Raw genomic sequence first — 72,089 nt, forward strand, 5'->3', positions numbered from 1 at the left:
ATTTTCCATAAAACGTTTTGAACTAAAATAAGTGGCATTTTGGAACTAAATTTTCATCCTTTAGTATATGCATATTTTGGACTTCACTCTAACTTAATCAAGCAATTTATAGTCATGCCAGATCTAGCATTAACAAAAATGTAAATTACATGACAAATGAATAGCTCTTCTACTGAAAGAAAACTTTTAACCCTTCTAGACTCCCGCTTAGCATTATAATATTTTTGTATACTCACAACAAATAATTTTTTTACCCTGAAAACTGTATTTTTCTGAGTTTCCATTATTACTCTTTAAAATGTCTGTACTGAATAAGCTTATAAATGAATGCCACAAATAGTTGAAGACATTTTTAGATCAGTATGGAGTGCTGAAAGTGTATCACTGAGCCTCTCTGTTCTGCTCTACCTGATGGGAAATGTGATAGAGGGAGAGCATAATGTCTGTTCCCTCTAACCCCTTCCTTCATCTTGAAGAGGTGAGTGCAAGCCCAAAGAAAACCTTTCTGCCCAGGGCAGGCAAGGAGACCTTAGTGCCAAGTTTTAGAGATGCCAAAAGTTTCTGAAAATATTGAAGACTTCTGAGGATCGTGGAGGAAAAGAAACTGGTGATATTTAGGACAAGCTCATGTGCAAGCACTGAAGTTTGTCTGTAATTTGAAAATATAAAAAAAGGTGAACTCATGAACAAATAAAAATTTTGACAGAGCTGTTCCAGTGCAAACCTGTTCTCTTTACATCCATACCAATGCAAACATAAAAAACTCAAGATGGAAGTTACACTGATCTTAATCAGATTGTGCAGAGGGCATTTTGGAGTTATGAGGGCTACAGAGGGATCTGGAGCTGGCACAGTGTAGGGCACAGAGTAAAGGTGTAGATCTGAGTGCATGATATTCTGCTTAGTTCAAGGTAAAACAATAAGCATCAGGGAAAAAAATGTGTACAGGAACTAACAATGAAGGCAACTGAAATAAGTGTATAGAAGGCCAACATGCTCTAGAATTGGATGCATGTTGATTTTGCTTCAAGCCACTGTCTCTACAGAGGAGGTTAAGGACTACAGAAAATGCTTATTATACTTAATAGAGACATAATATATTGGCAATAAAGTTCCTTATTCACATTCATGTCAAGACTAATTACATTCATAGTAGGGAAAAGGACGAAAGCTGACAAACTGAAGTTTGCAAATATCACAGGATGTATCAGAGATAAAAAAGCATTTCCAAAGTCATCTAGGAACTTCTATGAATATGGATTTTACATAGTAATTTTGGCAGAAACTAATGCTAACTTTCCACAATCAGTTTTTAAAAAGAACTGAACTACAGATTACTAGTAAGGAAATTAAGTTTAAATCAGATAAATTAACTACACATTTAAATATATTTATTAAACAGAATTAAATCTCTAACTGTTCAGTTTCATTCAAAATTAAAGTGACATCAGCATGGTATGACATAATTTTCAAAGACAATTAAGCAAATCCAAATTAAGGCTGTCTTAGCCCTAAGAAAAGGGAATCCCTGTAGGTGTTCAATCTAATCTAAACAGCCGTTTTCACACATTCCTTTCTTAATAGTGTGTAGTTTATTCTCTGGGCTTCTTTGAATTGACCCAGAAAGAATTTTAATAATGGATGAAAAATCTCAAGTCAGATCCAATATTCTTTATACAGGACAAACTCCCAGAAGCTTAATAAATCACAAGGAATACTTGACTTACGATATTTGTTTTCCAGAGGATAACAAATTAGCAACAGCTATGCCTCAGATTAACAAATAAAAGAAAGGTTATTAACTAACAAAGAAACATACTGAGTTAAAAACAGAAACTTAAGTTTATGCAACAGTTCTGGCAAATATCTGTTTATACATTATCAACTAAAAGCAGGTGGGACTCACCCATTTTTTTCTATTATGAGATGTTCTACACTGATCCTTTATCTGAATTTGCTCTGTGCTATTATGCTTGGAGATTAAAGCATCTTTTACTTCAATATCAGCTACACATATTTCTTCATAGCAATTCCTTGTTAAAAAAACCAGATTACCTTCTTTCCCTAGAGAACGTTATCTTTCTATTATTTACTGCTTTCTTTCCATTAGAGCACTTTAATAGGCCTATCCAATACACAAAATTATACAACTGACCTCTTTAAGGAAGATCAATTTTTATTTCTCTTACATTATTGCACGCTGTTTACAGCACTTCATGTGAGATCAGAACCAGAATGACTCGTAAATAAAGAAGCAGAGCTGTTGCAAGCCAAAATGTTTGAATGAACAACAAACATACAAAAGTATCTTTCAAATGGAACTTGAGAGAACTTTCAAACTTGTAAATAAATTTATCAGTTACATTTCTTTTGTGTGTCATAAATAAGTAGTGAACAGAGCAGAGAGCATCACTGCCTAACATTGCAAATTCATGATCTAGTCTCGTCTCTCCCTACTTAATCAATTTCCTATCAAAAATAGTTACATTAAATAGTAATTCATATTTTTAAAGCAAAATTCCTTAGGTAACTTCCTCATGGAATTCTTTGCAACTCTAATGTACATCCATTTTTAAATACTACAGATACTTGCAACCCTTCAGTAAATTCAATATGCAGAGAAATAGTTTAAAAACTCCACCATGTGCCCTTCAGGCATCCCACAGCAGCTTCTAAACTCCCTTTACAGTTATAAAATTCACATACCATTTTTCATTTTCTCTTTGAAGTGCACTCACACAAATAATGACTTCTGAATTTCCCAATGTTTCTTCTTTAATGTGGGGAAACAAATTAATTCAATAAATTTATTTTGCAGAACTTCTGCTTATAAATATTCCCTGGATTTTCTCATATCACTCAGTGAAATGGAGTGAGTGCTTTGTTGTAGCTCTAAAATTTTCTTCTGAGAAATTGCTTAAGGAGTTGTTTTCCTGTCTACATTTCATTAATCATGTGTTTTTCTATATAGAAAATGCTTATGTATCCAAGTGTTTCATTTCGGTACAAGAGTTAAAAAAAATCTTTTTAAAGTATGTCCTTTTTTCTTGTTTGTTTAAAGTCTCTTCATGTTTTAATATTTTATGAATAAAATGACAGTGGTTCTGAAAATGCAAATTTTTTTGCAGGCAAAATATGAGCTTATTTATATCCTGTCACAGGAAAAAAAATTCTAATACAACAGAAAAGATAGATATAGAGTCATAGAATCATAGAATAGTTTTTATTGAAAAGGATCTTCAGGACCATCTAGTTCCAGCCTCCTTCTCACAGGGAGGTGACTTCCACTACAGGTTCTCAGGGCCCCATCCAATCTGGTCTGGAGCACTTCCAGAGATAAGGCATCCACAGCTTCTCTGGCAACCTGTTCCAGTGCCTCACCTCCCCTACAGCATAGATTTCCTTCCTAATATCTAACCTAAACTTTCTTTGAGTTTAAAGCCATTCCCTCCTGTTGCACGCTATAACACCCCAACAAAAACACCTTCCCAGTATTCCTGTAAGCCCCCTTCTGAGCTTTCCCAGAAGCCTTCTCTTCTCCAAGCAGAACAACCCCAACACTCTCAGCCTGCCTTCATAGGAGACAGTTGTAAAATTGAAAAATTAAACATTTCCTCCCAGCAAAATACACTGCATTCATGTCTGTTGGATTTCGCTGGGCAAATTTCTAATGTGAAAGTCAATTTTTCCAGGTTTCAGTGCACTCTGTCATGAGCAGTGGAGCTGTATTTCAGAAATTCAGTCACAGTAACATCAATATCATCTCTGCTGGTATGAGAGGGATCAAAAAATCATTAACACATCTATTAAAGGCCTTTTAATCATATCCCTCTCTTGACATATCTGCAGAAGCATGTGTCAGCCCTAGAAGTTAAGCCATGGTATTTTCACAACCTGGCAGCTGGAAGTTTTCAGAATTATCTGGTACTCAGGTCTGCCTGATCTTAAGAGAGGAAAGCTGTTCCCCATGTTACACTCTCTTCTTGCAAGTTCTTCCTTGCAAAACCCAAAAAAACATATTGCTAAATCATTTGGCTGAAAAAGGTGCATTCATATTTTTCCCTCTCATGTTTATTTTTTTCATAACATCATATTTTTACTTAGACCTTCATAAATGCATGTTTTCTCACCCATGATCTCATGCTATTAATAAAAGAAACTGCATCGTTTAAACCGAAACATTTTATTTAATTGAAGTGCTAGCTGCTCTTACATATGTAATAATTGCAAATTGCCTAGGCAACCTGCTTAACTATGCAAGACAAGAGAAATCCTCTGGCTCTGACAGCTTGCACATAATCACTTTCTTCTTGCATGAACAGCAGAGATCTATGCATCCCTGTGGTACCCTGCCCTCACTTCACCTGCTGCACAGAAGGCTGATGCTGGCCTTGGGAGCTGTGCCTCTTTAGACTGCTCTTGCAGGCAGTGGTGGGATGTGCAAGCCTCCCACGGATAGGTGAGAGTCATGCATTTCTTCTGTTGCTCCCTGAAGAAACCTGAGCCAGTGATCCCAAACAGACTGGATGTGCCCCAGCAGATTACAATGAGCCCACCGTTCATGTCTCTTACCTCAATGGCTTGTTCAATATGGGGAAATCATTTGGAAGTCTTCCTTTCCAGATTAAGCCTTTCCCCAGGTCCATTCTGGGTGAAACTGCTGGTAAGAAAACCTACTGGCAAGTTTGTTTGTATAACCTTAAGCTACATGCTTCTTTCTGAAAACTGACAGTACTGTGTTAGAATATTTTTCATACTGATTAGTTAGCTGACAAGTGATATTCCTGTGGATTTTAGCCCTATATGTAAGCACCAACAAGCCAACTTGATTTGTTTTCATCTCATTTTTAATAAAATTTAAAATTCTACTTTAAGTGAAGCCACTTTTTACATAAAGTAGATATTCATGAGGCTGACAAAAACAAATAGCCACCCAAGTAAGCTGAGTCCAGTTGAATTAAAGACCAGAAGTGTGTGGTCAGGTGGAGGCAGATTTGAGCAGTGGCTGATTTACCACACCCTGGTACCAATTTTAACTACAAAACATCTTGCTCTTCAGTGTGGCATTGAGTTAAAAAGTCTCTTGCCTTTTAGTTGCACAGTTACAACCATCTTTTCAGTAGGGATGTAGCACAGTTGTGTATTTAGAATTTTTCCAGAAGAAAAAAATAGCATCCTAATATTTTCAGTGTGATACTAAAAAAAGCAAGAGATAAGTATGGAAAACAAACTCCAGTATAAGTAGTTATGTTTGTCTTTAGCATTCATTTCCAACAGTCAAGAAAAATTCAACATAAATCCAAATTAGTAACTTACAGTACCAAATTACAGCAATCTAGGATGAACTACTCAGTAGAACAGAGATTAGATTCAACTACTCTTGAGAAACCATAAATTCATCTAGATTCTATATTCTATTTAGGAGAAAAAAAAAACAGCAAAGCTTTCAAATGCTGAAGAAAAATTTTAGAGGTTGAATTATACTGGAAATGTTCTCAGAAGTCTGTGAATTGGTTTTCTTTTCAGTGCAGGACTTTGAAATATGTTAATTTTAGTGCTCTCTCATATTCCATTTTCTTTGCCTATGTGGAGGCCTCACTTTGGCTTTGGTGAGGTTTTACATTTATCCTTGAGCAGAGTTTGAAGTTTATAATTAAAAAGCATGAAAGGGTTATGAGAAACTTAACAATTGTCTCCATAAAACCAGTATCCCAGGAACACTGATGGTGTGGATCATGGATGGAAGTGCTCGAGTAAGGAACAAGGAACAGGCAGAAAAGGTTGCATTATCACAAATAAGTGCTACATCCAAGCATAAATAACTGTTTGAGCAAGAGATACTTGTCAGGAGATAGAAATTATCATAATGGCTAAAAATGAAAAAAAAAAAGTTCTGGCAGAGAAGCTGAATAAAGAAATGAGTCAATGTCATTACAGTTATAATACCTATAATTCAGCATGAAATATAATTTGAAAGATATAAGCCTGGGGAAAAAATTCTGAGATAAATTTTTTCTAGTGTTCTGTATAAGTTATTGGCAAATGTAAAATCTGGGTGGCAAAACTAAAACAATAATCAGTCATTTTGTCACTATCTGGAGGGCACTTTTGAGGTGCCTCTAATTTTGTTACATCTCAGAAATCCATAAAAACCAGGACAAAACTAGTCAATCAGGTTAAAAAGTGTTTTGAATTAGTTTATTAACATGTCATATACTACTTTTACATAGTTTCATGAATGGAGATTCATGATGGTTTAGGTGGGTACGGAAAAAGTTTAAGATCCTCAGTCTCAGTATCTCTGTTCTCTACTGAACTACAGGTTTGTGTTTAAGGTGCTTCTTAGCAGCTGTTACTTACTAGCTCTTGGTTTTGCTACATTTAGCTCTGAGAGTTTGCCAGTCATTCTTTGATAATCTTTTGGTTGCCCAATCTTGTAAATTTCTAAGAGCAAAAAATCATAGAATTGTAAAATATTCTGAGTTGGAAGGGACCCAACAGGATCATTGAGTCCCTGCCCAGGACATCCCCAAGAGTCACACCATGTGCCTGAGGGCATTGTCCAAATGCTTCTTGAACTCTGTTCAGTTTGGTGCTGTGACCACTTCCCTGGAGAGCCTGTTCCCAGCCACCCTCTGGGTGAAAATCCTTTCCCTGATATCCAGCCTAAACCTCCCCTGACTCAGCTTCACACCATTTCCCTGAGTCCTGTCACAGGTCACAAGAGCAAAGAGATCAGTATAAAAGATGGCAGAGTAGCTTCTGTATGAGGTACTTGGAGCTGCTCATTATAAACCTCAGCATTTTCAGTGTAGTCTCAGTACCCTTGTTCAAAAGCATTTCCCCTTTTTAAAAAGCATTCATCCCTATCTTCTTAGTGGAAGTTCAGTAGAGTCTACACAGCCTACAGAGAGTATTCTTCTGAAAGAAAGAAGAATATTTATATTCAACTGCAAATACAGGTGTTTCTGTGATTTTCAATTATCTACAGTACATCAAAACCATGATTTCCATCAGCTTACTTATATCCTTGTCTCCACATTTGCATCTGCCCATCTGACAGGGAGGTAAGGAATACAAGATGTGTTTTAAGACCTACATTTCTAAGGAAGTTATCTCAAAAAACTGTCCAATTTCTAATGGCTACCTTCTAATTCTTCCCCCTAGAATTCTCATATACTGGACAAAGGGTAAGCCACATGTGAGAGATGATATCAAACTAAAAAAATTAAGGTCTACAGCATGCCCACAGAAGACTTCAGGGTTACCCAACATTTTTCTCCAGCCACCTCAATGTTCAGAAAGGTCAAAGTTCACACGTACGGCCCATCTGAACTGTTGCATGCACCTGCAATGTATGGCAGAAATGCCTGCAGAGGAGCCAAAAATTTCAACAGAATTATGTGGTTTTAAAGGTCTTTTAAAAAAAAAAAAAAGAGTATGGCAAAGTAAATAACTCATCAGCATTTGGAAGCATAAACACCAGAAGGAGCCCTGAAGGAGATGTGTCTTACTGCATTTTAAACAAATACCAAGGTAGGTAACTTGCATGATAAACACACTGCAATTTGATTTCAGTAATTTATTAAATTAACTAAACCATATTTGTTTATCTCAATTACCAAAATTGCATAAGTTGTCACGCTATTTTCTAGCACCATTTCAGTCTCAAACATGAATTATGGAGGTGAATGTCTGTTGTTTTCTCAAATGTTTTTGTACCACAGTCCAACACAAGAATATATGCTCCCTGAGTTTTCTGAGTGGAAATAAGGTTATGCAAACACATCATTCACCATATTTTCTCCCATCATATGATACATAGATCCTTGCACTCACTTCTAGTTCTAATAAAAGTACTTACTTGGATGGCTTACAAAAGAACCACCAGATTTTAAATCATCAGATCTGTGTTCAAGGAGCACACCTGCACCCCATCACTGCAGTACCTAAGTCACACACAGCTGTCATGTGTAGAAAGGGGCTTTAACACACTTTTTCTCTACATGTCTCTCATATTAGGTCTTGGTTCACACTTCTAACCATTAACCATATAGGCAGAGAGTTCCTGCTCCATCCTGCTCAGACCTGTACTAGGGCACTTTCTTCAGCCACAATTTCAGCTGTGAAATTACTTTAGTCCTACAGACCATCTTTATAAAGGCATTTGAAGAAGTAGATATGCCTTAAGTGCCTTTTAAAACATACTGGCACCCAACTTCTTCAAGGAGTCAGCTGCCTCAACATTTCCACATTAATCTTGCTTGCAACTACCTTGCAAATTTTGCCCACCTGATCTCTTTGATCTCAAAACAAATTCCTGGGATGCTTCTGGGAGCAAGCTCCAGTTTTCTAAATGCTGTTTCAGGGCACCTGCAGGACCATCTTTCACTCTTGCAGCTATTAATTAAAGAGTTATACTGTAGGCTTTGAAAGGGAGCAAAAAATTAACAGCTTTTTCTTCTTTTCACAGCCAGTTTCCACCAATGCAAGTTTCCCATGGATACTATTTATCTTCACTTAAATTTATTAAAGCAAATTAACAATATGGTGTGGAATAGAGCTAGCATCTGCACATGCACTTATGCCCAACACCCTGAGGTTTGGCATATGATACCTTGAAAAGTGAACTCTTACACCAAGCCTCAGATCAATCAAAAATATTGCCTACATGAACTCATATTAACAAAGCAGAGGGTAAGGAAATGAAGAACTGTAAAAACAGGATAGCTCTTTTCATCTGAAAGCAGATGCTCAGGCTGCCTGAAAAACAATAATTCAATTTGTAACAACAAAACTGACACCACTTGAAAATGTTCAGGGAGGTAAGGAAAAATCTTCAAACACAAACCTGAAAAGCCTCCCATGCTTGGTGAGACGCTCACCCAGCTGGTTGCCTACTGGAGTTCCTCCTCCAGCAGAGCTGTAGGACACTTTTTGGCAGTGCTGTCATGGCGTCTCTCCTGCTTCACACCACTTGTGTCCTTGGTGTTGGGTCTAACACTGCAGCTCTGACGCTGCCTGGGCAGGACCTGTTTTCTGAGGAACCCAGCTAAGAGGCTGTCCTGCCTTCACAGCCTCTTGCAGGAACATATCTTGTCTCAAGCCCTCCATGCAGATCATCTCTACCAAGGCATTAGTAGAGACCATTCCTGGGTCTCGCATCTATCCAGAAGTGAGGTCTCTACAACTCAAAATGAGTGCCAAAATGTTTTTTTCCAACCAGAGATGAAGCCACTGTCGAGGACATGGGAGATCCATATCACAGTCCGTGAACACCCCCTCTCTCCCCTCCTCCTCTTACTCATCCCTGGTAAGCACCTAAACTGTAGCCCTTCTGGAGGTTGTTGTGTTTGTTTTCACTAAAAATTCACCCTAAGAAACCTCCCCTGGAAAAGTTTTATTAAAGCAAACTCATTGAAAAAGAATTTCAGTTTTGACAAAGCAATACTTCCCAGTCATGACTACAACTCTCACGGCGGCATCCTAGGGCATTGCTGTCTCCTAGTTACTGGGATGTGGTGAGCTCTGTTTGCTGTTTACAAAAATAAAAGCACAGGCAGAAACTTTTTCTGACAGCTGTCAAAATTAGCAATAAGCTAGTTTTCAGTGAAGAAAGTTTCTGGCAAGCTGTCAACCAGAAAATTGAAAATCAGAAAGAGAACATTTATCAGACGTGAAAAACAAGTGTAGCATTTAAGCACATGCTTAATGGGAGGCTTGGTTTCACTGCATACAGCTCATCTGTGTAGAGGGGAAACAAACAGAAACTTGTATCTGCTTGGGAGAGAATGAAGGGAAGAGATTAGCTAACAAGGGGGAAAGTGCTGAGGGAATTTGCAGGAAGGTCTAACACATCCAGTTTAACTTGTTTATTAAGTTGGGAAATTCTGGATATAGCTCCCAGTCAAAGCCCTTTTTTGTCTGCCTGTTTTTGCATATCTACAAGGAAATTCACCTTACACTTGCTACACAAGTGTATTTATCTCCCCTGAGGACAATGAAGAATGTTGAACTGGAAAAGATTTAATCTAAACCCACAGAAGTTTGTCATATTTATCATGTCAAGTTGGAGTGTTGCTCTAGCAAAATCATCTTTCTACCACAGAGGCAGTGACTCTGCAGATGGAAAATCATCACACTTCTGAACCCATCATAAATATCAAACAGCACATTTGACCTCCTAATTTCTCACTGACTTTCAACACCAGGTGCATTTTGAAGCATGACACCAGACAATAGTTTTCTAGAACTGGTAACTAGCAGGATCATGTACTGAGGAAAACAAATATAAATGGCCTTCACACTGAGAGCACGGGACATGTTAGGAATACATGCAAGGTTTACAAATCACAATCCAGATGAAAGGAATCTAAGACCACTTAAGGAAAAAGTCATTTATTCCCATATGAATCCCTTTTTAATGCCATAGAATCACAGTATCTTAGAATGGTTTGGGTTGGAAGGAACCTTAAAGATCATCTAGGTCCAACCCTTCTGCCATGGGCAGGGACACCTTCCACTACTCCAGGTGCCTCAGAGCCCCATCCAACCTGGCCTTGAACACATCCAGGGATGGGGCATCCTCAGTTTCTCTGGACAGCATGTTTCAATGCCACACCACCCCCACAGAGAACTTCTTCCTAATACTTCATATAAACCAACTCCTTTTCAGTAGCCATTCCCCATATCCTTGTAAGAAGTCCCTCCTCAGCTCTCTAGTAGGCTCACTTCAGGTACTGGAAAGCTGCCCCAGAGCCTTCTTTTCCCCAGTCTGAGCAACCCCAACTCTCTCAGCCTGTCCTCATAGGAGAGGTGCTCCAGCCCTCTCATCATAATCATGACCCTCCTCTGGAGTCACTCCAACAGCTCCACACCCTTCTCATGATGGGGACCCTAAGGCAGGATGCAGCACTTCAGGTGGTGGAGAGGGGTTAGAACGACTCTCCAGAGGGGGAGAATCACCTCCCTCAGCCTGCTGACCCATCTCTTTCTGATGCAGCCCTGGATACAGTTGGCTTTCTGGTCTGCAAGCGCAGCCAGAAGGTGGGGAGGGAACCATCTGGCAAATTCATGCCAGACTGGCACCATAGAGCAGAAATTTCCTAAGCAGTGCATTCAGTTTGCAGTTTGGGTGCTATTTGTGGAAAACACCAACAGGGAAAAGACTGGTTATCTCACCCTGTTTATATGTGTGCTCTTCTCTCTCCTTGCAAATAATATTGTGATTCCTCAGAGGCTAGACTGAATGGTGTTCAAATATATATTTTAAGAGACAGATAATATTGAGGTTTTCAAAGGCACAGCAAGGATGGATCCTCATCTAAGAGGCTGAGTATGTCAGACCACCAGCAAGATGCCACTTTCCTCCAAAATAAAAGAGAAAAAGACCTACCCTGTTTTTTTCCACTTTCCTATCCTCTTTTTTTCTACTCCATCCATCATGGTGTTTTTCTGGAAGGAAATCCATATTCAGATCAGCTCTATTAATAAACAAGGCAACTTTGCCCAGCTCGCTACTCCTTCCCTGCTAAACAGCAGACTTCCATTCCTTTCTTCCATTTGTTAAAGCAATGACTCAGAGGGTTCTTCCAAGGCTGAAATACCCAGGATGTGTGAAATGTTCATACCAAATCAAGACACAAGACAGCTCACTAATTCATGAAGAGTTGCTAATATCATAATAATCCATCAATATTTTTCTTTCTGACAGATTTTGACCCATATTTCTGTTTGTAGGGGAGAGGAAATTAATTCCACAGTGCTCATCTCATGAAGACCTCTTTCCCCAAGCAATCACTTTATAAAAATTGCTCTCCAGGCCCTGCCTGAGGTTTTTCCAAGCTTTTAAGAGCAATAAAAATAGGTGGAAGAGCTAAAATAAAACATATTTTGTGTTTTCTTATGAAAAAAAAATCTAGCAAATAGTGAATATACATCAACAGAAAAGATATGCAAAGTCCACGGCCTGTTCCAAACTTTCCTATGGCATCTTCTGGCATGGCATATGCTCCCAAACAAAAGCAAAAAGTCAATTCTCCTGTGGTGTGTTGACCCTGGCAGGACACCAGGTGCCCACCAAAGCTGGTCTATCATTCTCCTCTACTGGGCAGTGCAAACAAATTATAACAAAAGCCTTGTGGGTCAAGATAAGCACAGGGAAAGAACACTCAGCAAGTATTGGCATGGGACTCAGGGGAATTAACTATATTGCCAAGCAAATGTCAGTAGGACAATAAGTACTTGCTGCAGAATAACATAATGCTTGTCCAATTTTTTTTAGCCCCATAAATGAGAAATACCACACTATAAAACCATACTACCTTTTCCAATACAAATTAAGAAACAAACAAACAAAAAATGTTTTACATGTTGTACAGTGGTTGTATGAGTGAACCTACTCTGGTATATTACATATATATCATATGTAGGATTCCAAATTTGTTTGCTTCTGTCCAGAACTGGTATGAATAGTTAAGCAGGTGAGGTCATGAAAAGAGCTCTGTATTACTCATCTGATACTAATGGGATTTGAGTTGCAACTGTGATCTTCATGGGGTTGTCATTAGGCCTATGTGACTTAACTGTATTTTATTCTCTGTTTAAAATTCATCTTTCAGAGTGAAATCAGAAATGTGTTTTCTGTCACATATAGAGCAATTACCCTTAGTACAAAGCCTGTGGAGAGAAAGGTCTGCTGTACTTTAAAGAATAGAATTTAACAAAAGCATTTACAGCAGTAGCACACTTTCTGTGTTTGGCCCAGCTGCCATTTAGTACTACAGAAACCTACATGCCTATATATGCCCAAATTTTTTGCCTTTTTTTTCATGCCGAGCCTTTGCCAAACCTAAACAACTCCTTGTTTAGATTATTCTTTTGCCTAAGAGTTGTGGTCTGGAATCCTCTCCTCTAGCTGCAGCCCGCAGCTCTCTTTGCAGATAGCAGCAGGCACAACCTTCCCAGGATTTCTCCTGGGAAAGGCAGTGAAAAAGAAGTGAAAACAATTCTTTTATCTTTGCTGCGCCTGCTGTTTAGCACATGTGGAATGTGTTACAGAGACTGTTTACAAAAAGTGATTTGTTAATTGGACTCTGGTGATGGTTGTTTGAATTGCTTGACCAATTAGGTCAAAGCTGTGTCGTGACTGTCTCTAGGGGTCACAGGTTTTTCTTTAGTACACTATCATTATAGTGTGTAATATAATATAGTATAGCTTAATAAAGCAATTGTTCAGCCTTCTGAAATCACAGGAGTCATTGCATATTATTCCCTGGCTGGGGGTCATCCAGCATCGATACTCTCCCACAAGCTTCTTGGGCTTCAACATCAAGAGCAGTTGCAGTTTGGTGCTCAAGCAGATGAAAATAGCATTGGAGTAAAAGCATTAACCTGGGGACACAGTACACGTACATCATGCTGGAATCCTGATCTGAGTCCTACCACATAAAATTTGTATCAATTGCTCAGCTGAAAGCTCTGTGAAAATGCACATGGAAAATCCTCTCAAACAGAAGGTTTGTTGAATATGTATATTGCAGTTTTAAATAGAAAGGCTTTTGGTTTTCACAGTATAAAACCAAATAAGGCTGTAACTGAAGTGCTCTCCTGGGATGAGAAGGCTTCTGTTCTCCCCCTGATCCCAGAGACAGTACATGCTTTTATTTTCATCAAGTGAATGAAATGACACTAAAGTCTTGTTTTGTGAAGAAAAATATTACTTTATAACATTCTATGTGATCCTATTATTATCATTATAATTACTTCTCACTTTTATGGCTGCTACTCTGAGGAATCAATTTGTACATACATCTGGGTTATGGCACTCACAGCAATAAAGCACTTTTAAAATGCATAAACAGAATTAAGAACCAACTGCAAAGTGCAGTAGAGTGGCTAAATGTCACTTTGCCCTGTCGGAAAAGAAAAGAGAAACTCCATTGCAGGGAGCACTGTATATACATACTTGCATATGGGGCAGAATTGTAACACCTGACAGCTCCCATAAGCAAAACCACCATATTTTAATGAGGTTCATATACCTGGAGGTAATCTCTGAGTTTTAGGCTTATATAGGAGTTAATAGAATGGAAGAAAAAAAAAAAAGAAGAAAAAACGTAAGATGGATTTACAGATAACAGTTTTATGCCTACATAATTTCTATGTCTTTTTTTTTAGTTATTCTTTTCACTAAAAAAGAAGACTGGAACTCAAGCAGGACTTGAAAGAAGGGGGGGGAAGGATACAGTAGGTAAGCCTAATTTCTATGCTGTCCACTCCAGACACTTCTTGCACCATGACACAAAACAGAGACAAGAAATATCAGACTGAGGAAAAAAGTGCTCCAAGAGCACAAAATACCAGCTTACCTGTTACAAATGGCAGCATATTAATGCTATTTTTCTGCTGAATTTTTCAATTAAGGCAGTTTTGGCCATAAAAATTCTTCAGGGAAGACAGAAGGAGGTATATGTCCCTAAAATGCATCCTGCCATTCCCAGGGCTAATTAACAGTGGTTTTTGCCAAGTATATTACAGTACATTACTTCACAGTACAAGCTTATTTTCACTGATCAATCAAATATTTGTCCAACAGATGCAGACTTTCAAAGCTGTCTTTCAGATCTCAAGAAACAAGATAAATATAGTAAACTGATTTTTTTTTGCCCATACTAAGCATTTACTGAAGAGCAAGATTTAGTTGCAGGTCTATCATTAGACTGCCTTCATGACTGCTTCCTGGTGTTGCTTTCTGAAAAGCTTATTGTACAGGAAAGTATTTAAAAATGATAGTGGCTGTTTTGGAGACAGACAGCTTAAGTATTTACTTTAATGAGAGACAATTTGGGAGGAAATGTATCAGCAATAATAAGTACTTTTCTTCCAGGACATTATGGCCTCTACCAAGAAAGTCTGCAGTATTTTACAGTAGTTTCCAAACTCTTCTTTTACCTTGCACTGTTCTCCCACTCTGCCAAATGTTTTGTACTTCAGTATCAGGGTTGTCTACTTTATCTCCATATGTCAAAACCCTCTAAATTGTTTGCTTTTTCAAAGCTTTTAAAACACATTTCAGCTAATTTGAAGAAAAATCAGTTGCCTTATAATATATAGAAGTGAAATTTATAAAATCAGAGTTTATAAATTAAAAGCACAAAGAAATCTTGTATACCCATACATAGGTACACAAGTGCTCACAACCTCTATTTTTCATGTCTCCTAGCCTCTGTACACTTATCCTAAGCAACTGCTGTCACTGTCAATACAATTTCCTCTCATACTATGTACCCACTATCAAGCCTTCACACTATTAAATCACTAATAGACAATAATATCTCCAGGAGGTTTGCGACAGGGTTTGCTACATATTTGCAGTACAAAGCTGTAGGTATTTTGGTATTCCTTTCAGTAGAGAAGTAGCAACCTAGATTCCTACAGCCATCAGTCTGCCACAGGGCTTATTTACTGAGGAAGGAGATGGGTGTTTTTCCCTTCTGTAGATCCCTAAGCCCATCTGAGATGTGCCATTGCTATAAATAGAATTGGAAACTGAATAAGAGAACTTGTATTTACTGCCAATCAAAAACCAGCATTGGAGAGAAAACAGACTGAGCAGGCTAGTAACTAGTAACTTCCATGATTGTTTTCCAGAAATGGTTGTCCTGACTCCAGCTGGGTTACCATTAATTTTCTTCCAACAGCAGGTACAGTGCTGTGTTTTGGATTTAGTAGGAGAGTGTGTTGATAACACACTGATGGTTTAGCTGTGGCTAAGCAGGGCTTTCTTACCCTGAGTCAAGGACTTTCCAGTTCCCCATGCTCTGCCAACAGGCAGGTGCACAAGAGGACAGGAGGGAGCTCAGCCAGAACAGCTGACCCAATCTTGCCAAAAGAAAATTCCATGCCACAGGATTTCATGCTCAGTGTATAAACTGGGAAAACCTGGCCAAGAGGAGCCAGGCACAGTGTGGGATGGGCTGGGCATTGGCCAGTGGGTGGTGAGTGATTGTATTGGGCATCAGGTGTCTGTCCTGGGTTTTATTTTTCTGTCACCTTTTTATTACTAATAATATTGATATCAGTATATTTTACTTTGTTTCCATTATTAAACTGGTTTTATCCCAACCCTCAAGTTTTTTGGAGGGGCAGGAATGGGCAGTGAGAAGTGACTCCATTGCTCTTTGTTGCCAGCTGGGGTTAAATCACAGTGGTGTAACCCAATGCTGAGGAGCCCTTGCACACAGTGGGACAGGTTTTACCCAACACAGCAGGAAAAGCAGCTCCTAGTGCCTGCACACTCTTGTATTAGCCACACAGCTGGACACCAAAACACTTTTAACTAAGTGATCAAAGTCTGCAGCCTGAGATCATTCCACCTTGCATGTCAGGGCTTTATGTAGCAACAGTTCCCAAGCCACATGCAGTCCAACAAAAAGAAAAACCCAAGCCAAAATACTTTGATTCAGTCAGTTGAAATATCTTCCAATCTATCACTCTGGCATTGAATAGATGTGCTCCCTATATTGTATTGCACACCTGTAAGAGCCATTTAAAAATCATCCAGACACAATTACTTTTTGACAGATTACATAACTTATCACTAGCTCAATCAATTTTGCTGAATCAGCATTTTCTTCTGAAGAAAAAACTTAATTGGGAAGACATATTTACAATTATTATGTTTGATTAAGAATTGATAAACAATTAAGGAAAATAAAATCCCAACACAATCTCCCTGTCTTCCTTGCAAAGACTACATTAATTTAGCAGAACCGAGAGGAATTCTGGCTCAAAATGGTGTGTTTTCCCTTTGCCTTTCACAGGACAAAAATTTCATTTTCAGTTTTCCTCTGATTTTCTCATCATGTTGAAACATTGCTCATTCACTAAACTTGGGGTTTCTCAGCATCTAAGCATCATTTCTCTGCGATGTGTTGGTCTGTCCTGAACCAGAACACCAAATATATCTTCCAAATAAAAGATTTCTCAGTTAAAAGAAGCAGAAACCCAGAAAGTGACATATTAGCTATCCACACTAGTTGACTGATTGGAATTCAGCCCCACAAGCAGGTCCATGACCATGCTTTTGCAGTATTGAATTTCTGGAACCTCCAAAAAGAAAGAGAGGTAAGCATGGGTGCAGCAAGTACAACCAATTCCCAGGCAGCCTGCCTGTGTCTGCCCCACATTGCCATCCTCCAGGGCCCATGGGACAGCACAGCCTGTCCCTGCTGCCCCATTCCCCACCCAGACCTACTCGCAGGCCAGGCAGCTCCTAGCCTGCCTTCACCTCTTGCTGCATCCTGGAGCCAGCAGAAGAGAGAGAGAAAATCATTGGCTTGGAGTTACAAAGTGAAGTGCTTTGCAATGGGAATTCAACCATCTAGAAGCAGATTCTGTGAGCAAAAGTAGTATCATTTTTAATGTATTTTCTCATGTGCTAAAGATACCTTGGCCAGTTTTCTGCTGTTTTTCAGTGAAGTGCAGTAAGCTGCTCAATTTGACAAGAAAACTTCCAAGACACCTTTCTACTGCATTCAGACTAATTTGGCTGTTAATGTACAATGATAGAAATAAACCTTAAGGACACATTCCTATAACATTTTGCAAGCTTAATTGTTAGGAAGTTATCATTTCCTCCCACTGTGACAGAAATGATGATCTCCTTCTTAAAAACATAAATCTAAAAAATATTATTAGAAGCCTCCTTTTTGCAAATTAAGAACACTGATTTTTCATTACAATGCAAAGAATTGCACATAATGTGTAGAACAAAAACCCTATTCAAGCACAGACTTACATATGCAAATGGTAAGTCATGAACAGGAACACAGGTTATTTTGAATGAAAATAGTTCATTAGATTCTAGTTCTTTCCCATTTCACTTGCTCCTAACTTGATAAATACCTTAGATTTTCAACTTTACTTTAAACATTCTCTTTTTATGGCCATTTAAATGTCAGGACTTAGTTTAGAAAGGTAGATGCATGTTAAAAAAAAAGAATGATTGACAGAACAGGAGGTGAGACTCAGCAGTTGTGTAAGCATCATTCACTTCTCAGGTAAAGCAAGGATCCTGAGGTCAGCTAATCATTCTTCATGTACGAACAATCAGAAAGTGCTAGATTTGTCCAGAAAGAGTTGTCTTAAACATTTCAACAACAGCATTTATCAAACTAATATCAAAAATATTTGACATACATGACTGTATCAACAATAAAGTGTATGGAAGTCCTGCAGAAGGCTGAATTTGTACAGCACTTCTACAGCAACTGGACTACCTCTAGTCCAAGAAAAAGCTCATTATTTTTACTGGTGTGCATAAAGCATTTTTGGCCTGATAGGACCAAATCACAGATTGTGTTTTTGAGAAAATTTTCCATGAAAGGAAGGCACCCATGTTATTCTTTCTTCTGCATAAAGAACAAAATTACCAAGATGTAAGGTGTATGTGTTCAGGGTGAAGATAATGAGAGCATTCCTCCAAATTTCAGCAACAGCAGTAGTAGGAGTTGAATATATAACATCAGGAAGACAAAAATCTACAGACTGGAAGTTAGGCTCCATTTACCATAAACTTACCTTCAGCAAGCTAGTAACTCACTTATCTGTGCCTTGACACCTCCATCTTCACAGGAAAACAGAGAAAATTATTGAAGTCATAGGACTGTATCAAAGAAAATATATCAGCATCAGGATAATTTTTCATCAAATTCCATTAAAGCATCCAGTGATATTTAATGTCCATTTTATCAATCCAGTTAGTTCATGTGCTACTTCCCTTGTTTCTAATTTGTCAAATATTTATTTCAGTCTGCTTACATATTGTCCAGGAAAACAAGTTACAGGTGAGAGTGTTTCCTTCATGTAATGAATGTAACGCAACATTTCATCAATTTTGTAACAAGTGAAGCATTTGAAGTTTTCTAGCCTCTTGTTCAATATACACTCTGAAAAAGCATATTATATTATTCATACTCAATAAAGAAACAACCATCTTGGAAAATCACACTTACAAAACATTACACAGAGGTGATTAAACATGTGATAACAATTCCCATTAAATGCCAGTATTTTTGAATGCCAAGAGGCTTTACCATACACAGATACAATACAATCACTTTGGTGTGTGGGTAGATCATGCTCAAATTGGATTTTCACAGCACAAACAAGGGTTACAGATATATAAATTGAGGACAATATTGATGATAGCAGTGGAGTTGTTCACAGAAACCTAACACTCTTCACTGTTAAAGAGGGTCAAGTTGTCAAACTCCATACTTTAGAAGCAACCACTGTAGGGGCAGAAGTTTCTGGTATAGTTCAACTTTATGACCAAATGTTGCCTTCTACAATGTTACATATTGTAAAGAGAAGAGTGAGAACTATTCTTTTCCGGAACCACCTGGTGCAACACAATCTCTTCACTCTGCAAATGTGTGTATTAGTACTGGCTCAAGTACAGCAGATATGGTGCCAAAACCTGACCATCATTCAGGTCCTTTTCATTTGAGCCAATTTTCAGGAGATTCTTGTTTATTGATAATAAACTTGCTTTAGTTCAAACTGCTGGGATTTCTGAAATATTCCAGAAATGTCTGTCTGGGTGAGTCAATTTCAAACTGCAGTGGTAATCTGTGTCAGTCCTAGGTCGTTGGACTCCTCTCTCTCCTGAGGACAGTAAGAGGACATTTCCACGACTAGTCATACAGGTTTGTTTGCCCCACCTGCTTCCCTCATGTAAGCTGGGTCTTGCACAGTGTTTCTGACTCTGCTGGTGCTCTGCCTGTCCATCCTCATCTTGAAGGGGAAGCAGAAGTCCTTGAAGCATCTCTTGAAGTTTTCATCCAAAAAGGCATAAAGGATTGGGTTGAGGCTGCTGTTGGTGTAACCCAAAGCAATGCAGAAGTAATAGCTGGATATGGCAGCAGTGCTGTGGGAGACATCCCCTAAGGCCTCAACCAGCACAAAAATGTGAATTGGAGTCCAGCAGATGATAAAGACTGCCACAACCACAAGCACCAGCCTGGTGATGCGGCGCAGGTTTCGATCTTTCTCTCGAGACCCGGAGAGGAGCCTCACGCTTTTCAGGCGCAGAATCATCAGAGTATAGCAAACAATTATAATGAGAACTGGAATAACAAACGCAAAGACAAAGACACAGATTTTCATGAAGATGTCCCACCACACATAATCTCTGTCTGGAAACTGCAAGGAGCATTCAGTGCTAGCAGTATCTAAAAATGAAGGAAGCAAGAAGAAAATTGCTTTGTTATTAGATATTCTAAACAATGTCATTATCATAGCATAACCTAGGAAAAGTGATTAGCATGTACTGCGATATTTATAAATAGAGTTATCATTAAATCGCTCCAAGGAAGCTTTCAGTTACCATTGAAACTGGCTTTATGCAGCTGTGTCTAGAAATTACTGAGTTTTGAGGTTTTTCAAAAGCAAAATATTGTATGAAATTTCTTTCCCATGGGAAGATACAAAAAAGCAGAGCACAAAAACAAAATCTGTAAAGTTGTTTCTATTTGAGTCTCACTGAGATTTAAAACCAGACTGAGTACCATGTTCAGCAAAGCAGAAATCTCATCATTATTATCAAACTACATATGTTTTTGTCTGTGGGTGGAGAAAGATTTTTGATACCGTGAATGGTAGAAGCTGAAGGAGGTTTTGATAGTAAGAAAATGAGCCAATATATGATAATTGTGTAATAATCTATTCCCATGTGCCTTTTACACCACAAATAAGGTACACACAAATGTTTACATTCAGAAAAACCCATGGAAATATCTTCTTTTCAGTTAAATAGAAGCAAACAAAATACATGTATGCATGGAGTCAAACGGAAGCTACTCTTTTGTGCAGATCATGCCATTGGAAATGCAGCCTGTGCAGGATCTGAGCCACAGAGATCCTTCCACTCCCTTTCCCATTGCCCATGCCAAGATTCAGAGCCACAGGCTGTCACTTGAATGTATTTAGCAGAAATATTTCATCTGACAACTAAGGCATGAAATATTTGAGGTTTAATTTGCTGAGCTCATTAGAGCCTTCCAGCATATAAAGTATATGGAAAAATAAGAAATAAGATAAATGAAAAGGCAAGAGAAGGGGTAAATTTACAACTACTGTCAGTAGTTCAACTCTACTGAAGATAAGTCAGGGTAACACAGGGATTTTTCACTCTGAATTGTAGCTTAGATTTTATCCTGTAAAGTTCTTTGGATTTTTTTATCAGTTTCCCTACTGAGTTTTTCATTCCTCTACAAATTATTATGTATTGTTTTCACTGATTCAGATCTTGAGTGGAATGATTCAGTATACTCCTGCACATCAGTTTTTCATATCTGTCTCCATCAGGACATGTCAGAAAAGAAAATCAGGCCATATTTCCCTGCTATAAAAATGCTTCCCAAATCAAAAACATACAGCAGAGAATTTATTTTGAAAAACAATTAGGGAAAAAGTTATCATTATAGTGCCATACACACATTTCCATGGTTGGATATCAGAAAGTTTTTATGGGGCAATATTGAATATGGAAACATCTTAATGGAAAATATTTATAGCTAAGAAAGTTAAATATTTTTGGGGTTTATTTTAAATATGTATGATTCTAAAAGCTGAAAATGGAAAAGACATATTTCTCTAGGCTGATGCAGGATATTCAGATGACAGCACAAGTGTGACTTGACACTCAGTGAACTTATCTAAATCCTTTGTGATGTAGGTTTTCATAAGCATTCTTGCTTTCACTTAATTTCATTCTAGAAATGCCAACAATTATCTTCAGAGAAGTTTTCCTGTCAATTATTACTGTTATTTGTAATAGAGCATGGCTTAGCAGCTATGAAATACAATCAGGACGTAGCTGTATTATCTAAATTAATAAAGCTGCCTCCAGATGTGTGGGATGAAAATGAAGTGTGATCAGGGGTGGCTGCTCCAGACCACATCCAGCTACTCACTGAAACCTACTCCCAGAAGAAATGGCCCCTTCACATCTATTGACATAATTTCACATATTTATCAAAATTATTAGGTCATCCTCACTGTATTTTGCTATAATTTTTGGTTGGCAATGTTATTTTAGAATTCCAAATTATCGAATAAAAACTTAATTATTACCTTGCATTCCATTGCAGTTTACTTTCTATGGAAGACCTTATTTTAAAGTCACTATTATTGTACTGCACTTGATATAAGTAATGCCATAGCACAGTACTTTATGGAATCCATTCACATTTTCCCAGTTTACAAGTAGGAAACAGTCAATAGTAAATCTGATAATAATGCACAACACTATATTAATTTTCTGGAACTTTGGAAATGGAACATAATAAAATCCAATTTATATTCTATTTTTACTTCCTGAAAAGTTGCAGAACTTATGAATAGTATCATAATCTTCAGATTTCATACTGACATTTTCCAGTTGGAAACACAAATATTCTAAATATATTGATATATTTAAGGAAAAACACTGAATTCCATATGGTAGTGGGTGTAAATATATTTTATAATGTGCTTGATAAACTACCATTTAAGATTAATCTCAATATTGGTCTAGGAAACATACATATTATGTATATAATATTGACTACTGGCAATATGAAGAATTAATTTTATACCTTTATTTTTTGATAGCTGAAAAATTCTTCAGCAAGAAAACTTCCTTTAAGTCCAGAACAGGAAAATTTACACAGATGTAAAATTTATTCTGCAGGAAAAATGTATCTAAAAAGACACACCTGGGAGCAATTCTGAACTGTGATAACAAAATGGATTAACTGAGCATGGTGAGGGAACCTCAAGTATAATCACTTTCCATTTGCTGTTCAGTTGTTGCTTAAATGTGAATCCAACAGAGGCCCTGAAGCATATAAACAGCAACTGTTTTAACCAACATGACAGAGAGTTTCAGGCCTGAGCTCCAGCTGTCAGGCAAGGGGAGCATCCTTGCCTTTCCACTTCAGCATTTATCACGAGCACACCAGACAAGGTAATTGACACTAAATGCTCAAGAGAGACCTTGGATCAGACAAGCTGGGAGGAAGAGTAGCACCTGACAAGCAGCTGCCAATATTTCCAACCTCATTTAGTCCAGCTGTGTTCTTTATAACTGTTCTCTGCTTCAGAAGTTATAAAAAAGGGCTGCCTTCTACCTGGCGTGGAAAAGGCATTAAATCATTGCTGGCCTCAGAGGAGCCCCTTGATCTAAACGTGCTGCTGACACTGAATGACAGGAATATTCTGTTAGTTGAGCAGGCTCCAACAAAACACCTGCCTGAGCCAGTGTCCCAGGCCCTCAAGATCTCGTATGTAGCAAGACATTCTTCCAAACATGCCTGAAGTTAATGTTTCCCCAGGCAAACCTTTTTTTATGGAGCCTGTCAAAACTTTTCTGGGGAGAAGAGCTACAGCACTGCAGACCAAGACATGTGATCCCCCAAAGCACTGGAAGAAGAACTTCCAGAGGACTTCTCTGTCACCTACAGAACATAAGACTATCAGCAAGAACAAAATCTATATATCTTCAGCCAGATCTATCAGCTGTTGAGCAGCTGTTACTGAAACGATTTTTCACATTGGTCTATGTCAAACACCTTAACATACTGCATTTATTCTCTGCCAGATGAAACCCTGCCCTTAGGTAAACATTTGTCTCAAGAGGAATGAAACCTTTCTAAATAGGAAAGGTTGATAGTGTAGGAAACGATGAATAATTTTTCAAAAGGTTGTTTACATCTCAAACAAGACTCCTACCAAATAAGTGCCTGTCTTTTATCCAGCCATCCAGTAAATGGGATGATCCCAACCCAAGGACACCTTACAAGTCTCCAGCTTTTTGAAGACCCCAAGATGCCCCTGCATTGGAGTTAAACCTGTGGATATGAAGCACATGTGTGAGAAAATGCTCCTCTCCCTTCCTTCTCAAGGAAGATCTAGAAATCAGATTAACCCCATAGCAAGGTAATGAGTCAGGAGCTATAGAGGCTAAATCCACAGTCCTTCATGGAACAGGCATTTCAAGCAAAGCCTATACATGGTCTTCATGGTTTTCATTGACTTTGTGTTCTTGTAGCTGTTTCTCTGCCATAGCCTGATTTTCCATTTCCTGTGACAATCCTTGTTCTCAATTTTTCCAGGTTTCTGTACACATTCCCATCCTTTTTTAAATATGATCTTGAGATATTTCCATATATAATTTACCTAAATTTTCTCTCTCCTGCTACTGACTTTTCCTTTCTTCACCATGCCTTCAAGTTCTGTGAAATGGCTGGTGATAATAAACTCCCAAGAATTCTAGTTTTTGCTCTTGAGACTTCATTGGAACTACTCTCACAACATCAAAAAAAGAACCTTAAGTTCACATTTCAACTTTCAGCCTAAACTGATTCTAGATTTGCCCATTGTGATTAAACTCTTGAAAATTTTCCCCTGCTGTCTGCTTGTAGTTTTGATGGCCTCATTCTAGCACAGGCAGTGCTCCAAAGTGCATTTTGTTCATTTATTTGGTATGGGCATCAGAGCTTAAATAATTTATATGTTGCACCATGATGTTCTACTATATATTTCAAAATGTCAGGAATTTAGGTGCAATTTTGAAGAAGGAATAAATAAGGTTTGATCAATATTTGAACCCGCAATTTATTGTCAGTTGAGAAATAAAAAGACTGAATTTTGAATGCTCACACTCACCTTCCCTGACTTTGGTGCCTCCAAGAACTATTGCTGATATACCAACAGATGAGGACAGCAGCCAGATACAGATGTTGATTATCTTTGCTTTGAGAGGTGTACGAAAGTCCAGAGCCTTCACAGGGTGACACACAGCAATGTATCGATCAACACTCATCATGGTGAGTGTGAAAATGCTGGTAAACATGTTGTAATAGTCAATAGAAATCACTATTTTACACAGCACATCACCAAAGGGCCAGGAGTTCATCAGGTACTCAGTGCTTTGGAAAGGCATGGTTGTGGTAACAAGTGCATCTGCCATTGCCAGGTTGAAGATGTAGATGTTGGTCGCTGTCTTCATCTTTGTGTACCTGCAGAATGAAAAAAGCAAGGCTTTATTACTACTAGATATGATTATTTCTATTCAGATATGTAACAGTTTATCAGTCAGGATTGCCATAGTTGTGGTTTCTGATATCATTTCTCATCTGTGATAGAAATGCACAAATTTGGAATAAAATGAACACATCTTGGAATAAAAATGAACACACTTTATTCAATCTCTCAGTGCCTATGTTTGCAGTTAGAGCTATTTACCACATGCAAAAGATGTATGAATACATTTAATCTAATTAGACAAATTTCAATTCTATTTCCTCAAATCCTGCTGCAAGAAAACATCACTGTTAAATTTGGAAGTGATCAAAATGTGTTTCATTTCCTTTTCTCATAGCTATCTGTCAGTGATTGTGAGATTTCTGGGTTTGGTTTGTGGAAGAAACTGTTGTCCCATTCTCCAGTGAGAAAACAAGTTTTTTGCTATGTTTGCTGGGCCAGTTTGCTTCTTATATGATAAGAAGTTTGCCTTCCTTGAATTCATTACAGTGCCAGCTGAACAGTTTTAGTCATTTACATTCCTTGCTTCTTCCTTGCCAATTTCTACTCCTTTCTTACCATCACCTTCTCCCAGTCCTCTCTTTTATGACTGATAATGTAAAAGATGACTATAAGTGGGATACTACAACGGGGAAAAAAATGTCATAGTAGTATTTTCTCTTGCATTCTTTAATTTCATCAAAATAAGCCCTTGGTAGGAACCTCAGCCTACACAGAATAATAGGATCCGGTTTTTGAGATGACATCCTGCTTTGTTTGACCCCAATGACAGTTTTGGGAGACAGCCTGTGGAGGACTGCTTCCCTCTCTGTGATGGACATGAAGGATAATGGAGAGCCTGCTGACATGGGAATTTACTTATCTCTCCTGTGCTTCTCCCCAATAGTCGTGTTTGCTCCTTGCTGTCAATTTACCATTGGATTCAATGAGATTTTCTTTCTCAAAACCGCTTCAGTCCCATATTTTGAGTGTGTGTCAAACTAGAAGTGCACACATAACACACATAGAAACACACATTGCTACATTTTGCCATATGCCACTAATAATTAATAGTGGAAACTTAAGATTCAACCACTTTAGTCAATGAACACACAGCACAATGTGTCTATTTGTCTTCAAAACTTTCATGTGTAGAATAAAAAAACTATTTAAAAAATAAATTCAGCAGTGCTGTCAAATTGTGCACAATATGTAAATTAGCTATTAAAAAAATGTGGGCAAGAATTTGATTTTATGACCAATATGAAATGTTAAAAATAGCGTTGGTTTTTCTAAACCATTCTATTCAAGACTTATCAAGGAAATAAAGCCAAATGGTGGTTTGGAGCAAAGAGAAAAAAAATCTGCAGGGGAAGAGAGAATACATCCTTCTCACCCACATGCTGAACCATCAGTCAGAGGTGGGCTTCTGCCCTCCACTAGATCAATCCCCTCAACAGACCCTCCAGGAGAGGAGGAATTTTGTCCTGTAGGTCACATTGTTGCCCTTAAGGGACTGTTCAAACACAAATATGAGTCCTTGCGATTAGAAAAAAGCAAATACAGGACATATTATCAGACAAATAACTTCCCTCCTGGTTAAAAAAAAGAAAAAAAAATACTATCTTCAAGTGTATCTCAGCAGTAAGACCAAACAAAAGTTCACTAAACACTCAAAACTCTCTGCTAAAAGGGATTAATTTCCATTAAATTAAATAGAATAGTAGAAGAACAATTTTACTTCTACAGACATTACTGATGATATTTGTAATTGCTGTCTTGTTCATATTGCAATAAAAAGACTGTGGAAATATGGAATGGTTGCATAAGAAACACTAAAAGTAAACAAAGGGACTGGAGAAAATTCTTTGACTAACTTAAAGAGCTGAGCACATTTAGTTTATCGAAAAGAACTCCAAGAGGTGACTTGATTACAGTGTCTGAAGACCTTCATAGGGAGAAAATAGCAGGTACTGAAGAGTTCTTTCAGACTACACAGAAAAGCATAACAAGAACAAATACATAAAACTCTAAAGAGAGCCAAATTCAGCTTAGAAACATTGACAGCTGTTTCTTAACAGCTAAGGTGATTATTATGGGGAAAAAGAAAGGAGTAATTTTTCCATCCACTGATGCCTGCAAATCAAGGTCTAATTCTTTGCAAAGGGTTTGCTTCAGTCAAATACAAGTTACTAGATTTATAGGAACATTCAGGATAAATGCAATGACCTTTGATAAGCAGAGGTGACACAAGTAATCATTCTCGTGAATCATTATATCTATAGATCTTTAAAAACTTCGCCAAGGATTTGGATAGGGAAAGTTTGCTTTCAAAGAATAGAAGAATTAGCTTGATCTTTCTTCCTTTAAGAAAATCAGAAAACTGGGGCAAAACATCTAAGATTTTTTTCGCCTTGGAAAAGAAAATATCTGAAAGTCTTTATATCTCACATTTCCCATTCCTAGCAACCTTAATTCAATTCTTTTATGTGTGTGCCAATACCACTCTGTATGCCATATTTTCCCAGTACTCCTTACCCTTTTTCTCCTCCCTAGCCTTCCAGTGGAAGAATAGCAAACAAGTGCTGTAAAACAGGGCTAGGAAAGAGCTTGATTACTTCTGCCTGGAAACACTGGCCTGTATATAAATGTGGTACTGGCCTTTAAAGTTATTAGGCAATATAGATAAAGTCCTACATTCATTTAGAAGTTTAGAAAATTCAGAAATGCCTTTGAGAATCTGGACTCAATCATCCAAACTCCTTTGAATGTTTTTATTTAACACCTCAAAATTATTAAATGCCTGCATGCCTCTGAAGATAAGTGCTTGCAGGTTTAATCAAAAGTCCAAATTAAGTAACAGAGTGACTGCTGTTGCTGTCAGACCCTTTCAAGTGAACCCTGATAAAGTCCACAAGATGAGGGATTTGCCTGCTTTCCTACAACTCATTCTGTTGCACCAAAACATAAAGGAAATAATTTTTTGTGGTCTGGGGTTTTCTCACCATACTCTTCACTCACTTGAACAAGGTTAAAACAGTAATTGTGTAAGGGAATCTTGTCTCATTTTACAAAAATAAAATTCTTGATCAAATACCTGAATTCATTTAAGTAAAAATATTTCTACCTGCTTTAATTAGTTTTGCAGGACATATAGGGTAAACCTGAACATAATTACAGCATAAGTGGCTCAGCAGCAATTAATGACATTTCCTTAGTGTCTGAGGTAAAGTTTCAAAGACTATTACAATATTTATAAACCATGGCTGTATAAACTGCTCATGGGGAAATCCCATGTCTAAAAAATGGTTTGTTAGATATAGGGACTTCTTAAGAGAATGGCAACTTTTCTAATACTACATAGCAATGGAAAGTCCCTCTTTTAAACCAGGTGCTAGAATCTAATTTCAAGCAGCAGAAAAAACTCTGATCACTTAAGCTGGTGGATCTCAAGACTGCTTGTGAAGCTATAAGCAGGCCTCAAGCCTCTGTAAACTAAAACCTAGAAGATATATCAAAGCTGCAGAAAAACAGTCAAGATGAAACACAACAACACAACACTTTCATATGGATGCTTTTTTTTCTTTTTTTTTTTTTTTTGATGGGTATATCAAGACATTTTTAAGGAGCAAGTTTTAAATGATGTTACTTACATGTCAAAGGTAAAATTCTCAAAACTATTAAGCATCATTCACTTTCCAAAAACAGAAAGTTCTTTGAGACTGACCCCTAGAAATTTTCCCTGTGTTTCTCAGTCAGCTCATCATTACTGTTCTTTTCCCTCTGGAGCAGAACATGCTTTTAAGACAAGCTTTTAAGACAGTAAATAAGAAGAAATCACACCTCCAGCCTACGCTATCAATGAAATTATGGCAACAGAAGAGGGAAACATGCTACTAAGGATCTGGTGTGCTTTCAGAAAAAAATCTGCTAGTAATGCCCCTTAAAGTTATTATCTCAAAGAGAGGAGAGGATTGTGATTCTAAAGTACACTGGAACATTAGAGAAGCTGATTAAAGGTGAGAAAGAGGCTCTGGTCAAACTTTTTTCATGTAACTGTAATAGGATGAAGTAATGAAATGTTCCCTGCAGTGTGAAATGAGGGATGGGGAAGGGAGCAAAACTAACAAATATACTACAAAGGGAAGATAACAAATATACTACATCAAATATACTACAAATAAACTTCTCCAGTTGCAGAGGGAAACTACAAAAGCATAAAAAACCAGATACCTGGGTAAGTGAATGAAAATTAAAGCACATCAAAAGCAAATTGCAGAAACACCTATCAGCAGGATGCAGGCTCTGTTCCACTAGGTTCCTCTGAATGAAGTATATGGAGATCAAGCAGCTGAAAAGCTTAGTCAGGAAAGCTCTAAATCTCAAGGCTATATTCAGAGTACAGTCACCATAATACTGCATCAGAACGGGAAAAAAAAGCCAAAAAAACAAGCAGGAGGATCTATTCCAAACCCATACCATGTAGGAAGGATGGCTCAGCTTTCTCTTGGATATTCATAATGCAATATAAAATCTTATGCCAATATGAAATGAAGGCTAAGGTCATTTAAAGAATATAAAAATTAACATCCTGTAGTTGTCGTGTTTGTATTGGGTTATATGTCATTATCATATTTTAAATTGCCACATTTTAGAAGTAGAAGACCTCAGATGACACTTTAAATAAAGGAAAACCTTGTTACTGAACATATTTAATGGTTGCCTCTCTTAATCAAATCTTTTAGGACATGACAAAAAATTGCTGTGTACAAAATTATATCATAAAGTGGAAATCTCTTTACTAATAAGCATCTAAAGGTACCAATTTTAAAGCAGCTCAAAAAAGAAAAGCATAAATCTGTCTTTTATTCTTCCCCCAGACAGCATAATCTATGCAAATGTCAAAAGGTATAGTTAAAATCCTTACAATTTTCCACTACTCTTTCTTCTCTAGCAAGATCTTGTGGATTTAGATTGGATGGGAAAAGTTTTTTTCCTGAGCTAAAGAACCAGGCTCTGAATTAGTTCAAGTCTATGTATATAGTGGTCAATGTGGAAGAGAATTCACACCACTTAACAAAAATGAACTAATCTTTCTCCTTCCATGATAAGGGTTTTTCATATTTTTAGGTGAGCTCAAAAGCCTCTCCTGCAAGAAACTGTAAAATGGTAGGAAAAAGAAATACTGTGAAATTTCTGCTTCCATGACTTTGATAGGAGATGTCAGAGGTCAAGGTGCTGTGAATCACTGCAGCTAAAAATTAATCAGTGAGAATGCAGAATTTCCCTTAACTGGTACTTTATCTAAAACCATTATGTCTAATAACATTATGAAAGAGCCTGGACAATTAGCTTAGACTATGTATCAAAGTTTTTTGCTCTCTATTGATAAGTAGAGATGAATACTGACCTTGCCAGGCAACTTATTCTATCCCTTGAATAACTTCATGCTGCTGCAGATATTTCCCAGTGACCAGTCCTGCCCTGGGGGGTTCCCAGGGTGTTACACAGACCATTCTAATTCTTTTTACTTGTCACAAATACATTGCTCCAGTGAACATTGAATCTCTGCCTCTAACATCTACCTTTCCAGTTACTCTTTTTTCTTGGAAGATTTTTTTGTTTCATGAAGGATGTGAACTCCTTTGGCAAAGGGTTTCCCATGGGTTTAAGGAAGAGGGAATTGAGTAGGACACAGATTGCCTGGCAAGGAGAACAAATCTCATTGCTCAAGGAAATAGGGATAAAAGCCACAGGAAAAGATTTCTCAGGGTCTTTCTTTCCTTGTTGGAAGCAGACAACAGTTTGTTGAATGTTTTCTTCCCCTAGATGTTTCTGCAGGACAGAAAAAAGGAAAGAGCTCAGAAACCACTCAGTCAGGGGTCTTGGGGTGTAGGTATCACTCTTCTTCCCAAAACAATGCACCTGGTCTCCATTTTGCCACAGGGATGAATAACAACTGACACAGCTTGGAGTGTTTTATAGGACAGCTACACACTCAGATGTGTGGAGACCCAAATCTCTGGCCAACACTCCCACAATAAGGTGTAATGGGAGACAAGGGACTTTGCTCTATAACAAGTATAGAAGTATATGGTAAGACAACAAATGCACATATCAGTAGTGAGCCAGCTCAGGGAGAAGCCATCAGTCCCTCTCAGGAGGCATCAGGGAGGCTTTCTCTGGACTCCTCCCATTTATCTGTTTGCCTCACCTGCCTCAGGGAAGCCCACAGCACAGACCAGCTGAACACACACATTCCTAGAGGAGCTGATTCAAGTGAAATGCAGAAAACTTTAAGTCACAGTCAACAGAAGAGGACAGCTTGTAGCTTCCATGGTGAAAATATTCTTCTCCTGCCCACTCTGACAAACCAGTCATTCTGAAAGGTGAGTCTAACAGGAAGTCCTGATGCAGTCCATCATCCAGCAGGATGGTAAAACAAAACTTTTCTGAGTGTGGACATTAAATAAACATTGAATAGATTTTCTGAACTAATCCTACCCTGCAGTTTCTCATCTGTCACTACTCAAGGAGGCTTTTGTGCCAGTTGCCCAACAATAGCCACAGTGGCTGGACTACCAACAATGCAGTGGGAAGTGCATTTAGCAAATGTAAAATCCTCTGTGTTCCACATGCAGCACAGCCAAATTTGGGAACTCTAGACATTCACTCTTAATGCTTTGCTGACTTCTGGAGCAGAGATGAGCATGTTACAAAGGTGGATTGGTAGAAGAAATGGAGAAATCACAAAGGTTCTGCTCACTTTCTTATCATGAATTGCAGAAATTCATACACTGAAGAAAATTGTCTACTCATACTCATTAAAAGAACACATAGATTTCAGTAAAAATAATGTCTCAAAACTGAAAACAGGAAACTGCCTAAAATTAACTTTAACTTTCATGAGAATTAGAAAGCGAATCTAATGAGAGCTGAACCCTCTGGCTTTGGGATAAATAAATATTTCAAAAGTAATTCGCAGCCTGGCATGACAACTTCTCAATAGAACCATGCCAGTTTAAAGCAAATAAAAAAGTAATATTTTGGTGTTATCAAAATCTAGTATTAATTTCAACCAATATTTTAAATCAGTTTAATTTTGTGTACTTTTTTTAAAGTGATGTGCACCTTTACATATTCTTTATTTTTGTATTTTTTTACATTTTGTGGAATGCCAGCATGGTCAGACATCCCTTCTCCAATATCCTTATTGCATCTGTACACACCCTTTCCCCACAACTAATCCAGTTTGTGCACTCATGCCTGTCTAGACAAAATGATATTCCTATTGCCTTTTCCTCATATCTCTCTAAATTCTCAAAAGAATGTAGCAATAAGCAAAGCACAAAGTCTTCCTTAAGGAGAAGAGCACAGATTCCTCACTTTGAGAGAATTATCTGATATTTAGAGATGAGGGGACCAAATGGAAATCTGAAATATACTTCCTGGAAGTTAAGTGTAGCTGGATGCTTTTTCTTCAGAAAGAAATACAAAACTGGAATGAAAACTCTTCTTGGGAACCCATCTGTTTCAGAGAATTTAACTTAAAGGGACAAATTAATCACAGTTTAGACAGTGAGAGTGGGAAAGACAGGAAGATTATCTTCCCTTCTCCTTAATGTGTCCCAGGAATCCAAATCACCCAGTTAAGAATTTCCTTTTACAACACCCTTTCAGCAAATTCAAAATCCTTTCTCAGAAAAAAAAACTAACTGAAAGGTCCCCACTCTTCCCTCATTTCTTCCACTTCACCAGAAGGGCTTAGCCAGTCTGTGCCCCCCAACACCATCTCCTCACTGTGCACCTCCCTGTGCTTCCTCGAGGATCATGAGCTACCTACCCACCACTCTCCCTGACAACAGGAAAGTTATCTCAAGCTCCCTGCCTTGCCAGCAGCCAAACTGGAAAGTTCTTCTAGGTTTTCACTTCCTTCCAGTTCAAAAAGGTCCTCTGTAATTCATCTTGCTACCAGACACTGATTCCAGTTCTGCCTTTCTCTGAACTCAATGATTACCTGGCTGTTAGCCCAGTGGAAATGTCTGGATGGATACCAAATTACTCTTCAGAAGCCAAACACGTTATTCACTATAAGCTATAGCCTCTCTTTAATACTGTCTGTGCTAAATATTCCTTTCAAGCCTTTCCTCTGCTCTCCCTGCCTATTTTCAGTACCAGTTCTTGTTATCACATCATGACCATGAGCTGGATTCCTTGTCAGCTTGTAAATCCCAGGTCTCAGTCACTGTCTAGCTGGGGTTTAAAAGTATTAGAAATAGTAACATTTTGTTTAAATGGTCTGTGTTTTCAAACTATTGATACTCTTCTACAAGCCTGTCCTCTTTCATGTTTCCTGTTGCTTTGTTCTTTGTGGCATCTGTAAAAGCTTTTGGTAATGATCACTCTTCAAAGTTGTGATGGAAACTATGTCACGTTTGAACTAACGCTGCAGAACTGATCAAAATTACCTCCATTCAGTGAGACATAGCTAAATGATGAATTACTATCAATCCATCTGATGCCTCTCTGCTGCTAGTAGTGAGCTGTCAGATTTTTGATTAGCAAAGGAAAGGTTAAAAGTCTTAAACTTCACAAAGTGTAGTACAGTTCACCTTCTGCCTTTAGCAGCCAAAACCTTGATTTCATAAAAGAGTGAAATCATGCAAACTGCCAGCAAAGGGAACAGGTAATTCAGTTAGGTCGACTCTCCTGGTGCTTAAATTTTCATTTCAGAACAATATTCTTTCCAAATATAATTTAATAAAATTAGGACAATAATTTAAAGCAATTTAACAAGTGATCTTTTGATGGTATCAAAATCTATTATTAATTCAAACCAATGTATTGAGTCCATTTCATTGTTGTGTACTTTTAAAAAAAATATTTTCATTCTTGCTTGGAATGAATGATGAAGAAATTTTAAAAACAATCTGGAAAAGAGTCAATATTATATGACATTTCTTAAAACACTCTCCCCGTTATGCAAAATGCTGTTCAGTTCAATAAATATAAGAACAAAAATGTATCAGTGGTAAAATGTTTTCTTCAACATTAGACTAAGCAGAGAATTATAAGGTTTCTCTTTTCCCTTAGGAATCAATCTACGTGTCTGTAACACAACCTCTTCTTAAAAATTCTTGAATGTAAAAAATTATTCAGTTCACTGGAAGCTTGAAAGATAATTTTAAAAGAAAACATGATTGGCTCTTTGGGATCCTGTTGATATCAGTTGGTCTCAGTAAATTAATTCAGGAACAATGAGGGTAAGATAAATACATAGAAAAAGTGCATCTGGAGAAGATAAGAGAGAGCATCTCCCAGAGCTCTGTCAGAGTATGTTTATGGTTTTGACAAGGGCAGATCCTAGTTAGAGCTGTAACTTTAGTCAGGAGATTTTCTTTCCTGCAGCTGTCACAAGAAACTACGATTTTGCTTACAGCCAGCCCTAAATTTTTTTTAAAAAATAGACATGAGGTAAGAAGAATGGAGAAAAAAGCCTTTTTGCTTCCAAGGACAAATAGGTTTTCTTATCCCCTTCAGCCACCTTACTTCCAAAAATTTCTTCTGAGACCGCAGAGGAAAAAGTAATCTCAGAAGAAAAGATTTGGGGTAGAGGTGGATTCTGCTAAAGCCAAGCACCCCACAGCTGTAGGACTTTTCTTGGGTGAGGTCAGACAACTTTACTAGGTATCCACAAACCCATTTCATGCTTCCCCTCCTGCTCCATAGGGGAGGACTGTGCTTCCCACACACTGCCTACGTTTCCCACCAGTACAAAAGGCAATGTGATGCCTTCTTTTTCTCTTCTTCTCTCCCCAGGACAGGCAGCAGCCACAGGACAGCATTGCACCCCACGTGCCATGGCTTGGCACAGAGTGTCCATCCACCCAGCTGACAGCAGAGCCCTCTGGGATGGTGCATGTGCTGCACAGCTGATCCAAACACAGGGAGAGAGCCTGCAAACCACCCACGCTGGGAGAGCCAAGAGCCATGGGCAGGACCAGAGTGCCAGTCCCCTCTACTCAACACAGAGCTTTTTCTGCACATTAGAAAGGATCACTGAATGTGTGTCTGAGAGCCCAGGGGGTTTACAATAGACCTGGTCTTGCTCTGTTATAAGCTTTGGTGATTAGACTTTGGCTTTTAAATCTAACTTTTGCTGTGTGTTTAAAGACAGTGAATGCCAGCATCTCCATTTTACATGTGAGGAATCCATGAAGTGACCTCATCAAGACAGGAAAAAGTGTTGAAGCTTGATAGTAAAACCAAGAGAAGAATCCTTGTCTCCTGAGAAATGGTTTAAGAGGCCATGGTGTCATCACTGGATCATTCCCAGTCAGACTTCAACACAAATCCTTCCTCACAGGAGCTGTATCAAACTCAGCTACTTTTCTGTCAGGAGTTTGTACATCTGATTGAAGTGGCATTCTCCTGTTATTTTTTCCTCTGAGGAAACTCTGAGTTTTCCCTCTCAGAAGAAAAACTGCCCACCAGAACTGTAAGAGATTTCATTCACCCAGCACTCCATGCACAAGCTGCTGAGATGCTGACTCACTGATGTCCATGAGCTTCTTTAGCAGCCCTTATGCAGAAGCAGAAAAACCAGTCCTGTAGTGGTATTAAAGCAAGGAATTGGCCAAGGCCTGCCTATACCACAGGCTATGGCTGAATTTGAGATTCTGGAGTCTCCTAAATCCACCACAGCATTGACACTTCAACCCTTTGACTGAAATTCTCCGAACACGGGGAGACAGGGAGGAACTTTTTTTTTTTGTCATCCAAAAAGTGACCCAGTGCCAGGCCTGGAGTGCCAGGCAGTTGGGTTAGATGATCATTATAATAATTCCAACTGAACTATTCTAACAATGGTAGAGATTTAAATGAGCAAAGGGAGAAGGAGTCGTGCCTGCCTTGCCTGCCAGTCCAGAGGGGGTTAGGAGGAGAAGAGCAGATGTGGAATTCAGAGTTGAGAAAGAGCAGCAAAGGGCCCCAGACAAAGCCTGTGCTCAGCTGGCAGGTAAAAAAGAGCCTCAGTATATCCCTATCCCACTTTAGATTTGTGGCAGCTGGGATGGGGGGGCTATTGTGGGATGGCTGGGGGACGGGATCTGCCTCTCCCTTACCATCTTATTTCACAAACTTCCCACAGACCTTGTCTTTCCTCACAAAAGGACATCACTGCAGGCTACAATGTTCATGGGTCATTAAAATCCATCCTGAGATACAATCATGCAGAGAGTATATGTGAGAAAAAAATGGAGGGACAGGAGAGGTTTGGAGAAAAGTGAAGAAAGTAAACCTCTTGCACAAATGTTTGAAACATTTCAAAACCATAAGAAAATTTAAGACTGTTGGCTTGTATTTGCCTGCACTTCAGCTAATGATTCTATCAGTGTTTAAAGCATTTTTCACACAGAAACCTAGGAGAGAAATCTAACAAAGAAAACAAATAAACCCTCCCCCTCTCCAGAAAAAAACCAAAAAAACCCCAACAGGTATTATGTCATATTTGTTTATTTTTTTACCACATAATTGAGAAATGGGCCAAGAGAAAATTCAAGGAAAAGCTAATGTAGGAACTAGAAGGAAAGTGAGCAATAGCTATCTAGAGCCTTACAAAAATAGTCTTGGGAGGATAGCAGAGGAAGAGAAAAAAGCAAATATATGGCACCACTATAACCCATACATGCTAGCTTCTGGGGCTAAGTTTGGGGTTATTTCTGGTGCCCAGACCAGTTAATCAGCTGTCTTTGTTACTGACTGATGGCTTAGAAAATCTCTGCCTTTGCAGCTGTGTGACTGACAAGTATGGAGTCTCTTTTCTTGAAGGTGAAATACAAAAGGAAATTAAATCTTTACCCTGAATGAAGGTCAAAAGGGCATGCAGGGGTATGAAAATCACATCATCACAAAGCGGGAGCCAACCACTTTTTCTAAACTGACCACAGGCATCTCTTTTTATTGCACTGACTAGTAAATGGAATTTTATTTTCATTATTCAAGAGTATGCACCTGATTATAACTCATCTTTTTGAAGTACCTTATCAACAACTTCAGTGGTTCTCAAAACTTCCCCTTGTATCAAGTCTGACAGTTACTTCATCGTTCTGTAATTGCTTGACCCTTACAAAAGAGAATCCCTTCCAATACCTCCATTCTTTCCATCTACAAGGTGATTTCATTGGAGCAATAAATACTCCACAATTCTGGGATTTTTTCCCAGAGAAACTTTATCAGAATTCAAACAGGCTGTGGAGAAAGAGTCCAAAAATTGCATGATTTCAGTGCCCTGTATTGCTCACTATCACCCTGCTAAACAGCACTGTCCAAGCATGCCTACAGATTACAAATGAAAAGGACAAAAAGAGTCAGGAAGCACAGTGCAAACTAAAATATTCCCCAATACACAAGTGTAAATGCAAGCATAAGTATCAGTGCATTTCACCAAGTGGTTTAGTTTGAAACCTTCACTAACACAGACACAAAGGGGTTTTTATTTCCTGAAAACTATGGAAAAGGTATTTCAGCACTTTCTATACTTTCTTCAGTTCAGCACCAATAACTGGAGTTAAACACTTCTAAACAGAGGAAAAAGAACATCCCTTGCTTTACATTAAGCCTTTCCTCCTATCTTTATCATTTCCTGGCTTTCCCTCCTTGTTAAGGAAAACATTAGGTGCTAAGGCAATGATGGATCAGTGTCCACATGACTGGACACATAAGCTGTCCCCAAGGGTCTCCTCGCAGTGGAAATAAAAGCTGCCTTGTACAAGTTTCCTTCTTTCACTGGAGCTTTTTTCCCTCGGATGCCAGCAGCATCTCATCCCTAGAGGGCAGCCAATGAACACAGCTGCAGGCACAAAGCGCTTTCCCTCAGGCTGCAGGATTTATCACATTTAACCAGCTTGTCCTTTCTAACACAAGTGCAGGCAAACCACTGTGACTGACAAGGTTTGGGTCATTTCAGTTGCTTTTTTCCAGTCCCTCACCACAGGGCTTCCAGAATCCACCCCCTACCCCACCCTGCCAAACTTAGGGAAGGTTTTTTGCGCCTCTTCCAACCGGTACCCAAAACCTCTTACCTTATGATGACAAACATGACCAGGGAGTTTCCCACCAAGCCCACAACGAAGACTACCGAGTAGACAGCGGTGATGATGATGGGAATGGCTGGGGAGATGCTGGTGTGGTTGTGCTGGCCGTCCCCAAAGCCCCCAGTGGCATTGGTGTCATAGTCTGCCCAGCTGCTGCTGGTGCTGGGGGGTCGGCAGGGCCCTGGGGAGCAGGTGGAGTCTGGCTCCTCACGGAAAATCTGTATGGGGGCATCCATAGGGCTACAGTCCCCACAGGCAGGAGGGAGACCAGGAGGAGTGCACACAGCAGGATGCTGGAAAGAGGGAAGAGAGAGAAAAAAAGAGAAGTATTTTTACAGCCACAGAACGTTAAGACCTCTGAAACTTGTATGTGATAAAGGGAGCTCTGCTGTGCTGGGAACTGTAATTTGCCAAGCAGAGATTTAAGCAAATCACATTCGTATTAGATGATTTCAAGTTTTACATCTTGCTGTGTAATGCTGCTTCTCCAAGTGCACAAGGAAAGTTTTCCTCCACTTTCAAAGGTTGCATAGTGAAGCAAGCCAGATGGGAACAGCTCAGATCCACCCCCACACTTTAACCCTGTCTTTCCCGTCTTTCATATTTTAAGTCAAACTCTATCCTAACAGGGGCTCCTCATTGCCTAACTCTGCTATAAAGGGGTAGAAGACAGTGAAACCCACCACCTCTCTGCACATCTGCTTTAATATCCTGCCCTGAGTTATATTTTCCTGATCCCATACCTGCTTTCATAGAAAAGACACATTAATGACAAAAAATACCTTTCAGTCCAGGAAAAGATGCAGAATCCTCAAACAGGTGCTCTTGGCAGGAAAATAAAAGAATCAAGCCGCTGTGCTTGGCTCCTGGAAGTGCCACTGACCACCTAGGACTTTGGGATGTGAGGCACCTGTGCCCTCAGAGAGGCGTGCTGGCAGCAGAGCTGGCTCCCAGGCATGAGCTGCACCGTGCAGCAGCGGCAGTGGCTGCTGTTCCAGCTCCCACCACTTCGCCTTTTCTCTCTCAGGCTCCCTCTGCCTCCCTCTCGCTCTGCCAGGGCTCCAGCAGCACTCTGCACTGATGCACACGTTCTCCACTGTCTCTGTCCCCGCAGCTCAGAAGCTCACATGACTTCTTTCTAAACACTGAGATGCAGATAAATTAAAAGAAAAGCAAGAAATAAGTTCTGCTGTGAATGAATGCTTATTTTAATACACTTTTCCAAGTTTTCTTTCCTCAATTCCCCTGCACTCCCAGGCCTCAAGAAATAAATCCTTATTGAATCCCACAGGATTGCAGACTGGTAGACACTGAATAAAAGAGGAATTTTAACTTTAGATGCCTTGCCTGGTCCATCAGCTCTTTCATGTCTTGACCTCACAGCTGTGCATCCAAAACATTTCTCACTGGGTAGCTGTGCCTCTGTTCCCTTGCACCTGCAACTCCAGTCAGAAGCCAGTTACCAAAGAAAAGAGGAGCACCCTAATTGCTGTACAGATTTTTTCAAGCTGTCCCACACCATGTGAGAAGCCCAGAATTCCCTGTAGCACTTTATTCTCCCAGCTGCAGCCAGAAACGGGGAGGTGGTGTGTACAGAAATCACACCCCTCAGAGCTTATCCCTAATCTACTCCCTCAAGCAGGAGTTGGCAAGGCACCAATATATGTGTTCAAGTATCTTTTAACTTGCACACAGACCTTGAAATCCCCCCCAGAACTCTCTCTTAATGGCTAATTGGAAGAGAGGAGGCAGAGCCTGAGTTATTCCTACTCCTTCAGAGGAGGCTGGGAACAGCCAGACTGGCTGCATCTCAAAGTGTGCAGCAGGAAAACCAGACTCTGGAGAAAGAGAGAGGCTGTGGGTTTCCTTCAAGCTTTTCCAGTCTTGAAACTTTACTTCATGCTCCTCTTGTTGAGTGTCTGTGATATGACTGCGTTTTCTATTCTAAACCAATTTTTTTTCTAAACCTATAATCAAGAGACTAAATTATGTCAGCTGAGTGAGAAATCATGTAGGAGGCTTAAAAGGTACAGAACCCCCTCTCTTAGAAGAAAAGCCTTGTTCAAATGTGATAATGGCTTTTACTGTGGTCACTTGTTTTCTCCAAAACTTCAGCAACTGCTCAGGATCATGTGAATAGAGCTGTCTAAAAGTTTCACTTTAATGACAATAGATAAAAATCCAAAATAACTAATGTGTGACAGAAATGTCCCTGAGACAGGGACACAAACCTAAGAAGTAATTTTTTTGAAGATGAAGTAGATCCTAGCATAAAAGGTACTCCAGTTCTGGTTTTATCCTCTACAATCCATGGTCTCCTGCCCATGTACTGAAAGAAACTACTGTTGCTGTACCTTCTCATAAATAATTATACTAGTGATGTTCAACTTCTTATTAACATCTTCACCAGAATTTTCTACATTCTGCAATTAAAATATACAGAACAGATTTAAGATAGCAAATGAGTGTTTTAGCACTCATTGATAATTTAGCTCTTATGAGCAATCAGTTTGCCACTCTGAAATTGCCACAGGTGCATCCAAAATTTCTGTTTGGGGAAGTAAACCTATTATTGCTCTGAGTAAATCTACAACACAGTTGATACAAAAAAGTAAGATAAATAGCAGATTCCCAGCTTTTTGAAGCACCAATGGTTGGACATTAAGCTGCTCATTCTCTGGCTAAATTCTGTGCTGAAACTCTCCACAGATCTTAGAGTTAACACAAAAAAGAGGTGTTCACAGTTGTAGTCACTGGCCCTTCATGGAGTTTCCAATGTAACTACATGGGACTGGAATGAGGTGGAGTTTGACCCTCAACTCTACAGGTTGAGCCAGAGGAGATGTTTAAGTTGCCAGATGTTTTTTGTTTATGTGTGTTCCATATTGGAGACCCAGCTTTGGCTCTTGGTTGCTGTAGGACCTTGTGATACAGTAGAAAGAAAGTACTTGGCTAAGGGAAATGGGTTGTCTTTTGAAAGGCAAATCAAAATCATATGCACTGTTAAAAAATAATCTTTTCCTTTCTTGAACTGGCTTTACAAATGAAAACCTGAATTTCAGGATTGTCAGCAGCAACTGGTCTCGCTGCAGGTACCGGGAACACCCACCATGCTATCAAAAGGAAAACTGAAGGCAGAGGGAGAGCCAGTGTGCATCACCATCTTCCTCTGCTTCAGCTCCTGACTGCCCCATGCCTCTGAGCCCTTCCCAACAGTCCTGTGGAAAAGGGCAGAGTCTCCTGGAGTCACAAGGTGGAGAAAGGCAGGGTGACCTAAGCCAGACTGCCCACAGGCTAGAAACCCCTGTTCCCTCTAGGGGCTTACATCAGACAGAAGACCCTGCTTTCAATGGAAAGTGAGGAAATATTTAGAGAAGGAAGACAGCACAAAAAAAAAAAAAAAAGCATTTTCTCACCTCTCAGCTGCCATTTTCCTCCAGTAATATTCTTACAAACACATAGCTTGCATGCCCCCCAAGTTTTTGCTGTAATACTTTAGACCCAATAGTGTTCACCTCACTGGACTTTGGGAAACACAACAGAAACCATTTTTAAATTAAGAATACAAAGCTATATATCAAATGCCATAATTATAGAAAATTGCTTGAATTATAAATTCCAGCTCTCAAAACTGAAAAAAATATCACATTCAACTGCCTGATATCTAGGAACTACAACATGTGCATTTACACTAATTTTTACTTTCTCCAGGCTCTCTGCCTCAATTAAAAGTCAGCTATAAAATACTGCTGAATATAAGTGGAAGAGCAAATATAAACTGGGAATTTTCTACCTGTGAAACATTTCCTTTTACAATCCAATTCAAATTCTTTAAATGAATAAGAAATCTGGAAGGAGGGAAATATGTGATATTTAACAATAGTAGGTAGGAAGGGCTTCAGCACTTTTTTCTTACCAAAAGCTAAAGACTTACTGTGCCCCCATCAGCACAGTGTTTTAAAACCTTAAAGATATGGTGGGACATTAATTCAGCCCTGACTCAGAGGTAGGAATGAACCACTTTGAATCACTGGCATGACTCTGTGCAGCACCCTGCCATCTGCTCACCATGCTGCAGCACAGACCCAGCTCCATCACCTCAGCACACTCAGGCTTTGAGGGAAAGCTGTTCAGTTCCTGACACTGTTTCCTAGAAAGCCATGAGACTTTATGGGTTTCAGTCAAATGCTCAGAATAGGACACACCTGGAGGTTCAGTCATGAACAGTAACACTGGACACTTTGGAACAGGATCATTTCCAGGGATCACCTTCTATTCTAGAGGCTGGAGAAAAGACCACATGAGTTAAGTGGAGCACACTATCAGGGTGCTTCTTCAGCTAATATTTGTTTTTACTACATGATTAACCAAAGGCTCCAATGACAGTGAGCCTGCGTAAAGGTAGGTGAAGCTGGAAACACTTTCTGGTGGCTCCAGTTGCCAAGGAAACAAAGTTCCCTTGTCTCTCTGCATCCAGAAATGTTAGCTCTCTGTGTGAACACAGCTCTCAGGAAATGGTGTGCTCTATGCTCTTCAAAAGACCTGTAAGGGAGAGGAAGGGGCAAAAAAGAGATGAGAAAATATATGCAATGCTACTCAAACAGTTTTTGTACACATATTTTACTCACAGTAGACTAAACATTCATCACAAGACTTGTGCTTTGCTTTTACTTGTCAATAACAGAAGTTCATTTTACATATTGAAAAAAATTACTGGTGCAGACCTCCATTGTGACCTTCAGAAATCAGCCCAATAAAGTGCTGAGCACTGGGATGGCTTCTGTCCCTAAGCATGTCCTCCTTCCACAGAAAAGTCCCTGGGTGGTTATGAAGAGACCAGCCACCTTCAAACTGCCACATGCAGGGAGGGACTGGGGCAGGCACTGAAAGGTTTCTGACTCTGGGACTTTAAAAACAAGGGGGGGTTTTACAGAGAAGAGCTAATTGGCAGTGAGGAGGTCAGTGGTGAGGTCAGTGGTGGGTTTAAGGAGTTCAGAAGATGCCAGCAGGAGGCCATCTGCCTTGCTCTGCTGTCACCCTGCCTCTCCCAGCAGCACTTCTGTCCACAGCTGGCCATGGCACCCATGCCAGGACCCTGAAGCAGAGGCAGAATTGTCAAAACAGGTCCCCACTTTGCCATCTGCCCTGCATTTCAGCATTTCATTTCATCAAGATCCTCAGCTGGAAGTTTTATAACTTCTCACTTTTCTGGAGCAGGCTAGAGCTGCGAGTCCAGAGGAAAAAAAAAGGATGCAACTAAATTTGAGCTACAGAACAACTTTTAAGACTTCTCTCTAAAAGAGAAAATTGTGGTATTCTTCAGGTATCTATATAAAGATACAGATACATGAGCTACAGATACAGATAAAAAATCTGATACAGATTTTTTAACAAAAAAATAAAAATGCCTAACAAAACAAACAAAAGAAAAAAATCACACAAACCAATCAAATAAAAAGAAACAATGTCCAAGCAAAACAATTATGTCTCTCTGATTATTATTTACAACTACTTCTCCTGCGGGCATTAACAGTTAATCATCTTTCACAGCAAGTTGGCTTCCCAGGATGTGGAAGCACATCCTGGTAACATCTGCTGGTAAGAGGTTACACTGTTCCAGTGTAACCCCGTTCATTCCCCAGAATGGGGATCAGCCAACACAACTTGAACTTCCCCCAGCTTTGGCTCTGAGACAGGAGATGATAATGACATTCAAAATTTTGTAGGAACCCATAAAAGCCACTTTAAGATTAACCTGGTGGTTTCTTTTTCGTATGATCCCAGTGGATTGTGTGGGGTAAGTACTGACTTTTCCCCAAGGAGCTCAAGATCCTGCAGTGTCTTCTCTTTATCTTTTTAACAAGAAAAGACAGATGATTCATTTCCAGGAAGGGTAAGAACTCTGTTAATTATATGCCAATGATACCTAAATCTTAATCTTCTTTGCTTCATACTTAGAACTGTTTGTTGACTTATTCTAGTGCCTGGCAGAGGGAAGAGTGAAAAATGATGTATCTGAAAGTAAAGTGAATTTTTCATACAGCTGCTAAACCCTGCCCCTCCCACCTCCTCTACCTCCTGTTTTTGGCACCTTCATTCATATGTAATTAATGGCTTAAAGACAAGTGTTGTGATGAAAAAGGGGTGAATTTAGCTCTCTGAATAAAGGTTGTGACTGCACCAGCTGACAAAACCATTCTCTGCTGACTCTGGGACAGAGCGGCTGCTGACTCCAAGATGGAGTAGAGAAGGCTAAACCCCACTTAGCCATTCCCCCTTCCCTTTTGGCAGCTAATCAAGTCCTATTAGTCACTCACTGAACACCACAGAGAACCTGGAGCTGCAGAACAGTGCAGTAATGGTGAGATAAGAGTGGGGAGTATCAAGTAAACCAAGGCGTGGATGCCACAGTTTTCCTCAGTGCAGGAGGAGTGTCCTTACCTAAACATGTAACAGTAAAGCTCACAAAACAAACCCTCAATTACTCTAAGTTATTTGGGTTTATTTAAGTCACACTGAACAAAGGGCTAAAAACTGGCAAGCTCAAACTCTAAGTCAAGGGCTGGGGTGAAGCCCAGAAGTTCTCAAACTGCCCAGGAAGCCCATTCAGCCAGAGCACACTGAGAAAGAACTTATGGGGTCTGTATGTGAGGGGGGATGAGGCCCAGTGGGGTTCCCAGCAGTGGGGCTGAGGCAGCACTTCACCTGCAGTGAAGGTGGCCATCTCCCCCCCTACTCTGCCTGGCTACATTTCATAGAATCACAAAAGGCCTCATTAAGGATGGGAAGGACTTGTAAGATCACCCATTCCAACAGCTAACCCAGCTTTGCAAAGCCTACCATTAAACCGTGTCCCCAGGTGCCACATCTACGTGGTTTTATAAATACTTCCAGGGATAATGACCCCACCACTTCTCTCTGCTGTCTGTTCCAGTGTTTGATAAGCCTTTGGAAATTTTTTCCTAATATCCAATCTAAACCTCCCCTTGTGCAGCTTGAGGACATTTCTTTGGGTTCTGCATTTGTTACCTGGAAGAAGATATTGACTCCCACCTGGTTACAACCTTGTTTTGGGTAGTGGTAGGGAGTGATAAGGTCTCCTGTGAGCCTTCTTTTCTCCAGGCTTAACAACCCCTCAGCTACTTCATCACCCCCACTGCCCTTCTCTGGATATTCTCCAGCAGCTCAGATTCTTTCTTGTAGTGAGGGGCCCAAAAATGGACACAGGATTCCAGGTGTGGCCTTGCTGGTGGCAAGTACAGAGGGACGATCCCTGCCCTGGTCCTGCTGGCCACACCATTGCTGACCCAAGCCAAGGATGCCATTGGCCTTCTTGGCCACCTGGGCACAGTCTGGCTCCCATTCAGTCAGCTGTCAGCCAGCATCCCCAGGTCATTTTCTGCTAAGCATCTTCCCAGGCACTTGTCTCCAAGCCTTTGGCACTGCCTGAGGTTGTGTGGCCCAAGTGCAGAATCCAGCATTTCACTTTTTTGAACCTCAGGCAATGGGCCTCAGCTCATGGATCCAGCCTGTCTGGATCCCTCTGCAGAGCCTTCCTACCCTCCAGCAGATCAACACTCCTGTCCACTTTGGTGTCAGCTGCAAACCCACAGAAGGTGGACTCAATCCCCTCTTCCAGATCACTGATAAAGGTATTGAACAGGAATGTTCCCAAAACTAAGCCCTGGGGAGCACCACCTGTGACTGTGCACCAGGTGGATGTAACTCCACTCACCACCACTCTCTGGGCCTGGCCAGATTTTACTCAGCAAAGAGTAGATTCATCCAAGATGTGAGCAGCCATGCTCACCACTACTTAGCAGTGTCAAGCAAGGTACATATTTTAAGCTTTTTGCAGTTATTTGCTTCAACATGTTTGATAAAGTAAAAAAACAACATTTAAGCTCACGTATACGTGTCACAAAGATGACAAATGGCAATTTTACACTGTCTTGTTTGATGTTGTTAATAAACCATAGATTACAAAGTGTGAAAATGAATCTGAAAGCTCTTGCCAATATTGGCAGCATATGGAAGTTCTCCTTTTGAGACATTTGCTTAAATAAGCAATGCAAGCAGGAAATCAGCCTGGGATCAATTTGTCAATTGCTTAAAGCCGAGCTGTGTGTAAAGCTGGAAAACTCAGGCTCCACTTAGAAAGGTGCTTAGTGGGATGCATAAAATACTAAGTCAAATTTTATTGTCATTACTTGATGTGTGTAGCAAGATTAAATTCAGTGATACTGCTTATAGTATAAAAATACTAGGCTAAAAATTTAATTTCTAAAAGACAAGGGGGAGGAAAAGAAAATCAATTACAAAAGCAACACAAGCTGAACAAAACCTACAGAAGGAGAAAGTGTTGACGAGTGCAACCAAATGGCATCAAGAAGAAATATCAAGTGAGAAATAACAATTTGGAAGAACAAATTAAATTATCAAAGACTTAATCATTACACTGAAGTATGCCCTGTGGCTGTGTTGTCTTGACCTTTTTTCTGATTTCACCTCTTCTGCTGTTAGTACAAGAGCCTATTATTACAAATTGTCAGCATATCCATGAAGTAAATGGGACCGAGGCAGTCCCTTTTTTATTTTAATAAACTAGAATCTCATACCAGCTAATTTTCCAAAAGCACTTTTCAATTCTGGTGAAAGAAGATTACTAAATGCTTTAGGTCGGTAATTGCTCTACGTGACAAAGAATATTTTTAGTAAATGCAAAGATCCTTTGAAATCTCAAAAATATAAAGTATTTTATTGCCCAATGGCTTTATTTCCCCTTATTTAACAGTATGACTTAGGTGAAGACACAAGTGTGTCTTTACTGCCTGAGAGTTCATACTTGCTCTGCCACACACTGACAGAAACTGCTGCTTTCCACCAGTAGGGAGAGTTGGGCAGTCAGACATCTTACACAGATGGCTGTTAAAGAAAGTGAAATAATCTGGGACTCGTCCATGAAGACTATTGAAGAACAATGCATTAAACATGCTTAATAAAAATGCTTAATTCCTATGACAAAAAAAAAAAAAAAAGACAGAAACACTCCTGGAAAATGCTCACCTTAGCAGAAATTAATCAGGTTGCCATTTTCTTATGCAGATATACAGTTTCTAAGAAAATCTGCTTCATAATTAAAACCAGTATTGCACCTAAAGTTTATCAGAACATAAACACTTTTTATAAGGTACACCACTAAGCAATTTTGCACAAAACCCAGACAAATTCCCTGAGACTGTCCTGTGATCAGCTGGCAAAACTCTGTCTTGTACAGCAGGGGTTGATCAAGCCAGGAAAAAACAGGTTGTCTGGAGAGATGATAAATTCCCCATCCCTGAAAACATTCAAGGTCAAGTTGGACAAGGCTCTGGGTAGTCTGATCTAGTTCAGAACGTCCTTGCTCATTGCAGGGGGTTGGACTAGATGGTCTTTAAAAGTCTCCTGAAATCAAAGTGTTCTGTGGTTCTAAGATCTGCAAATAACTCATTCCTGAACAAAATAGCCATTTATTTCAGGGGCGCATTTTTGCTACCAAAGATGGAAAATGGATACACTCACATTTACAGGGAGATTGACAGAGAGGGAGCTCCAGCAGCTGAGGCTGGCAAATGGCATTTTTAGGCTTGAGCTTTTTCTCTTGGAGCCAGACCATTGTAGATAAACAAGTGTTCAGAGAAAGGCAGATTACTGCTCTTGTCTATTAACCAAAACTCTTGCTAGACAGGTGGAAAGACCAGACTCACCTCCTTGCTCCAAACCAGATACTATGACTGCCTTGATCTCCCACATGCTGACCAAACGAACCTGTTCCACTAGTAAAGGTTTTCATTTCATCTAGAATATTAATATTTAAATTCCCAAAAGCAATTTAACCTGTAAATTCTAGTAATAAAACTCACATATTTCAATGTAAATGGTAAGATCATCTCGCTATATTTTTAGGTGTGAATCTGAGTGTCTGAGGTAATTCAAATGTGAACTTTTGACTGTTGATTTTTATTTATTTTTACCTTGATTTTACCAAGTGTTTATAGGACATTGTGTACTTTAAAGCCACATGGTACCTGTAGAATGCTTGATACACCTCTTAAACTAATGAAGAGTTAGGAAAGTGTCAGAAACTATTCAGACAAGATTTCTTTTTTTTAGCTAGTCAGCAATAAATTCAAACAAATGCTGAATCCTTCTCCTGCTGCCTGTCAGTGACCCACACAGTACTGTTTCACAAACCACAGAGTATGTGTCATCTCAGAGGAGAGTTTCAGAGATCACCTTAGACATTTTCAGGGATGAATCCTCATTCCAAGAAAATTGGGCTCTGGCTCATATAGACAGGTCCACTGAGTGCAAAGGATCATGATAAGGCATTCTTCTTTATACTTTTCAGAACAATGAAGGATACCTCTGGCAATTAACTTTCCCTCCATTATCAGGAATACTGAAAAACAGGAGCAGCTTCTAGGTACTGAAGAGAATAAAAGAGACAAGAGCTATTCTACAGGAGAAGCGACACTTTGAATTTTATATGTAACCTGGACAACAGAAGAATGAACCTTTTCAATCCCCTGCTCTTGTACCTTTGTTGCCTCTGAAAAAAAAAAAAAAAAATTGAATGATCCTAAGGCTGCTGCAAAGAGTTGCATTCCTGGCTTTCTATAGGTGTCATGGGGGAAAAGCAGATAATCTTTCCCTATAATTAGATTTTCTCTTATTTTGAATGTCCGTGGCAACAAAGTAATGAGGTCTCTTCAGAGTTCACGGGCATCCCTGCTGCTGAGCCAAACCCCACAAAAAAGTCAGTTCCATTGCTCCTGGAAGTGCTTCATGCAGGCACACCAAGTTTTTATGTGAAGGTCCTCTTTCAGGGATGTTGCCATGGAACCTTCTTAGTAACTCAGCTCTGATAAGCCTTTGCTGTGCAATTACCAGCTGGTGGTTTGGCTCAGAGAGCCTCCAGTCCCTTGGCACTGTGATTAATCTGAGAGCCGTGGTGTGCTCGAGCTGACACTGGTATTATGCACCTGGGGTTTGCCTTGCCTTGTTAGCCCTCCATTCAACCTCCTGGTTTTCCTGGTCCCCCATTCTCCCTGCAATTCCTACTCCACAGCTGCTCAGTTACTCCATGGATTAGTATATTTTACCAAATATATATTAGGGAAAAATAATAAAGAAATAGAGTAAATATTTGTTGATTAACTTTTGCAACCCAATTATTATTAAGATGGTGTTAATCATGTGAACTTCCTAAATCCTGTGAGCTTCCTACAGACGCCATTTCTGCAGCAACTTATTTCAACAAATTGAACACCAGTTTTATTTATTATTTTGCAGACTACGTTCATGAATATTCTTTTACAGATTCTGTCACTTGAAAGGGAAATTAGACTTCACCATTTCCAGATTAATATTTCCTTCTGGAGAGCAGGTGCTTCTGAAAAGGATCCAGGTTCAACATTTTTGAACCTATGTACCATATATATTCACAGCTACTGCTTGTTCTCTCTGTGATTGCCCCATGTTGCTTTAGAATAATGTACAAATGGATTTTTGGGGTACACTCCACTTAAGTTTGAATTACAATTATGGATCCAGAAGGTAAATGAATTGCACATGATCTTATCATTTTGGTAAGCCTTATACATTTCTGAGATTTGAAAAAGATCTCTTAAGAAGTAAGAATTGACACATGGAGTTTCAAAGTGTTGTAGCATTGTGATCTTTTCAATACAACCAAAATGTTCAAGTAACAAGAAAAAGAAAAAATAAGAAAGGGTGGAAAAGCATTGAACATAGTATCATTGAGGCTGGAAAAGACCTCTGAGATCTTTAAATCCAACCATTAACCTAACACTACCAGATCAATCATTAAACCACAACCCTATGAACCACATCTACACATTTTTAAAACACTTCCCAGGCTGGTGATTCCACCACTTCCTTGGCAGCCTGTTCCAATAATTCATTTAATTCTGACATGAATTTATCTATAGGTGCAGCCACTACAGATATGAAATATATCTGCCAAGTTATAATTTTCTCCTCCTGGGGTGGATTCAATTTTGGGGGCTTTAAAATTCTACTAAATATTAAAAGAGATTTCAGAAATGGCTCCAAAGTAATTTATTCCACCAAATACTTGATTCCACACTATTCTTCTACCATAGAAGATGCATGTATTTTTGCTTCTAAAATGGACATCCCCCTCGAAAAAGAATTAAGGTATTAAACCTTTCCCATTATTATTTTAACAATATTTTTTCTTTTGTCTTTCAGAATTTTTACCTCAACAGGAAAGACATCCTTCCTTTGCAATCAAATCTGCTGCAACTACATTCTGAATACATAACTACTGATCTCTTCACTGTGAGACCCAAACCTAATTTCTACTACATACATGTTTGCATTTTGAGGTACAGACATATACATGTTTAGTAGATGCAATGTTTGATAAAATAGGACAGCTTCCCTGGTTCAAATTTAGACTTTTTTTATCTTCTGAAGTACCAAATTTGTTTTATCCTGATGAGCTCAGTGACTCTTCCTCAATTAAAAAAAAAAAAATTGTTCTATACCCATCAAATATTTCATTTAAGCAGCATAAAGACAGTTAGATGAAAAGAAAGAAAATGGAAGATGGTATTGAACATCTTCTGAAAGCTGCATAGTTTTACCAATACTATAATTCCCCTTTTGATGTAAAGTCAAATTGTCAGTAGTCAAAAATTATCAAACTCTAAAAAGACAGGTTATGCCTGATTAACAAGGAAAACACTTCCAGAATGAATAATATTTGAAAAGCTTGCTTAACCTACCCTGTTCTAAATATATTTCCACTGAAAACAGGAAAACCAGAATAAACATTGAGAAAATATGCTTCCTTTGTAAAATGTTCCTGATGGCTTTGATGGCTACAAGTAGTTGGGATTAAGTCACTTTGTCAAAACACCAAGTTCAGTGAAACAAGCACATGATTGTGGCCCCACAGCTGCCAACAGAAAAGCACCATCAGCAATCCCTGGAAAAAAATGAGGGACCTCCATCTACAATAAGCAAAGAGAGTCTCCCCCTGCCCCTTCCCATACTCCCCAGTGGAGGGCTATTCCCAGAGGGTTGAAAATCAGCCTTTAACTTACAGCTGCAGCAGGAGGGTGCTCAAATGTTGTCCTCTCTGAGACACTGTTTTTCAGTTTTTAGGCAAACTCTTAATACTGGATCTGCTTGAATTTTTTTCTTCATGCTAATTTTCAGCCTTTAGTTTATTGATTTTGAGACAAATTGATAAAGAAGAAAAGGATACACAGAGGGAAAGGACAAAGAGGAATATTATGAGGCTGGGGAGACAGCACAAAGAAACAGGCAGAGCCAAACAAAAGCAGAGGGCTGTTTGCCTTCTGCATTTAGACTAAAACATAATAACTGTAGCAACTACATGGAAAAAAAATATTTTTTATAAGGTCTGTAGAGAGAGTCCAGTCTAAGAAAATAGTCAGTGATTATTTTTTAGTTTCTGAACAGAGACAGTAAACATAATTCTGAGCACTTGAATAGTTTTTTCTACCTGTTCTGCTTTAACATTTTTTTCCATACCATTTCCCATCAGCACACAAGTCTTTGAATGACATATAATAAAAGCAGCTGAAAATACAAGGATTAGAGTGATATCTCTGCATATTTTTCCAAAATAGAACCACAGAACAGTAACATCCAGAAGCTTTGATTTTTCTGGCCTGCAGCAAGCACAAGACTCAAGGCTCTCCAAGTCAGACTAAGGGAAATTACTAATGCAGGAATTACTACTAGTACCATTTCACAGTTTATTTTACTGCTCATCCTTCCCTTCTACAAGCCACATTCAGCAGGGCAAGCTTCCAACATTCCAAGCTTCCAACATTCAATCACTATGTTCATGTGCTCCTCCATGTTGCCTTTTTACTTCAGAAGTCCCAAGGAAATACCATAAAATTACTTAATTTCCACATCATTGCAAGGTGGATGTGAAAAATAACCTCCTTTAAAATCATATTTATTAGGTTTATTTTTAAAAAATGCTTTGAAGTAAAAATCACCCAAATAAATTGAATTTAGACTTGGGAAAAAAAAACCCCAGATCCTCTGGAGTTCTGTGATTTCACTGCTTGATGTCTGCAAGTACTCAGCACTGCAGGTGGTGAGGTCATTCCTTTGCCCCTTTTGTTAGACTCTTTTTTATCTGCTGTTCTGTAGTCTGATAAGGAGAACCTTCTAGAGCCACAAGAGAAGACTCAGGCAGGCCCATAATCATTTGTTGCCTTCACCTCCACCACTGTGAAATTAACTTTGTTTTTGGAATCAGAAAAATAAAATATGTGTTGAAAACAGCAGAAAATCTAGCCTGGGTTGAAGGCTTATTCCCCATTTCTCTGCCTTTGCCTTCTAGTCTTCTCCTTTCAAAACCTTTCAGGGTCTTTGATCCAAGAATGTATTTACAGAAAAAAAAAAAAAAAGAGATACCATTTCACAAACCAATGTGGTACTTCCAATAGGACTAGCTGTAAATCTGAGGTAATAAAAGCAAAACTAAAAATAGAGGAAGAATCCTGAACATTTTCCAGAATAATTACAGAATAAAAACCATTGATTTCTTCACCTTTATGACTGTAAAAGTGTTTATGGGTTTTAGAAAACACAGTAAAGGAAATTTTGGGTGCATGAAAGATAGAATTTTTCTACACTGAATTCCTCCTAACTGCATATCCTGCCTTCTTTAAAAATCTTTAAACAGATTTCTATCTAGTTCTTACATGGAAAACTTTACACATGCTTTTGTAAGAAGAATTTGTTGAACTGCCTCTTTGCTGTTAAATAATAATAAAAAACCTACTTAAAAAGACAGTTATGTTGTCATGTGAGTGCTTCTAATTAAACCAACATAAAACTACTATGAATAAGTGTCTAAGAAAAATAACAGTAATTTAGTATGAAAGCAGTTTTTCAAGCTTGTTTTGATTATGAACATAATTAAATAAAGTAGTTAATATTAGAAAGGGGGATCAAGGATGGATATCAAATGGCATTTTTAATTTTAGAAAAAATATACAAGTGACGAATACTGATTTTGCTATGACAGCAACACAATCTTCATGGCTACTCTAGAATGCAAAAATCTAATCCAACATAATCATTGGATTATATTATATTATAATCCAACATAATTATCTACCTATTTTATATACAGTCTATCAAGTTTATATGTACATTCTATCTAGTTTATGTATGCTTTGCAGAGATTACATCCTTCCAATCTAGAGAAAAAATGTAGAAGAACATGTTGTTTCTAAAGTTAATCAGCACACTATTCCCAGAGAACCACTCAATCCAGACTTAGAGACACTAAGAAATTGTCAAAAATGCCCTGTTCCTTGTGGACAAACTGGCTTTTGGAAAACACAAATTTATGAAACACTTCATCATATAGTACATTTTGAAGTGCACTTGGTTTGGAAGGAATTATGTGTACATCAATTCTGTGAGTTTCTACTTTCCTGATATAAATAATAAAATGGTGCACTGTGCCCCAGAGAGCTAACCTAAAGCAAGCCAGGTCAGTGATCACCATGGAGAAACCTAAACCAAACCAGGTCAGTGATCACCATGGAGACGTTTAAGAACTTATAAATGCTTAAAAAATAAAATCAGCTGTCCTAGAAGACCTAGAATAATTCCTGTGCTTTTTTAAAACTTCTTCTTTAGCCTCTGCCTTGTATGGGGCTCCTCCTGTGCCCTCTCTTTGCCATCCAACCACTTGACTTCAATAAATGCTTCTCAGTAATTAAGTACTTTTTATGAATCCTTTGACAAACTGTGTTAAAATTGGCCAATAACTTTAAAAGCCATTAAAAGAAACAGAAAGAAAGATACAGGTGACATTTAGCTTTCCTAATTTTGCCTAAAAACAAGTGATGCAATTTGATACCTACTGAACTGTAGGCACCCTGTATGTAGCACATGGAATATGTCCAAAACTGACCAGGTTCCTAAGGCTAGAGATTAAAAGAAGATAGGATTCTGAAAACACTGCTATCTCACCCTCCAGTCCCATGAAGCTGAGGTTTTTATAAGTAGAAACCAGCCTCAGAGAAGTTATAGATGCAGAGAAATTTCTCCTCTTTCAGGATAAATTTTGTGCACAAAAATGAGTCCCTATAGAGGAATGCATTGGAGGTCTGGGTTGTAAAAACAGCAGAAGGAAGGAACGATCTTCCATGAATTACTGTCTAATCTATTTTACATATATAAGGAAAAAGGAAAAAAAAAAACCCAACAAACAGAATAAAAACTTTGCAGATTAACTCCTTACAAGGAAAAATGTTGACAAAAAATAACTCTATGTGACAACAAGTCCATAAAGAATTTTTTCACAAGACAGGTACCTGTTAGGGCAGGTTCAAAGGAGGATCAAGAAAATTATAGAGGACTGGAACATTGATCTTATGAAGAAAGTCTGAGAGGGTTGGGGTTTTTCAGTCTGGAGAAGAAAAGGTTCCAAGGAGATTTCACTGTGACATTTCCATGCTTGAAGGGGGCTTATAAGAAAGACAGAGAAAGACTTTACAGTAGAGCCTATAAAGACAATACAAAGGCAAACAGAGAGTAGGTTTAAACTGGAAGGAATTCCTTATGGTGGGAGTGGTGAGACACTGGAACAAGTTGCCCAGAGAATCTGTGGCTGCCCCATTGCTGGAAGTGTTCAAGGCAAAGTTGGACAGGGCTTTGAGCAACCTTGTCTAGCAAAAGGTGTCCCTGCCACACACGGTAAGAGGTTTGGACTAGGTGATCCTTAGAGAGGCCTTCCAACCCAAACCATTCTATAATTCTGCAATCCTACAGTTTTTATCCCTTCTTAGTCTAGTTTAATAATGAAACCTACTTGTTCAATAAAAATCAAATGTATTATCCAAGGTTTCTAAGATTAAAACTTTCAATCAGGAAAGATCAGTGTAAATAACAACTTGTTTAGGAAAAACAGTTTCCAGAAGAAAGGAAGAAAAACACAGGTATTATTCCTAAAAATTGAAGTATTTATCAGGAAGAGAGGAGTTTCTGTACCCAAGCCCCATTTGTGGTTACTTAAGAAAGGACTCTTCAGCTATTACAGCTACATTGAAATAGGGCAAGGGCACTGAAGAACAACCAATGCACATTTCATGAAGAAACAGAGATGTTGACTCAGGGTGAAAAGTTCAAAATTAGGCAGGAAATAAGCATTAAGTACAGAAAATACCAGTGGTTTAGAAATAAATGCATTCTTTGCTTCCAGAAGAAGATTGCTTAACAGGAGCAGAAAGTACAGTAATGAGAATACTTTTGGTACAGGAATTAGTGATGGTCTGTGACACAGAGCTGAGTGATTTGAAATAGATGAGAAGGCAAAATCAGGAGCCTTTCTTCCATTTTAAAGACAGAAGATTACCACACAGACATTTCTAGGGACAAAACTTTCATTTAAGTAAAAGCAAGCTACTGGGGTGCATATATGCTTTAAAATCTATCAACTCATTTCCCTGTCAGTTTCTTATTTGGACTAATGTTTAAGATACCAATGAAATAAGTTGAATTTGCAGAGCCTACCATACTTTGAAAAGTGTGTTGCATTGTTAGTTATCTCCTGGCTGGATTAACACTTACAGAGTTGGTGATTTGCTTAAAAGCTGCATGTGGAAACCAAGGAGGTAGGCAAAAAATTTTTATTTTGGCTACAGATTAAAATGACTCTCATGGACAAAGCCTGGAGAAATGAGTCACAGGTGTCACTGCACACACACAAGGATAGTGATAGCATCCATTTGTGACCCTCAACAGTTCACAGGGAACCAAAACATGTGAAATGCTGCTCCATTTATTGATGGACAAGAAAATGTGGGTTTTGACTAACAAGATAACAAAGCCCAGTTTTGGGGAGAGTCAGAAAGTATCTCCTGTTTTTCACCTGGAATTACTGCTTTGGGAAGAGCAAATTTTCTGCAATTTGGTCATACACATGCCTGGACCAAAAAAACCCAAGAGGCTCCGGCACCTTCCTTACCTTATTGCTTGTTCCCTCTGAATCTGCTGGTAGGATGGTGCCTTGGGATGGGGATGAGAAGACAGTGACTGAGAGAACTGTGAATTCATTTTTTCATGGGGCTTTTTGCCACCAGTGCTGGAGAACTGTGCTGTTGAGCTGGAGCCCAGAGGGTACAAAGCTGTTTCATCCTAAGTAAAGGCTGACAAGGAAGGGCTAAAGCTGGTGGCCATTCTGCTGTCATGAAAGAAGCTCAACATCATAAGCAAAGTATGACGTGTCTTTGGCACCCACTTAGAATACAGGGACCATTTGCATTGGCATCCATCTTAACCAGTGACAGCCCATTCAAAATGCCAGTTTTCACTATGTTAAAAACCATGCCATTATCAGACCATTGGCTTCAGGTGGATTGGAAGCTAAAATTTAAAAAGGGGTGCAAACTATTGGAAACATTACCTTCCCTAAGGAGAGGTCATGCCTTTGTCATATTTTCATAAACCAGCCTGATATTGATGGCTTTCAAATCAACAATTATTTTATATTTGCCTCCTCTATTAAACTGTAAGTAATCAACACAATGGGTTTGTTTTCTAAAATACAAGTTGAAGTTCTTCCTTTCCTACTAAATTAGTTTTGCATCTTTGTATTTCTACATTCGATAGGATTGGCAGTAGTTGGACTAAGCTCACATATAACTTTGTACTTTAGGTATATTTATCATACATTATATTTACTATCTCTGAAAGTTTTCAAAAAGATTCTTTATAAAAAATAATACATACTTACTTGGTTTGTAAAATTAATGTGCATTTCAAGATCAGTAGGAAACTGGAAGTGAGGATTTGAAACAGAGAAATAATTTTGGCAAAAGTAGATTACTGTTTTTTCCTTGTCCAGCACTGAGAAAAATGTAATTAATAACATAATAGATTAGCTAGAGAATTTTCCTAGTTATGGAAATGAGCATAGATTGGAGGGTTTTTTATAAAACTCATTTCAAAAGCCAGCAGAAATCTTGGGGTATTCTTGAAGCACAGGGGAAAGGGAATAATCATCATCAAGAATGATGACTGACTTGCACTGAAATTTTTCTTTGTAAAGGGTAATGCATGCAAAAGAAAACAGAGTAAATAAAACTTATACAATATTCTGAAAAGTAAATTGTCAGACACATCCAATCCTGAGGCAAAAAATCTACTTGGTTCCAAGCAGGTGGATTGAAATATCCAAGTAACTGGACTGGAGAGCCCATAAATTTCTCACAGCTCTACTAGATGTAGTCACCTGGGACCCCCAGGAAGCTGGGGACCCCAGAGAGAACCTTTTGCTGCGACCAGCACAGGTCAGGATCCTGCCCACTTGCCCACAAGTGGAGCAGGAGTACAGTTCAGGAGATTCCAAACAGGGCTTCCCATGAGATGCCCACGAGCTGGGCAGCAGGAAAGTTCAGCCCAGTCTAGCAGCCTAAAGATAGCTCTGGTGGGGGGAATAATGCTTACTTAAAGAGGGTGAAACAAAACTGATAGTGAGATGTGCAGATGTGACCTTTTGGCATTGATACATCATGGCCCTAATTACTGGGTCGGAAACAGGAAGATGAAGAATATCCATCTCTACCCACGAGTGCCTTTTGCTGCACTTAGTGGTAAGAGACACATTAGAGCCAACCAGATAAATGACAGGAGCATTCATTCTGCCTAACCCACCTTCCCACTATATGTTGTCCAGCTAGTGTGAATTCATCCTACTGCTTTCTTTTATTTTTCAGTCGAGGCCTCTCAGATGTCTGAGATCTTTTCTCTTACATTAATGTGACAGAAACACCCAAAATTACTTTTTGCTAACCTGTCATCCATATTGTAAATTTTCAATTAAAAGAGAAACGCAATGAGAAGCATTTAATATTCACAGTCCATATTGCTGTCCCTACACAACCAGCAAGGAAACTCATTATGTTGTCTCAGCATACTCTGGTTTTGTACAGCATAGAATCACAAAGTCACTGAGACAGTGCTACCCTGACACAGGGGAATTAAATAACTCCTAAATTTTAGCTCCAAATGAGTTATAGAGGGTGATGCCTGTCTTCTAAAAGGCAGGAGTGCCAAGGGATTCTCAGGACAGGGAGCAGCTCATGGCCATTCCCCTTTTCAGCACCCCCAGCCATGACAGCCACTGCACTGAGTGCTGACCACAGGGCTGAGGCAGCTCCTGATCCTGGCCTGTGCTGGCAGGTCCTGCTGACCACAGTAAGGGAAAGCATGCTCCAGCACATGAGTGTTTCAGCACACTAACTGCAGGGCAATGAAAGCTCCTGCTGGCTTTACACAGTAAAGAGGTCAAAAATTTACAGCTCTTGTGTGTCTGAATGCATCTATCCATAAATTTTTCAATGCAAGTGCAAAACCTTTTTATTTCAAGCCTGGGTGTACAACCAGCTCAGTGCTGAAGAACAGCATGAGGCTTTTTGGTGCTGCAGACAGGCTGTTTACAAGGTTAAAAAGCATAGATGGGGAATATCAAAGGGAAAACATTCATGAAGTCTCTCCAAAGAACACTTCCCTGAAGCTCTTGTGGCTGCTTGAGAAACCACAGCCTGATTTCTTCACAGCCTTTCATTCTTCATATGCTGAAGGAGAAGCAGAAGTGGCAGGCTATAACTGACAATTTTGGACACAATCAGACTGGATTTACTAAGGCCAGGATCTCACCCTGAGACCTTCTTACGAGGAAGAAAATGTCAGTTAGATAAAACATTTTATTAAAGCATATCAAAAGGTGCCTTGCCTTTAACCTAGATCATGGCAGTGGTGTGGAAGCAAATTAACTGTTTATAATTATCCCTTTTTCTTTTCCTCAGACATTCACTGCACTAGAAAACGCAGCAGCTCGTAGGGTAAACCTTGATTGTTGAAATAACTTTTTGATGATGTTTGAAAGCATGACTGTTCTGATTCAACAAAGCCACAGTTAGGGCCACATCAAAGAAATACTGGCTAAACTGAAGAAATTGTATATACCCACTGCTGGAGGAAATCACAGGCTGAGGAATCTCACTGTACAAAGTCTGATGATGTTACAGCTGTCTCCAAAAGCTGGTTGTAAAGACTTAAGAATAACTGAAAGACAGGCTAAGATTTGACCTAAAAAATGTTTATATCTGATCAGAATGGAATAAAAATTTTAAAAGGACATAAAATCCTCTTATTCTTATAGGTGGTGATGGGTGTTAAAGGTGCAGGTGGTTAGAAAGCTGCCTTTTTATTTTGAAATCGATGCATACTGTCTTGAGACACAGTAAACCTGAAAATCAATGATGCCATCCTTGCAGTACCCTGTGAATTACAGGAATATTCCAAACACAATGAAAAAAAACAACTATGGAGATATTTTATATTTTTTATCTCCTAGGGACAAAAATAGTTTTCATTTAAATTCTATTGTTTTACACTGAAGTGTAGCTATGTACTGACACAATGGACAAGTTAAGTGTTACAACAATTTCAAAGTATATTTTAGATAAAAAGATGAAATTTTAGGGAAAATAAACAGAAACAAGAAGGAAAACTCAGTGGTGTTGAATAAGCATAAGAATGGACTTTAACCCAGTAATCCCAGTCATCTTTAGAAGGTCAGGAGACCTTTCTTAATTCCCTCCAGACAGAAAATAACCCAACCCGAACAGGATAAAAAATAGCTGTATGTGAAACTCCAATAAATTTTTTATATCCCTGTAGGACTATAATCTCCTTAGAGCAGTGAAAATCTTCTGAACCTTTTGTAGGTAATACTGGAGTCTAACATATACGGAATCAATGATGGATTTCTCAGGGGGGGAAGATTCCAGGTTTCAATAATTTTTCCCTTTGCATTTAAGAATAACTTGAAGCATTAGGAGAGTCTGCAGGCATGAGGTACTTGTCTAATTTAATGGCACAAACCACTTGAACCATGTGGTTGTTAAAATTGGCTATTAACATTTTTAAGTAAGCAAGGAGTAAAGCCTGCTTACTTGACTAGACTAATTTATTTATCAAAGCCTAATAGCAATCCCAAAAGTTATGAAGAATTTATTGACCTCCTAGCTACTGAAGTGTGGGTAAGCCATTATTTGGAGAGCTTGTCACTAGACTTTTGAATTTAGCAATAATACATTCTTTTAGATGAGTTAACATCACTTACCCTGTTTATAGCCATGAGTGTGGTTGGTGCTTTTCTTCATAGAGAGAGACTGGACTTGGAGCTTGCACTTGGAGCTTAGAGCTTGGACTGAGTTAATCTCTGAAGGCCATCCTCAAAGTGAACTGCATGATTGGAGACACTCTTAGTTTGCTGCTGTGGAATCCTCTGACCCCTCCTGCTCAGGGAAGACTATATCATAGAGTTTTCCTCACCTAGGCTGATAGAGAAGACTTAACCCGTGATGCTCTGCAGCACTACTGCCAATCTACATTAGATTGCCTCCCTCATTGACCAGCTGACACTGCCCACCCCAATTATTCATCCCTCATCCCCCCTCTACAATTTTCTGCCCTTTGCCTGCCCCTGTGCCTGCCCCTGTGCCCTCAGGTCATTGGTCACTGACCCCACACTGAAGCTGTGCAGACCACATGGTTCTTCTATCTTTTGTCCCTGGTCCCTTTGGTGTGGTGATTAATAAACCCTTGTTGGAATATCTAATGCAAAGTCCCTTCCTGTCTTTCCTCCACTGAGCTCTCTGTGGTGTGTGTGTGGACTTGAAATGGCTGCTCTTGTGGCCTTACTCTGCAGCTTCTGAAGGAGATATTTCAAAGAAGGTTGCAACATTTCTGCCACACTGCTACAAATGGCTCCTGAACCTTGGGGCCCTTTGTTGGCTCCTTTGAAAGCATTTCCACTGACTGCTGGCCACTGGATTTAAGCTGCATTCAGATGTTCCATTGCCCCAAGGGGAAACCCCAATTTTATGGGGAAACAGCAACCAACAACCCTCTGGATCACCCAGGACATGGAGGACCATTTGCATCAGCAGAACTCACCACGAGAGGCTTTTTTCTGACCCACCGCAGTGGTGAGTGTCTTGCAGTGAAGATCACTTTTTTTTCTCTTTTTTTCTTTTTTTTTACTGTGTAAAGCCAGCCCTGCAGTTAGTGTGCTGAAACACTCATGTGCTGGAGCATGCTTTCCCTTACTGTGGTCAGCCAGACCCCTGCCAGCACAGACCAGGATCAGGAGCTGCCTCAGCCCTGTGCTACTCCAGGGAACACAAGGATGACTTTCACTTTCATATGCCACAAAGACCAAGTTACAGAAACCACCAGTGTTGCAAAGCTTGACAGATACCAAAAAAGAAAATCCATAGAATGAGAACAAGTCTTTTAAGAGGGTTTAGATATTTTTTTAATGCTTTTGCACCTTACCACCAATGATGCCAGGTATGATCTTCTGGTTTACATTAAAAACCAGAACTCTGTCAACCACAACTTCTTCACATAAAACAGGTAAGACATTGGTCCAGAGCTGGTCCAGTTTATGTCAGTGCTGTTATCATTATATGGATGTCTCCAAAGCTAGCCAAGTGTTTTCAAACATTTTTTTTATTCTTGAAATTTCAAAAATCAAGCCCAGATTGAAGAATAACTTGCCATTTAAAATGTATAAAAATTTCCATTTTGTAGAGTATTTGTATACTATACAAATCAATTTTCGTTTGAACAAAAGCCTGATGTCACATTTGTCACAGAACCTCACCACAGGACTCATTCAATCCAAACAGCAGGAAAAAAAATCATAGATCATGAAGGACATCATACATCTTGTAAAGTCCGTCCATATTTGTAATGAAAACCAAAAAATAAAATTTCACCTCAGAGATCCTTAATTCTCATTGAATTATTATGAATTTTTATAGCATTCTTAATCTTGATTCTGGTATCAAAAGGCTATTTTAAATATTATCAGTAGACAGACATTATTTTTACAATGTATTTATTGAAAACCAAACATTTGATGAAGTATTTTTGATCTAAAATAGTCTCACATAACTTCTAAAAACACATAATATTGTCCATGTATATACATGGGCATGTCTGTGTCTATGTATATGTAAACATAAACAGAAATATGCAAATGTAAACCTATAAAAGTTGATTAACATTTTTTAAAGCAATTTTGAAAAGCTATTTTGTGCTGGGTTTAATTCCAGCAGTGTTTTTCAAATTACCAAGGAGCTATTATTTATCTTTAATTACCATGTTTGAAATTTACTTATTTAAATGCAACATTTTCAATGTGAGAAGATCCCCAGGCTGGGCACAGAAGAGCCAAAAAAGACAGAGGGAAGATTGCTTGTTTTTGACTTGGCTTTATCTGTGCAACTCTCCCTCCTGTGCCTATGCTTTACCATGGAGATTTTGAAGGAGATTAACTGTTTTGTTATTACCTTCAGGATTTCTGCTTCATGCAGGGAACACATTCAGGAGAGAGTTGTAGTGAAAATATCAGTGTAGCTTTATTCATTATGACTGATGTGAGCTGGTGCCAAGAGCAGCCCAACATCATCATTGCAGCTGTGGGATCCTGCAGGAGTTTAATCCTGCTCCAGTTTAATCTTGGAGACAAATTTCTTTGTAATGTTAAACAATTCCTGCTGGGCATCACATTTGCTAAGGGAAAGGCAGCAATATTCTTCAACCTCACAATGGCAGGGTAAGGTTGAATTAAACAGCATCTTGCTGCAAACATGCACTTGCTCACAACTGGACAACTGTAAAATAAATTCAGGTCTTAATTCAATGCTGAATGAAAAGAAGTTGCACGGGCAGTGTTTCAACACCTCTCCTTACTCTGATCTTGAGCTACTTATAAATCTACAAAGCCTGTGGCCTCTCATTGCAGGCTCTTTAATTTACCAGCTATCACAACTACCTACCTCCACTGCTAGGAAGAAAGGTGTACAGATCATAATTAGGTTCATCATCTATTCAAAATCCATTCACATCTAACCTTGCTCAGATCAGGAATTCCTCATTTCAGAACCCTGTTGAAATTAGGTTTATTTTCTAATTTTTTGCCTATTCTTTACCCCAAATGATTCTTAAACAGCATCTTTATGTCATGTATCTCTGTGGTGGGCTGATCTTTGCTGAATGCCAGATCCTCACCCAGCTGCTCTCTCACTCCCCATCTCAAGAGCACAGGGGGAGAAAATACCATGGAAAAGCTAGTGGCTTGGGGTAAGAACAAGGAGATCACTTATGAAGTGCTCCAGACTGCAGTTACTGCCAGAAAACCTGCTCCTGTGTGGGCTCCTCTCCACAGTCTGCAGTTCCTATAAGGAGTCTTCTCCTGCATGGTCTGCAGGGGACACATCCACCTGCTGCCATACAGGATCCTCCACAGACTGCAGTGAGGACATCTGCTCTGCTCTGCTGTGCTCCTGCACGGGCTGCAGGGGGACATCCTGCCTCACCATGGTCTTCACCACGGGCTGCAGGGGAATCTCTGCTCCAGCACCGGCAGCACCTCCTATTCCCCCCTACACTGACTCCAGTGTCTGCAGAGCTGTATCTCTCACATATTTTCACTTCTCTCTCAGAGCTGCTGCACAACATTTTTTACCCTTACTTCACTACCTTTTTCAGAAACAGCAGCAGCTGATGGTTCAGCTCTAGGCAGTGATGGAACCATGGTGGATCTCACCAGAACTGGCTTTTACGGACACAGGAGCAGCTCCTAAGCTCTTCTCAGAGAGACTATCCCTGCTGCCCCCCCTCCCCCAACACTAAAATCCTACTATATAAACACAGTCCCATAGACTTTATTGCATCTTTCCCACTCCGTTTGAGCAGCAGTTCACATTAGGCACAAACTTTGGGACACATCAGACTCCAGTGCGTACATGAGAAATACGAGAAAAGATGAAGATTCATAAAAAGGTACTGAAGAATTCTTTCTATATTTTATAGAAAAGAGGGAAACATTTCATCAATCTTCTTGAAAAGTATTTGCCTCAGTATCTTTGACATTTACTAAAGGCAATATTTATCATTTTCCTCCACAACACTCACTCGTTTTCTTTCAGTACCACTTGAATGACAAGACACTTTTTTTAAACTGTGAAGTCTGTAAATCAGTTTAGTGCTTAGAACACATGAAATTCATTATTCAAGCACCAGTGCTATTGACAGTATATCAAAAAGGTCAAATGAGCAGATTAAAACATTGCAGTATGAATTAAACATATCAGCTGATCTTTATGACGTCGAATGCATTTCACGCAGGCAAAAGAGACTCATACATTTCCTGTTAACAAATTTGGGCACATTTTTTGCACTTGCTGCTTGAGGAGGTGCAAAATATGTTTGGAGAGAGGCAGATGACAAGCAATGAGGCAATAAGAATGCAAATTTTTTCCTGTCATTTTAAAGGAAAATATTGACTGAGAGTTGTAATAAAAAGAGCATAAATGTTAATCCTCCTGAAGAAAATAAAAATAATTTCTGACTAAAGAGGTGGTCAAACTTTTACATATGTGAATACCATATATATAAATAATTTTTTAAATTATTTTTAAACCATCCTATAAACAGTTTGCAGAAGTCAGATTCACTTTTTTGGCTGTATGCACTCCTTGCTAATCTAGGAAGCATAATTCTGACCATAGGATACAAATCAGAGTCCATTAGACTAGAAAACCCAGACACTGAAAAAAATATCCAGATGTAAAGTGTAATGCAAATTTCTAATAATTATGCTAAGGAATTTAGTTTGATCTGCATATAAAATAAAATAAATAGAGGAAAAAGTGAACTGAAATTTATACAAGTATTCTGTGTTGGGCTTTTCTCCTGGTGTCTGAAAGCAGCAAGTTCCCAAGAAAGTAGGTGTGACTTGTTATTCTCACTGACATCTTTCAGATAAGAGGTGCCATCTGCTCATCTGGTGAGTGAGCAGTGTTGCATCCTCCAGGTGATGGATAAAGATGTGAAGGTCCCAGGACAGGCCCCTCTGATGCTCTGCTTCTCACCGGCCTCTAGGTGGAATACATCCCATTAACTACCAACCTCTGAACCCAACCATCTCACCAGTCTCTAGGGTTTGGCAGTGCCAGAGAAACTGTCTGATAAACAACAAATCAGCACAGGGCAGTTGTCCATGGCCTTTCCTGGTGGAGAGATTTTTTTCCTGACTGAGTTTACTTGTCCGAGTAGCTGCACCTTCCAGATGTCACAAAAAGAGAAAAATCAAACTAAACAGGCTTGTTTTTCACATGAGACTATTTAGATTGTGTCAGGCCACATAAGTGTTCATGGCTCTAAAATGATAAAATACACATTCAGAGAAAAAAGAGAGACAAGTGACCAATAATCCATGGGGGACCACTATTACAAATTAGCAATCATGAAAGACTACTGAGAAACAGAATAGAAAGAAATATCAGTCTGAACCCTATGGAGCAGTTGGGCTGTTTCTACTGCTGGTGTTTTAGTCTTTAAATTACAGTTTTTCCACAGCAAATTAAAGGAAAAAGAAAATAGCTTTGGTTGCATCTGCAGCTGTCTGTGAAGTATGACAGCAGAATAAACAACAGCACCACAAGAGTATCAGATATGTTTGGCCAAAAGGAATTCATCACAGGAAACATCAGATCACTGGTTAAAGAGGTCAGTGATCTGACCTTGTTTCAGTCAATTGCTGTTGAAACACATGGCTACCTCCTGATTTCACAGCAGAGCAGTGCCTACTTTCTGCTCCTAATAAGTTTTAATGACACAGTGATGATAGGCCTGCTCCCACAATAGTGCATACACGTAGTTTATACATTCTGTAATTTGTGCAAACTCTGTAAACATAACTTGGCTGATGTAAGTTTCACTGTGTCACTGGTGATAAGGCATCATTAGGTATTCCATCCTCCAAGCTAACACCTACCGCAGCTCTAGAGAATACTGCTGCTCATGTCCAGACCTTTCCTTCAAAAAAAAGCCTTTAGCTCCATGACCTTAATCAGTTCCCAAGCTTCAGAAGAGAGTGCACCACACCAACACCCCCTTTAAAGGTCCCTGTCAGCCTGGGGAGAAGAAACCTGACAAAATTGGTACCTGGATATCAATCCTGGACTAAAGCAGAGAAAGGGACATCCATGCCCACACAGAGCTTCAATTCCTCTTAAAATATGTGTGCCACATTCAGGGCTTTATAAATCAGTAGCTCCGGCTGTACATGTCAAAATTCCATGTCAAGGAGAGTTCTCATTCCAAATGCTCAGTTGCTTTTCTTCTCTCAACTGAAAGAGCAAATTGGTATCAGGATGCTATAAGCATGATGAATCCCTAGGACTAGAGTGGCATCTCTCACTCAGCATCACTCTCGCTATGTAATTTATATACCCAAACATCTCAAATGACCTTCTCTTTTAATAAAACTCTGCAGTTCCTGATTTGGACTGGATTTGGTTTATTTCAGTACCACTCAGGTTTTTTCCTTTTTAGTGTAGAATCTGGATTTAATCTGAACAAATGCCCTTTTAGTTGCAAAATTGATCAAGCAGTAATCCATCCACCCAAAAAAGTTCTTGAGGCAGGATAATTCTCTGTAACATTTCACCACTCTGATTTTAGAAGCCTGAAAATGCAATTTCCACCATATGCGGCTCTTTTGAAATTAAACGTTGTTTTTTTTTTTTTTTTTAGTGGTAAACAGTCTACCACTCTTATTTATACCCTCATATAATAGTGAAACCAGGGGGTTTGAGTGTGGAACTGGTCTGTGGCTTTCCTTGGTGCCCAGAGAAATTTCCTTCCACAAACTTGAGACATCCCAAGGGGATCCCAATTGATGAGCACAGCATCTCTGGCCTAATTCCTGCTCACTGGAAATGTTGCTTCCCTGGAGCCAAAATATCAATTAACTGCTCTTTGCCCAAGCACCCCACGTTGCTAAGACTCAGGAGAAAATGTCTGTAAACAGAGGAGACATTCTCTCTAAAGCAGGCATTTCATATCTCCAGCTGTACACATGTGCTGCCATTACAAGCATCTGAGACTCAGGGAAAGCTTAAAACATGCTGTAGCCTAAATTAAAATAATCATCAAACACTGTTCCAGATAATGCAGTGCATAAGCAACCAAACTACAGATGGCATTTGCATTTTTACCTTCAGAAGAATCAATCCAATTTTAACTAAAATAAAGCTAATATAATAAAGTTTTAGAATCGTGGAATTATAGAATTTGCAGAGTTGAAAAGAACCCTCAGGATCATCGAGCCCACCTTCTGGTCTAGCTGAACATGTAATAATGCAGATGGTTTGTACTTCCAAATTAGTATTTTCTTCCTTCTTGTTTCCTAAAAGCATTTTTTTAAACTGTCAAGTGTACTGCATTTGCAGATCTGTTAAGTAGAAAAAACACTTATATCCTCTGATAGTATTTCACTGTACCTTTAGGCCAGCAGAAATCTGTCTGGCTTTCCTCTGCATTTGTATGATTTGTCATAATCAAATATCACAGGATTACAAAGGGTTAATAATATCACCATCCATCGTTAAACTGCTGCCCAATGTCACACTGAGATTTTTTTGACATTATGTTTTTCAAGGTTTGTTCTTCATGTGGAACTTTCCAACCTCCCTTCCACTCCCATTTGCATTTTTTCAATTTAAATGCAGTTTTAGAGTGTTTTGTCTCCAACTCTAATCTGTCTAGGTAGCACTGAGTTATTCTCCTGATTTAAATGTTTTTGCATATTGTCCCTCCTGTGGCCATTATTTTGCTACCAGAGTATTTCCCAAAGATCTGTATGTTCCAGCTCTGACTTAAGTTCATGTAGATATATAGATATAGATAAAAATAAAAAAAGGAAGCTTGGCTGGCTTCTTCCTTCACCATTTTTAAGTTAGCAGACTCCACAGTCCAGGACTGTCATTCTGTCATCTTCCACAAACCTCAAAAGTAAGTACTCCCATAACACATCTAATGCATCTGTTCAGAGAGCAAAAGGGTTTTAAACTAACCAGCTGTGTTTAGAGCCTATGGAACTGTCCTATAAACTAGAGGTGCCACTGTAGCTGTGTCACCTCAGCTCACAGTTACATAAAGCAGGTGCTTAGACCTTGTGCCAGTGGGACTTTGTTCTTAATTTCTGCTGCATCTTTCTGCCTTCTCCTCAGAAACTAGATAAAGTTAATGCTTTGGATTGACAACAAAAACCAGAATTTTCCCATGTCCTGCACACAGGCTTGTAGCAGGGTCCAACAGCCAGCTCAGAGGTTCACAGCAGGTATGACAGGCTGCAGGCAACCTCAGTGCCAATCCAGGCTCCTGTATCCATAGAGAGTCCATCTGCTCCAGGCCAAGCAGAACTTTGTGCAGCATCAGCCCTCGACACCTTCAGGAGCTCCAGTTCTCACACCCCTGAGCAGCCTGATCACAGGGTATTGGGGTACCTTTTTGGGCTGTGACAATTCAAATGGGCTTCTGGAAGAGAAAGAAAGTTGGGTTAATTCACTTATACATGCCTCCATTATTATAGCTGTGTCAATGTAAATTAAACGTTCTCATTCTGATAGGCACAGTGTGTCACTTAGAATTCATTATGAATATTTGATAAGGTGCTGTTTATTTGTGGCAAGTTGATTGTTTATTTCTCACCCACAATACAACTTCAAGCAGTTACATAACCAAGATATACTCACACTTATCTATATATAAATACACAGTTAGGTTCAGTCCATGTTCTTAGGCCACAGAGCCAAATTTAAGTAACAGCAAAGTTCCTTGAGTATAAGGAGGAGTTCTTGGTAACAAAATGTTTCAAAATTTTTCACCCACCTTTTTTGTAAAGCCTGAATTTCTGGAAAAGTTCAGAGGTGCCTTTAACAAATAGGTGAAGAGCCTCCCAGCCAGAAGTAGAGTGGAAAGGCTCAACAAAAAAGGATTTTTTTCTGAAAAGGTAAAAAAAAATGTTCTGAGTTTTATAGCCTTTGAGAAATCTCTATATCCATAAACTGCAGTTTTTATGGAGAGCTACAAACATAAATACCAAGTTGAAATTTCCCTTATCACATAGCAGTTTCAGCTGAAGCACTTTTCTTTTTTAACCCAGCACTTAAGTGAATAAAGCAGAAGTGATAATGGATAACCTTCCAAACATTAAATATATTGGTCTGTAAATTCCCAGAAGAAAGGTTCCTCTTGCTAAAATGGGTTTTATCTGTTTCTAAGGGTTTCCTTCTAAAATTCCACATCTACTCACACAGAACAGAATTAATTATAATCCATTGCTTTCACCTTTATTATTACTGAATACCACGTTCAATTTGAGGCATAGGTCTATCACTTCTGCAGAATTATTTCTGTTTGCTTCTAGTCAGAAGAATGCTGAAAGGAGGAAATAACGAAATTAAGATCGTTCTCCTCACTTGTAAGACCATGCACAACATTCAACTAAATTTATATTAATATCACTGAGATATTAACTCGTAACTTCTCAGGACAGTTTGAGAGCCAGTGTAAATTGAAGTTGCTCATTTGAAGGAAAGTGAAGCTTTAGCATAGGTAGCTCCTTAGAAGTCACAGTGATTTATTCTATCTGAGAATCTAAGCTGAAATCTGGGCAAATCAATGTTACCATAAAAACATCAGCTTGTACAGAATCTGCTCAATAAATAAAATTAGGACAAACAGATTTCCAAGTGCTTTTTAACAGAAATAGCTATTATGCACTGAGCAAAACATCAAATTCTGAATATCAGATGATCCACAGAGCTTACTGCAGTCTTCTCCCCATACAATGGACTTCTTGCTCAGCCTCCACTTGGAGTGGAAGTGTTCTCCTGTCCTTTCCCAGCTCCTAGCTGTTCTGCACTGCAGTGGTTTTCTCTAAGAAACACTGAGGTAACACTGAAGAAGCACAAGGATGACATTTGCCACATGGTAGGGCCCAGCTCTTGGCCCTGCTGGGCATCAGCTGCCCTGGTCAAACAAAAATCTGGTGTGCCACTAGAGGATATCAGAGAGCTTGTACCCATTTACTGCTGATAAGGAATATTCCCTCTTCAGCTGTGGGAAAGCACAAAATGCCACCCAAATTTCCTCCATAAATGCATTATTCATCTCACATGCATGTTTTTCAGACTCCTGCTTATGAAGGGACAGGCTGCACATGGGAGTTCAGAGCAGACAAAGGGGAGGTCTTTTGCCACACAAACAATTCTGTGACCTAATGTAATGTGGAAATGGCACATACAGCCATCCAAGTGCAGTCACCAACCTGCCTGTAGGCACACAGCCACCACCTTCCTGCCACCATCAGCTCCATGAGGCAGCACCTGGGAATTCCTGCTTGGGCCAGCCCCCCTGGTGGTGGTGGCATGTAGCCATGCCAGTGATGGTGCATGACTGACTCAGGAGCACTTCGCTTTCCAGGGTCAGTGCCTTCTGCTTCTCTCCCTTTGGCATGAAGGAACCTTCCCAGCCTTCATCCACCATGACTTGGGCTTTTCTGGACGATCACTGGTCTTGAATTTGGCTGGATATTTCCTCAGCCATCTTGTCATGCTTTTATCTAGTCATCACTGGTCTCCAGCAGACCTCACATTCAACTAGTGTTAGACTGAAAAAAGGTCATTTAAGGTTAACAGCTCCCTTCTGAGTTGTACTGACTCCTTACAGCTCACCAGTTAGTCTTGTAGCTGTCTGCCAGCCCTGGGTTCCAAGGGAAGGCTGAGTGGTCTTCTCCACACAGGCCAGCTTCTTAAACAGCAATCCTCTTCTGGAAGAAGCTCAGTATTTGCATTTTCTTCCATATTTTAGCATAAATCTGTTCCTTCCCATCTTGAACAAGACCACACAAAAACCATATAAAATTGAAAACATCACTGAGAGAGATTGAAGAGGATCTTTATTTGAAGGCCTTCCCCTGCACCCCCAGGTGGGGATGAGTACATATTTATAGACTTTAGGAAATTAATTTAATTGATAAAAAGCACCAATTAGGAGGACAAGTGGTGATGCAATTCCCCCTTAAGTCAAGCCCCTTTTCTGAAGCCCCCCCATTCAGCACTAGTTGTGCTTTGTCCATGAGAATGTGTCTCCAAGAGTTGTTCTCAGCCTTGGTTCCCAGGAAGAACCAAGATAGCACAGAGCCTTGAACCCCCCAGGGCTTGGAGCTCTGGAATTTGTTTTGTCTTTCTGCCTAGGAAAAGGCCATGGAAAAGTACTGGGAAAACGAGTCACTAATGCAATAGGCTACAAAGGTGCAAATATATGTCTGAGGAATATAGAGAGAGCACATAAAAGAAAAAAAATAGCAAAACCCAAACTAGCATCATGACCATGGATTAATTCCCAGTCTGACCAGCTGCACATGTACCTCTCTGACTTCAGATTAATAACAGAAAACAATAAGACATTCTGTGATCAGATGCAACTGGGGGGAAAAATGTGTAAAGAATCAGTGCCCAGTGTCTGGCCATTCTATTATTCTATCTCAGTAAGAACTGGAAACTTCTGGGAGAGAAATTGCAAGCCATAAAAGAAGGAATTGTGTAGCATGATTTCGTGAAGAGGGACTGTCATTTTCCCCAAACAGAGTTTTTCTCTAATAGGATCAAATATAGTGAATCAATACTTTAGCCCAGATGGGGTTCACGGTTTCCAGAGAAACCTTTCTGGAGGAAGCTACACATTTCCTATAAATATAACTGGTATTTCAAGATACTATAGCTGAAGAGAGCTATAGTTCTGTTTAATTTCATTTTAATTTTGTTACCATTTTGTTTGGGAGGTGCAGAAGGGGAAGAAAAAGGGGAAGAGGAAGGGGGAGGGAATGCTTTCTGTCCTGACACGCTAGAGCACAGACCAGGTGGGCCTGGAAAATACTGCTGCTTCCCTAAA

General features: G+C 39.2%; 1 protein-coding gene across 2 annotated transcripts; it reads right to left on the bottom strand.

Annotated features, from left to right (window-relative positions):
• Positions 1-19,704: 19,704 nt before the first annotated feature.
• OPRK1 (opioid receptor kappa 1) lies at positions 19,705-38,483 on the bottom strand. 2 transcript variants are annotated; one of them, XM_009085259.4, is made up of 3 exons: positions 38,154-38,483; positions 24,715-25,067; positions 19,705-20,237 (listed from the first exon to the last, which is right to left on the bottom strand). In XM_009085259.4, exons 1-3 carry the CDS (start codon positions 38,399-38,401, stop codon positions 19,705-19,707), a joined length of 1,134 nt encoding a protein of 377 aa, XP_009083507.1. In that variant the 5' UTR covers positions 38,402-38,483. The 2 variants fall into 2 exon arrangements, with proteins under 2 accessions (XP_009083507.1, XP_050826853.1); XM_050970896.1 differs by lacking the exon at positions 38,154-38,483 and having other exon boundaries at positions 19,705-20,227; positions 24,711-25,067.
• Between the last annotated feature and the right edge of the window lie 33,606 nt (positions 38,484-72,089).

The sequence above is a fragment of the Serinus canaria genome, chromosome 2 (assembly GCF_022539315.1).
Source record: "Serinus canaria isolate serCan28SL12 chromosome 2, serCan2020, whole genome shotgun sequence".
Lineage (NCBI taxonomy): Eukaryota > Metazoa > Chordata > Aves > Passeriformes > Fringillidae > Serinus > Serinus canaria.

Bases quoted from the DNA above. Each gene is read 5' to 3' on its own strand.
- OPRK1 (XM_009085259.4), bottom strand. From the start codon at position 38,401: ATGGATGCCCCCATACAGATTTTCCGTGAGGAGCCAGACTCCACCTGC. The intron at 25,068-38,153 runs GTAAGAGGTTTT...TTCATTCTGCAG, and splicing joins GTCATGTTTGTCATCATAAG to GTACACAAAGATGAAGACAG. The intron at 20,238-24,714 runs GTGAGTGTGAGC...CTTCATTTTTAG, and splicing joins AGGCACCAAAGTCAGGGAAG to ATACTGCTAGCACTGAATGC.